The sequence below is a fragment of the Dendropsophus ebraccatus genome, chromosome 1 (assembly GCF_027789765.1).
Source record: "Dendropsophus ebraccatus isolate aDenEbr1 chromosome 1, aDenEbr1.pat, whole genome shotgun sequence".
In the NCBI taxonomy this organism is placed as follows: domain Eukaryota; kingdom Metazoa; phylum Chordata; class Amphibia; order Anura; family Hylidae; genus Dendropsophus; species Dendropsophus ebraccatus.
The window spans coordinates 135,119,957-135,192,045 of NC_091454.1; the positions used below are offsets into that span (position 1 = coordinate 135,119,957).

The 72,089-nt window shown below is 44.0% G+C and overlaps 1 protein-coding gene across 1 annotated transcript; it reads left to right on the plus strand.

The window, feature by feature from the left end:
- Positions 1-11,723: 11,723 nt before the first annotated feature.
- UBE2H (ubiquitin conjugating enzyme E2 H) lies at positions 11,724-44,701 on the plus strand. Its single transcript, XM_069979260.1, has 7 exons — positions 11,724-12,146; positions 26,299-26,375; positions 30,524-30,598; positions 34,672-34,711; positions 36,554-36,606; positions 39,794-39,922; positions 43,654-44,701. Exons 1-7 carry the CDS (start codon positions 12,094-12,096, stop codon positions 43,776-43,778), a joined length of 552 nt encoding a protein of 183 aa, XP_069835361.1. The 5' UTR covers positions 11,724-12,093; the 3' UTR covers positions 43,779-44,701.
- Positions 44,702-72,089: the final 27,388 nt, after the last annotated feature.

The window sequence follows — 72,089 nt, forward strand, 5'->3', positions numbered from 1 at the left end:
GGAGATGCCCTCTCAGAGGAGAGGGTACACCTGGTGGAGATGCCCTCTCAGAGGAGAGGATACACTCCAGACATTTCAGTACTAAACATTCTAGAATGTATGCCCTCTCAGAGGAGAGGATACACCTAGTGGAGATGCCCTCTCAGAGGAGAGGATACACCTGGTGGAGATGCCCTCTCAGAGGAGAGGATACACCTGGTGGAGATGCCCTCTCAGAGGAGAGGATACACTCCAGACATTTCAGTACTAAACATTCTAGAATGTATGCCCTCTCAGAGGAGAGGATACTCGATGGACTTTACATTACTAGGCTATGTTCACACATAAAACACAGCACTCGGTTTTGGTCGAAGAAAGAATGACCGAAATACTATGTGTGAACATAGCCCTAAACATGCTAGGATGCATACCCTGCAGTGAGAAACTCAGAGGAGAGGATACATTCTAGACACTTCAGTACTGAACATGCTAGAATGTATCCTCTCCTCTGAGTGTATCCTCTTTTCTGAGTTTCTCACTGCAGGGGATACATTTAGCATGTTCAGTACTGAAATGCCTAGAATGTATCCTCTCCTCTGAGTATATCCTCTCCTTTGAGTTTCTCACTGTAGGGGATACATTCTAGCATTTTCACTACTGAACATGCTAGAATGTATCCTCTCCTTTGAGGCTCTCACTGTAGGGGAAACATTCTAGCATGTTCAGTACTAAAATGGCTAGAATGTATCCTCTCCTCTGAGTATATCCTCTCCTTTGAGGCTCTCACTGTAGGGGATACATTCTAGCATCTTCAGTACTGAAATGGCTAGAATGTATCCTCTTCTCTGAGTATATCCTCTCCTCTGAGTTTCTCACTGTAGGGGATACATTCTAGCATTTTCACTACTGAACATGCTAGAATGTATCCTCTCCTTTGAGGCTCTCACTGTAGGGGAAACATTCTAGCATGTTCAGTACTAAAATGGCTAGAATGTATCCTCTCCTCTGAGTATATCCTCTCCTTTGAGGCTCTCACTGTAGGGGATACATTCTAGCATCTTCAGTACTGAAATGGCTAGAATGTATCCTCTTCTCTGAGTATATCCTCTCCTTTGAGGTTCTCACTGTAGGGGAAACATTCTAGCATCTTCAGTACTGAAATGGCTAGAATGTATCCTCTTCTCTGAGTGTCTCACTATAGGGGATTCATTATAGTGCCTAGAATGTATCCTCTCCTCTGAGAGGGTATATATTTTAGACATTTCAATACTAAACATGATAGAATGTATCCCCTGCAGAAACTCAAAGGAGAGGATATATTCAGAGGAGAGGATACATTCTAGCCATTTCAGTACTGAAGATGCTAGAATGTATCCCCTACAGTGAGACACTCAGAGGAGAGGATACACTCAGAGGAGAGGATACATTCTAGCCATTTCAGTACTGAAGATGCTAGAATGTATCCCCTACAGTGAGAGCCTCAAAGGAGAGGATACATTCTAGCATTTTCACTACTGAAGATGCTAGAATGTATCCTCTACAGTGAGAAACTCAAAGGAGAGGATACATTCTAGCATTTTCACTACTGAAGATGCTAGAATGTATCCCCTACAGTGAGAAACTCAAAGGAGAGGATACATTCTAGGCTCTACCCTTCCCACACACCTGTATCTTCCTCCTCCTCCATAGTGCAATGTACATACAGGACCTGCGGTGACATCATAGTCACATGTCAAGGTCCTTCACCATCCCTTTACTGTACTGTTTCCTGGCTGCTGTTTAGCCCTAATTTGCGCAAAATTGCGGTAAAAACACAGCGATTTTGCGCAAATTATAGCTAAACAGTAGCCAGGAGATAATACAGTATGGGAAATACTCCTCACACTGACAGAGGGCAGGATGCTTCCAGGCTGCCTCATCCACTGTGATCCTCTCTCTGCTCCCTGTGATGGCGCCCCCCCCCTGGTCTCGGCGCCCGGTGCAGCTGCCCCCCCCCTGCCCCCCCAGCTATGGCCCTGACAGTGCCCCCTAAAGGGGACTTCAAAGCAGTTGGGCCCCCCCACTCATATATGAATAGTGTCACCTGGGGGGGGGGGGTACTTCATGACAGTTGGACGACCTCTTACAAAAGAGAGATGGCCCAGCTACTGTGGAAACACACACACACACACACACACACACAGACTGTCCACCGATGAAATTAAGCAATTTTAGAGCAGAAAGACACAAGTTATATACAGGTATATATCAAATGTGCAGAAGGTGCAGATAGCAGCATATATAAGTAAAAATTTCATCCCATAATTGAAATGGTGCCATCTGCCCACTCAGAGTACACTTTCACCACAGCAGCAGCACATGAACAGTTCAGAAACGGTGTAGTTTCAGAAATACAGCCTCCCTTGATCTCAAAGCCAATAATCATCTGCCATTTTTGCAATTCTGATAAATCTTTTCTTTTACCTATGAAGCAAATGGATACTCACTAAGGTCATGTTCCCACTGCGTGAGTTTTGTAACAACGGCCATGATTACTACGGAACTTAAAGGGGTAGTGCGGCGCTTAAAAATTATTCACAGAATAACACACATTACAAACGTCATCAGCTGCTCAGCCGCGATTGGCCAATCGCGGCTGAGCACAGTGTGACGCGGTGGAGGGAACGGCGGCAGGGATTGGGCTGGCCGTCCTAAGATGACGTTTGGCACAAAATGGCGGACGGCCCTCGACACGGATCAGGTAATGTATAATGCACCACACACTTCCGGGTACACGGGCGGGGGTGGTGGGACACGAGAAGGGGGCGATTCACAGAAATAACACACATTACAAAGTTGTATAACTTTGTAATGTGTGTTATTCTGTGAATAATTTTTTAGCGCCGCACTACCCCTTTAAGTAGTGCTGCCTTCTAAGGAATCCCGGCCGGGGTGTATAGACATAGTATACACTCTGGCCGCGATCCCTAGCGGCGCTGCAAGAAACTGACATGTACCCACTGAACACAATGGAGCGTGTTCATTGTGTGAACTGACAGGATTTTCTGTGGCAGCTATTCAGGCGCCCGCATCCGAATTCACTGGCAGTAAAGATTATCCCGCTGCTACTGCAGTATTGGTCGGGATGATCTTTTCTGACGCCGGCCGGTGTCTTACCAAGTGGGAACATAGCCTAAGGCTGGGTTCACACTGCGTTTTTGCAATCTGTTTTCCTGTAATCCGTTTTTGCAAAAACGAATGCAATTGTGTGCATCCGTTTTTCCATTGACTTCGATTATAAAAAAAGTTCTTTTTTTTAATGTACACAAAAACGTACTTGACCTTATTTTTGTGTATGGTAAAAAAAGGATGCGTTTTGATCCTTTTTTTTAATAATGGAAGTCAATGGAAAAACAGATCAAAACGGATGCACACAATTGCATCTGTTTTTTGCAAAACCGGATAAAAAGAAATGCAGTGTGAACCCAGCCTAAGTCGGGTCTCGGGTCTGGTAAATCTCCTACTATATCCGGCATAGAAAAACCATGCTGTAAACACCAAGTGGCCTAGAAAAATGCTCCTTAGGGTGGGTTCACATGTACCGACTCGCAGCGGAAATCTCGCTGCGAATTTTGCAGCGAGATCCGCTACGAGTCAAGGTCCTGGCAGGTCCCTGTCAATCCATACTCGCAGCGGTCTTTCAGACCGTGTGAACGTACCCTTAAAGTGTACCTGTCATCTGTTTGATTTGTCCAGATCTTAGTGTTCAGACCCTTACTGATGAGAAGAACGAGAGACATGTTCTTCATGTCACACGCAAACTGAGGACAAGAGTGATGTTGTTTTTGGAAAAAAGTGGCCATGTTTATTGAATCCTTGATAATCCCTTTAATGACAAAGTAAGATCAGTGCTCGTTATAGGTTAACATATTATTTAAACCAAGACCATAAATGCACCAAAAATGAAAAACAATGGTTGAATGCTTTTTTTTCCAATTTACCCACCCTAATAAAATTAACAACAGTTAGTTAATGCATTATAGATACCCCAATATTGTGCCATTAAGAAATGCAAGACGAAAAAATAAAATAGGTATAGTTAAAAAAATAAAATTAAAGCCAAACTAGGCAATACAGAGAAAGGAAATTTAAAGAATAAATCAGATATGTGTTTCTTATAGCTCATTCTTACATATGTTATTGTATTAAGTATTGTTGGGTGCAATAATACAATGTAGTGTGAGCCTTGTAGATATAAAAAGCAAATACATTGTGAACAGCAGGTGTAGGTTACAGCTGATTTGGTTAGACTAGACTGAAGGGTAAACTAATCAGTAATATCAGATATCCGTGTACTTTAGAATCTGATAAACATCCCTGAATAGTTTATTTTTTCCAGGACAGGCTTAATACCCTGAAGGTTACAGATTAGACTGATTGTGTCAATGGAATCCCTTGTTGGTAAACTCAATGTAGCAGACAGATAGAATGACAAGTTGGGGGTACTACCAGTGAGGAACTAGATGGGATAACCACCCCAAGGACAGATAGCTGGAGCGCAGAGAAAAGACAGAGGAAGGAAAATTACACTAACCATATAACTGGTGGCTCCAAGGAGTCTGAGTGGGGTGTGAATAGAACAATAGGTGTCACGGCGGCGGCGGCGGCCCGTGTTCCGGGCCGCCACCGCGACCTCCTCCTGCCCCATGCAGCCGCCGGGGTCCTTGTGCAGGGACCTCGCGCTGCTGCTAGTTCGGCCCCTGGGGGCGCCTCACCTCTCCTCCGCTCCTGTCTCCGTCTGTGCCGGCCGGCGCGCGCGTCCCCGCCTCCTAGGGCGCGCGCGCGCCGGCTGTCTCAGATTTAAAGGGCCAGTCCGCCCTTAATTGGTTAGTTGCACCAATCACTCCCTATAAATCCCAGCATGCCCTGTCCCTTGTGTTGGAGCCTCTACATGCTTCCCATAGCGTTTGGCCCAGCCCCCTGTTGTTCCTGTTTCCTATCCGCTACTTGGTCCCAAGTCCTTGTTCCTGGTTCCTGCTCCCCTGTCACTTCATTGCGCCTGTGTTCAGCCTGTCACCTGCGGTTACGCCTACAGACCTCTTCCAGCACCATCTCCTGCCTACTGCTCCTGCCACGCCTCGCCTGCCGTCACTAGCAACCAAGCCAGGGGTAGCGACCTGGGGGTCGCCTGCCGCAGCAAGTCCATCCCGCCTTGCGGCAGGCTCTGGTGAAAACCAGCGGCCCCTTAGACTCCGCTCCCTGGTGAGGTTAGTGCCATCGCTGGTGACGGTCCAGTGGATCCACTACTCCAGGCGTTACAATAGGGGAAAGGAGGTGTGCGAAGGACAAGGATTTGATAAAGGACAAGTGCTCAGGTTTACAGGGGGTTTGTAGGACAAGAACCAGAGCACAGTGCAGGGTATTACATCAGGTTGCTTGCTCCTCGTTCCTCGCTCGCTGTCAGCGCTATTACACACACCAGCACACCACACACACCGAGCGGGTAAGAGCCGGGGGGGGGGGGGGGTTGGGGGGGGCGGGCGGCTGATCACTAGATTGTCTGGGCAGCCCATAGAAGTTAGACCGCTGCTCCTATTCCACGGAGCGATGGCAGCATATCATTGCCATTGTGATTGTTGATTTTTCAACGTGTTGCAAGACAGCAATCAGCGACATCATGCATGTTAGCTGATCGGTGTCTTCTATTACACAAAGCGATTATCGGCCGTAGCGATCAGTACTGGCCGAATATGGACGATAATAGCTTCATATAATAGGGGCTTTAGGCCCAGATCTATCAAAGTGTGTAAAATAGAAACTGGTGTAAACTGCCCATAGCAACCAATCACATGTCGACTTTTACAAGAGCTGAAAACTGAACTGGACACTAATAAATCTGGGCCTTAGGGTCCTTTTACATTAAAGGGGTAATTCAGCAAAAAAGAGAAAAAAAATATTCCAAATCAACTGGTGCCAGAATGTTTGAGAGATTTGTAATTTATATTTATAAAAAATTCTTCCAATACTCCTGTATGTCCTGCAGGAAGTCTGGAGAGCAAGAGAGGTTTTCTATGGGGATTTGCTACTGCTCTGGACAGTTCCTGTGAGGGACAGAGGTGGCAGCAGAGAGCACTGTGTCAGACTGGAAAGGCTACACCATTCCCTGCAGGACACTTCCAAACAATCTTCAGCAGTCCGCAGCCGCAAATGAGTGCCGATCAGTGAGATCAGCGCTGCTTGCAGTGCCTTTACATGGCACAATTAATTGGGCGGCCAGGCAACAAAAATGATCCCTGTATCAATTGTGCAGCTATTTAAATGCATAGTTATCGACCCCACATCCCCTTTCTACACAGAAAAATGTGCAGCCGGTAAGCGATGATTTATAGGGCTGCTCAAAAGATGTGATCGGCCGACGCTGACACTTTTACATGGGCCTGTTATCATCCAAATGACCATAACGTTCAATGCTGATATTATACACAGAAATTACAGATATGTCCCTGTGTAATAAAGACAACAATCAGCTGAGGAATGACCAACAGTTCACTGAGTGTTGTCTTTCAACAAGTTAAAAAAATCATCGGCTGCCTGGCACTTACAGATCCATGTTTTAGCTGATGTGTGGCTGACGTCCGATTCAGTATATAGAAAATATGTAAAGATTATGCTTACCTCCTTTTGCCATATCTCTGCTTCCCACACTAACCACAGCCGAACCAGTCTTTGCAGTCACAGCCCGCTCAGCCAATCACTAGCTGCGTTGCTGTCCTGTCTTGATCAGTTATAAGCTAAGAGGGCTGTCACTGCAAAGATGGGTTCATTGGTGGCTGCGGTCAGCGCAGGACTCAAAGACACAGCAGGATAACACTGATGGAGCGTGGAGAGGTAAGTATAAAACAAATTTATTTTACCTCTTCAAAGCAACGGCTGCATGAACATTACTAACAGTAGCGGATTATAATAGGGGCGTTTCGGGCGGCAGCTCGGGGCCCTAAGCTCCTGGGGGGCCCATGACCATCCAAAAAGACTTATACTTTCAATGGTGTACTGTCTCCTGGCTACACTTCCGCCATGATTTGCAAAAAATCACAGTTTTTTTTATGGCAATTTTGCACAAATCAGGACATCATGACATAATCTGTCTTGTACTATGAACGCCAGGCTAGTGTTGCCGTAAGTTACAGTGGGATGGGGGGCCCAGGCTTGGTGAACAGCCCGGGGCCTATGGTAAAGTTAATCCGCCCCTGATTACTAACAATGTCTGTGCAGCCCCGCCCACAGGATTATTGAGCCCTCTAATAGGCTCCCTAACAAAGAGAGTTGGGATGCGTAATACGTAGAGATGAGCGGAACTTTCGGTCCGAAAGCTGCTCACTCCAGTGCGATCCCGGGTGCATAGTTGCACTCCCGGGAATCTGCGGCCAGGATCTTCCAGGAAATTCAAGATACATTCCCTGGAAATCCAGGGAATGTATCTTGAATTTCCTGGAAGATCCTGCCCGCAGATTCCCGGGAGCACAATTATGCACCCGAGATCGCAGGCATACTAATTGAGCAAAGATGCCAAAAGTCCGACGGTTCGCTCATCCCTAGTAATACGGCCTTTAATTTTGAGGCTTGGTCAAAAAGGGATCACAACACTTCACGTTTAGTGGCTGTGGTTTATGGTCAGTTGTGAGAATACTACTAAACAGCAAGGTGGTTTGTTAATGGGAAAGACACAAGCTTCACAGCAGGTCCACATTTTGACTAGTCCAGGTAGTCACAAAGGCTGGCAATACCAACTGCTTTCGGTTGTCCAGCTGGGTAGAGATTAGCCCTGTTGGCCAATAAAGTGGGCTGCTGGGCTTGGCTGTGGAGTAGAAGTGACACCAGCGTCAGACAGTTGATAGAACAAACTTGCGCCACTGGGCTTTTTTTTATTTATACAGACTGGTTTCTCAGGGGGTTTGTCCGCTTAAAGGACAAGTTTGGCATTTTAAACACTTTTTTTTCAAAATGGAGGGGCATGGGGGAACATAAAAAACTATACTAACCTCTCCTTGTGCCTTTTTTTTCAAAATGCAGGGCATGGGGGGACATAAAAAACTATACTAACCTCTCCTTGTGCCTCTCCAGTGTCGGATCGCCACTCTGGGACGCCCGTGGGGCTTCCGGATCTCCACCAGAGCTGTCTTCACGGCCCAGCTGATGGTCTGGCCGTTCAGCAAGTCAGTGACTGGGACAGGACGCTGTTCCAGTCACTGATTGGCTGAGCGGGCTGTACATCAGCCGGGATGAGTATTTTCCCCCTAGTTGTGACGTTGAAGTTTAGTGCATAGCGGTCATTTAACGGCAAATAATGGCCGTTATTACAAAACAACAGCTGTTGGCAATTATTTGCCATTAAATGACAGCCATCCACTAAATTTCAACAGTGTGTGAACATAGCCTTTCTGTGTTTTTAATCCACTTGGTTTTGGTTGCAAAATAGTAAGCAAAAATTGGGAACATAGCCTAAAAGAGGTATTCGAGGTAAAATTCACTAGGAGACCGTGGGGCTCCAAACTCTGTGGATAGGGAAAAAGTGAAATTTTCCTGGTATACCCATTTAAGTAATAATCACTGTTGAACAGGAAATGTAATCTTGCAATGAAACTTAACCAGCTATAAGAAAAACATAGTGCTTGTAAAGATTTCACTAAAAATACTGTCCAAAATGAGGACCAAATACTAACGGAAATACTGTGGGGGGGACTTATCAAAACCGGCATACTTGTACACTGGTCTTAAAATAGGCCCTGCCCCCAGTTGCCCCGCCGGATTCACTAATATTTCCACCATGATTTACACCTCCATAAAAAATGAGGTTTGGGAAGAGGCCATGCCCCCCCCCCCCCCCCCCCCATCGGGCAACACATTCAAAGGCATTTTGCCCATTTCACAGAGAGGGGACACATTGCTGGACTGCGAAACCTGAGCTCTGACAAACTGCCCACCAACTACTGTAGGTTTCTCACACAAAGATGTTAGGAGGTGCTGGGAGCAGTGGTTACATGGGGGGATGCACACATGGCAAATAGGCTCTGGATGGCACAACTCCACCAGTAAAGAAGATATTTTGTCCTTGACCAAAGGTGGCACCTTCACTACACACCCATCACACACAGGTGGCACCTCAATACATGCCCATGTCTCTGGCTTGACCATTTCCAGGTCATTAGCAGAAAGAAATATGGTATTGCAGCACCCATTATGGGTTCTGCCATTAAAAGCCAGCCATTATTATTCTTCGCTTGCAGTGGTTTGTGAAAGAGAAACCTGGGCTGCTACAGACAGGCCATGCTTCCTCTCATGGTAGAGCATCTAACTGATATTACTCAGCAGGATAATTCTCGGCCACACACAGTAAGGGCTTCCTAAGAATGTCTTCATCAGATTGCAACACATCCTTGGCTTGCCTGGTTGCCAAATTTATCACCAAGCCAGCATTTATAAGATCAGCTGGGATGTCAGGTTCCTACAACCTAAGCCTATGTTCACACACTGTATTGACTATGGCCGTTGTTAGCAGTGTCTAACAACGGCCTGCTGTCTTGCATGTTGTATTAGCCGAATAAACATTATTTTTAGAGATGAGCGAACCTCGAGTCCATTCGAACCTGAACTTTCGGCATTTGATTAGCGGTGGCTGCTGAAGTTGGATAAAGCCCTAAGGCTATGTGGAAAACATGGATAGAGTCATTGGCTGTATCCATGTTTTCCAGACAACCTTAGAGCTTTATCCAAGTTCAGCACCGGCCACTAATCAAATGCCGACCGTTCGGGTTCGGATGGACTCAAACCCGAACCCGGTTCGCTCATCTCTAATTATTTTATTTCTATTTGGATTGTGGGCACCTTTGGGTGTGCCCACAATCCAATTAAGCATTGCACACAGTGTAAAGTATGGCTGGCAGCCGTACTTTTCATTATGTGTGCAGCTATTTTTACGGCCACTGTTAAACATCTGCCATATGGACACTATATGCCTCCATGCTCAACCATATCTCATTTTGTATTAACATTAAAGGTGGCCCAACATGGTTCCAGCGCATACTTTCCCTTGTACAGCTTTTCACAAGAAATGCATCCCATTGATCTAATATTGTAATCACATATATAATTATTAGATCTGCCATTTTTATTGTCAGTTTTTATTGGTGAGCACCCTGTAAACCCTGTTAGGAACACTTTTCTAAAGTACAAAAACAAAAAAAGAAATACTAATATAATAATGACATTCAAATAAAGCTCTGTGTGTGTCAATAAAAGTGTTATCTAAGTCACCTGAAGAAACTTTACAATTTTATGGTCAGGTGGATAGTTACACAGGTGCCAGACTGAACTATGGTAACTAGCCAGGGCCATATTTACCACTAGGCACCCGTGGTCCGGTGCCTAGGGCAGCACCTTGCAGGGGGGCAGCACTAGGGAGCAGGGGGAAGGAATCAACCTTTTTTGTTTCTATTTTTTTTAGTCTCCCACCTCGTTCAGGCTTGCCAGTATATCTGGGGTCTTTTTGAGGGAGGGGGATAGTTACACAGGTGCCAGACTGAACTATGGTAACTAGCCAGGGCCATATTTACCACTAGGCACCCGTGGTCCGGTGCCTAGGGCAGCACCTTGCAGGGGGGCAGCACCAGGGAGCAGGGGGAAGGACCTCGTTCAGGCTTGCCAGTATATCTGGGGTCTTTTTGAGGGGGGGGGGGGGGGGGGGGGGGGGAATTGGTCAGGTCTGGTATGGCAAAACCAGGCTCCCAGTTCTTCCTTAGTAGTCATGTGCTGTTACCAGGATTATTGGCCATACATCGAGCCATGTCTGTGTGAGGGAGCACAGACCACTGAGGGGTGCAGCCATGTCTGTGTGAGGGGGCACAGAGCACTGAGGGGTGCAGCCATGTCTGTGAGAGGGGGCACAGAGCACTGAGGGGTGCAGCCATGTCTGTGTGAGGGGGCACAGAGCACTGAGGGGTGCAGCCATGTCTGTGTGAGGGGGCACAGAGTACTGAGGGGTGCAGCCATGTCTGTGTGAGGGGGCACAGAGCACTGAGGGGTGCAGCCATGTCTGTGTGAGGGGGCACAGAGTACTGAGGGGTGCAGCCATGTCTGTGTGAGGGAGCACAGAGCACTGAGGGGTGCAGCCATGTCTGTGTGAGGGGGCACAGAGCACTGAGGGGTGCAGCGATGTCTGTGTGAGGGGGCACAGAGCACTGAGGGGTGCAGCCATGTCTGAGAGGGGGCACACAGCACTGAGGGGAGCTCACTGAACCTGTAAGCTCACAAGCAGCAGAGGAGGCTCCTCCAGTGTGTACAGTAAACCAGTCCCCACACAGAGAACCCCCTCTGGAAGTGTTGTGGATAGGCCAGAGCTCTTGCCATGACACTAGCCATATGTGGAGCCTATGACGTCTATCAGTGACAGCTCACCCCCTTTGTTGCTCTCAGCAGTTCAGGCCACTTACATCTCACTCGTGTTTTGCTTACACTATGAAATTCAATGCCTGCACAATAGGGGCAGGAGTGTCACAAGGGCACACTCACCACCTGCTGACTATTAAATGCTGTAACACTTTTTTCACAAACAACATGACTACAACTCCCATAAGGCTTGGTGTCTCTCCACACAACGCCATCTTCCATAAAGGCCTCATTCCCACACAGAGGAGCAGACAAGCACAGGTAGACGGTACTCTGGAGCGAGGCTTGGGCAGCACACAGATCACTCCGCCCCCTCCAGCCTAACTCCTCCTCCCTCTTCTCTGTTTTTAAGTCTTCCTCCGCGACCGGCGCGTCACTATTTGACGAGGTCACGTGACTGCGGTGCTCGTAGTCGGTTGTATTATTTATGTGTTCAAGGGGAGTCCCCCCGGCGAGCGAAGACATCGGCGGTGGTGACAACACCGACAGCGGGGTCTAGGTGGAAGCGACACTGAGGCCCGGCCCCTCCGTCACATAGATAAACACCGACTGAGGCTAAAGCCCCGGTTATCTGAACCCCGGGGAGAGAGCGAGAGAAAATAAGTCCCGGTTTCTCTGTCAACGACAAGCGTCTTCTCCAGCCGTCAGCACTGCGTCCAGCGGAGTGGGAGACCCCGGGGGGGAGCTGAAGCCATGTCATCTCCCAGCCCGGGCAAGAGGCGGATGGACACGGATGTTGTCAAACTGTATCCTTATTGGGGTGCCGGGGTGCGGGGGCCACGGGGGGGAGCACTGCAGCTGCTCAGCCGAGCATTGTGTCTGCCATTTTACCTTGTCACGGCTGGTGGACTCCCCAGGAGTGGGGTGAGACAGTGCTCCCCGGTGTGGTTACGTGTCCCTACTACTCGGTAAGGAGCTTACCCTGGGGGAGGGGGCACAGGGCCTCATGTCTACAACTATGACACCTATATCCCCAGTGCCCCCATGGCTGGCAGGCCCATTACACTGGGAGGGGAGCAGACATGGAGACTTGTTTTGTTAAGCTGGTGTTTCAGGTTATTCCTTCTATGTCCTCTATTGTAATTGCAGTACTTTGTGCCTGTCTATGGCTACTTGTTGGGTGAACCTGTCACTGCCATCTGTGTCCTATACTATAATACTCCCTTGTATCTCATCAGGGTTAGGTGCACTTGCTAGATTATATATATATATATATATATATATATATATATATATATATATATATTATATTAGTATGTAGTGACAGGTCTGGGTTTTGTTGGCACATAAAGGCTGTAGTCCCATCAGAAGTGACTTGCTGACAGTTGAGGCCCCCATAGCCGCTGCTAGTGTGTGTAGATGAATAAAGCAGATGTGTCCCCGGAGTGTGCGGCGACGTGCAGGTACCTCACCCTAGAGCTTAAATTAGATCTCTAACCACAGGGTACAGGCTGCCCGCACCTCCAGTTTTGACAAGAGGCTTTATAAATCCATGGCTGCTGCCTCTTTGTTCATGTCTAGCATCAGACACAAGGATTTCTGAAAGTGTCATTGCGTTAAATGAACACAGAGGATCCTATTGGACTTTTCAGGTCTGCAATGCAGGACTCTCCAGTGTAGAAAGGGTCACCTGTCTCTAGAAGCTGACGTATATATTAGTCATGGAGATAAAATATCACGCTTTGTGGTTAAAGAGGATTGGGCCTGTATTGAGCAGTGTGACCCCCCCCCCCCCTTGAAGAAAAAAACAAGACTCACTCTCTTGGTTGCATAAAGTTAACTTTGGTATCTGGATTGCAGCCCTTGTGTGCCTACTAGGGGTCTGTCTGGCACCAATGGCTTTAAGAGGGCTGTGCTAAGGGGTAGGGGGTGTTTTTGCTCAGAAGCTGTTTTGTATGAATGTTATTCCTCTCCACCCTTTTATTTTGCTAGAAATCCTTTTACCCAAGTGTATTAAGTGGGAGAGGACACTATAGATTTGTTTTGCTCCTGAAAAATGAAGGTGGTGGGTTTGCTGTGAAAGGGAGTCTTGTTGGAGATGTTTGGTGAAGCAGAGGAGGAATGTGACCCTCCAGTCTCCTCAAGCTATGGGTTAGACCTCAGGCCTAAATTCAGTCACGGTTCTGGGCTCTAGCTTATGGGAAATGGGAGTTTTTTTTAGTCTATGTACAGATGCAGAAGAATGGTGTCAAACCTGACAGGAGAGGGTTAATGTGGTTACCTTTCACTGTTTCTTTTTAAGCCAAGGATCTGTTTAATACTGAGGTGGAAATGTTTAGGGCTTGGTAATGACAAGCAGCCTGCAGAAATTCTGACTCACCCAGAGGTTTTCTCTCCCCCTCCCTGCAGCCAGCCCTATTTTTATGCCTATTACTTATGAGATTGTTCTCGGCATCCGTGTGATACTGTGTCTCGAGGAAGTCGCTCTTTATTTGATTTTTGGCTTCTTTGTTTTTTGTTGTGGTTTACTTTGTAGGAATAGTAAATATTGTGAGGAAAGTTTCTCTACCTGCAGTGTACAATAGCTCAGCCCCTGTGTAGGGGAAAGGTCATGTGTTAAAGGGCCTGGAAAGTATAGGATGTAAACACGCAGCCCCTACCCCCTTCTGTAACTTCCTTATTAAACTGTTGCATATTACTAGAGCAGGGCAGGAGTGCTGAGCTGCTTGTTTTGTCAGCTTGCTGTCATATTATTGGCTGCTCTGTTACTACCCGGAAGAAGGGAGAGAGGATGGGCCAAGCCAACAGCTGATCGGCTGACAAAGGAAGCTGGTTTGTGTATAGAGGCAGACTAGCCACGCAGGATGTGTGTACATAGTTGTAAACTCATTTTGGTGTTGCTAGAGATAACCTTTAAGTTAACATAATTATTTTTATTTATTTTTTGCTCTTTACCATTTGTTTCTACAGTGTGAAGACAAAGAAATACAAATATGTGAAATACAAAGATCGCACATTTCATTATTTTGGCACCATTACTCATTCTAGCAAACGTGTTTCTTGGTATTTTATTATATGTAGTTACTAAACGTAAGCTATGTAGTATTCATATAAAAATCTTATTGCGATACTCTGTAGTCTAGTTGTGTTCCCCCCAACATGCATGAATGATTTGGCATTTATATTTAACTGTTTAGAGGAAGATCCCTCTTGGCAGGCAGCAGCTTATCTTCTGGCAGTACAATGAATAGGTATGTTGAAATCCAACCTGCTGTGCCCTAGATTAATGTAAACTTCATCTGTGGACATTTGTGGTCCCCCTAATTCAGGTTCCACTTATTTTAAATGTTATGTTTGCTGACAGATTTGGGGTGCGTTCACGCATTGCAGTAAAACAGCTGTTGCAAAGGCAAACAGTGTGACGTGTAAACAAGCCCTCAGTGTCTTTGCAGGTTTGATTTGTGTGTCATTTTTGCAGCCGTATTGTATCACATACCCCTGTAACCTTATGTGAGTCTGGGGTATTACATTGTATAGAAACAATCGGTGGTTAAACCCAAAGTGTAGGCTAGACCCAGAGTATTCATAAGCAAAACATGTGCTCCTTTACTGCTGCCTACTTTTTTCTCTCCATTGATACTTTGATACTTGGTTAACCACAATTGGATGAAGTAAAGCTGTTTTCTTGCAAAAACAGCACCACCCCTGTCCGGTTTTTTGTTGTATTACAATTCAGCTCCATTCACTTCAGTGTTAAAGGACAACTTAGGTGATTTTTTTTTTTCCCCCCGGTAATTAAAACCTGTTATTTTATTGTCACCACATTATATAAACACTGTTATATAACTTTGTAATGTGTTTTAATAAGCGTTCTGACCCCCCCCCCGATCCCTGTCGACCACGGCCGACGACATCTTATGTCAATGACGTCGTCACAGCAGGCCGGCCCCACTGTGAGACATCAGCAGATGGACAGCTTGCTCAGCTACGATTGGCTGAGCAAGCTGTCATGCATCTGACACTGCTGGCCGAAGAAGGTAAGTGCCAGGGAGAAGACTCTGCTGACGGGAGCTCCGGGGACCTGCGGTCAGTAGGAAATTCGAAAGGCGCCCGACCCACTGGAATTGTCCTTAAATGAGTCTGGATAACCCCTTTTATCCCAAGGGCTAATGCACACGTATGTACCCTAGTGGAAACTTTCAAACAGTATTGATGCTGCTGACATCATAATTAATCATGATGCTGGGAGCTCAACTCCACAGGACACCATCCACTCATTGACATGTTTTTGCCGACATATTAGCCTTAAAGGACAACTCCGGGCAAAACATATTTTTTAATATGTTATTGCATAAGGAAAGTTAGACAAATTCCTAATGTACATTAATTATAGGAAATGCACATATAGTGCTATTTCACTCAATTTAGTAGGTCAAGCAGGCTTCAATTCCTCTCAAAAACTTTGGCATCATTAGTCAGGTGTAATTCATATGAAGTGTCCAGCAGTATATGGAAAAATGCCATTGTAAGAATAACTATATCACTAGTGCCAGCAGCTCCATCCACAGCACGTAGGACGGGGCTGCTGGCACTTGTGGTGCAGCTGCCAATACCCCCCCCCCCCCCGCCACAGCAGACCCCAGACTAGACCCCTCCCAAACTACCCCCATCAGAAGTGCCAGAAGCCACTTTCACGGCACATAGGACGGGGCTGCTGGCACTTGTGATATAGTTATTCTTACGATGTAATTTCTCCTTATACTGCGCCCCCTACTGGACACTTCATATGAATTACATCTGATTTGTGACGTCACGGTTTTTGAGAGAATTTGAAGCCTGCTTGATCTACTAAATTGAGGAAAATAGCAATATATGTGCATTTCCCATAATAATGTGTATTAGGAATTTGTCTAACGTTCCTTTTGTAATAAGATATTTAAAAAAAAAAAGTTTTGCCCAGATTCTCCTTTAAACCTTGCTTTGTGGGGAGATAAAAGGCAGAAAGACAACAATGTATAATTGGCTACTGTTAAAGTGTTGCAAAGTTTACTCTCACTTCCAACATGCTGGGAAAGCTTGAATTTTAGGCCATGGCTTCAGAGTGTGCTCAGCTGTCTGACACCTGTTAATTTAAGTGACATTTTTAAGGCATACAAGAAACTTGTACGAAATTAGATACAGTATGCACAAGTTTTTGCTGTGGAATTGATACAGATAATTGGTGCATTTTGTGGCAAAATACACCCCTACACAGTGCTTATTCAAAGCTATAACCTGTTGTGTAATACAGAACCTCCAGGGTATGAGAGAGTGGCTCCTTTTAACTTCTTTACACAGGTCAAGATATGAGGATCAGAGGACTCTCTCAACTAATCTCTATATTGGTAAATGAACACAGACACACAAGCAGCGGGTTCGGGCGACAGAAGTATAAAATGTATGGGGCTCTCCCGAGACTACAGATGATGTTGGCGGAGATATTTCAGAGAGATACGGGAATGTTGGGTCATGCCAAGGGTAGGACAGGGGAGATAACTGTCAGCCGAACAAAAGTTATTAAAGGTGTATGCCCACTCTAACCCCTTTAGGCTATGTACCCAAACGTGCATTTTTTTATGTGTTTGTGCCACAATTTTTCTGCAGATTATGCAATAATTCAGTTGCAGCTAAATAATTTTTTTTCTGCAATTTTTGACGGAATTGTGGAAGAAATGCATAAATAAATAAGGCTGATCGCATTCCTACAGCAGTGGACTATTTGCATGTTCTGACGCTATTCAGATCCCGCTGGTGCCCATGTGACCTCTCTTCTGACTGTCCTGAGTCTACAGAGGCCAGATGTCACCATCTTATATGTATCTCTGAAACGGCGTGCTTCTTTAACCATGAAATACATTTAATATCTAATACATTTGACATTTTTTAGGACCTTAGCTACAGAATCTTTTCTGCTTTTTCTGTGGATTTTCTGCTTTTCAGATTTTGGTATATCCTGCCTTTAGTTTAGCTTGTTCTTGACCTGGAATCTGACTGCTCTTGATCTAAATGGGACTTCTGCAACCATATTCACCCATTGTATTTCAGTTTTGTAACTTTTCAATTTTGATCTGAACTCTGAAAGAATTGATATGTTAGCTCTTCAGGCAGAGTCAGTGGAGAAACTTCCCATTGAAGTATCTCCTCCTCTCCAAATCTGCTATGCTCAGCGGCAAATTGCACTTATATTCCTCTTCTTTTTGCTTCATTTCAGCGTGGACTAAAAAGAGGATTTCAAAATCTGCAAGGAAAATTTCCTTGGTATTTTCTTCTGTGTCACAAGGCCTTATGCTTGGACAAGGACAGAGCTGAGGGGGAAGTAGTCATCTTATAATACTTTTTAAAGAATGTTGGCCACTTTATAGTAAAATAGCTCAATGTACAGTATTAGTGTACTTACAGCTCCCTGTGTACCCCTTAAAGTTAAAATCAAACTCCTCTCCTCCAAGCTGTGGTGATTCTCTCTATAAGATGGCTGAGCATGGAGGAACATGTGACCGACCATGTCCCTCCCCCTGTGTCCTCCATAAGCATATACAGGCTCAGTAGTTGACAATGAGGGCTGGCTATGGTCATATGCTCCTCCCTTCTCTGCCATCCTATAGATAGAATCACCACAGAGCAGGGCAGAACTACCTGGAGAAGGAGGAGTCTGATTTTAGATCTGAGGTACACAGGGAGCTGCTGTGTCAGTAGGTGCAGGGGGTACAATTAATAATACTGTTACATAGTTACATAGTTAATACGGTTGAAAAAAGACACATGTCCATAAAGTTCAACCAAAGAGGGGATGGATACAGGGAAGGGGTGATAGGTTCTATACATATGCATTTATATTATTTTGGTCTAAGAACTTGTCTTATCCTGTTTTGAAGCCCTCTACTGTTTTTGCTGTGACCAGATTCACTGTTCTCATTGTAAAGAAGGCTTGTCGCCTCCGGAGGTTGAACCTTTTTTTCTCCAGGCGGAGGCAGTGCCCTCTTGTCCTTTGAGGGGGTTTTACCTGGAACATCTCTTCCCCATATTTCTTGTAGGGGCTATTTTATCTCCCCTTAAACGTCTCCTCTCCAGACTAAACAAATTTAATTCCTTTAATCTCTCCTCATAACTAAGATGCTCCATTCCCCTTATTAGTTTAGTTGCCCGTCTTTGTACCCTCTCCAGCTCTAGGACATCCTTTTTATGAATCGGATTCCAAAACTGAACAGCATACTCCGGATGAGGCCGCACCAAAGCTTTATAAAGCGGTAACAATATATCCCTGTCCCGAGAGTCCATGCCTGTTTTAATGCATGACCATATCCTGCTGGCTTTAGAAGCAGCTGACTGACATTGTGTGCTATTCTGTAGTCTTATTATCTACAAGTACACCCAGATCCTTCTCCATCAGCGACTCTCCCAGAGTAACTCCCCCTGTACACTGAACTTTTTTACTATAAAGTGGCCAACCCTTCTAACCGATCACAAAGATGAGTAGTGTTTTTGTTTTAGCTAACAAGTGTAGTCTCAAATGGAAAAATAGAATAATACCATCCACGAATGAACTAAGAGAACTGTTTTCATAGAATTGCTGTTTTGCAGTCCTCTTATTGAAAATGCATAGGCATCTTGGCACATAAATAGTTTTTTTTAATAAGTGCAAAGCTTTATTAATTTCTACTAATATCTAATACAGAGATTATATACTGTCTATCTCTCTGAGGCCCTGTTTGTTTAGCAATAATAGGCTTCCTTCTATCGAGATTGCTTTTACTATGTGCTTAGAATGACTATTGTGAGCACTGCGGATGGTGTTTTCTACTATTGATTTTCTGGGTGTATAAAACAGTTTAACTTGTGAGATGTGAGACCACATTATATTATGAAATTGTGTCCCTTAGATCAAGTAACCAGGACAATGATAATTACGTAACTATACCAGAAAATATCGGCAAAGCCCAGAAATTGTTTCTTCCTTTTATAGCTTATAACAATGCCAGAGAAAATGTGCCACCTATTGACACTCTCATAAACCACCTTCCTATACATATGGAGAGCTACAGGACTGTTAAAGGGAATGTATGACAAGCCTCATGGACAGACACACAATGAACACCTCCAGTTCCTCTTCTTTGTATGGAACACACTTGTAATCAGCGCATGCTTTGTGGCCTCTGTGACCTGTGCAAAGGGTATACTACAGGGAAGGGGAGGCGAGATAGAGTTACTATTATTCTTGCCATCTGCTGGTGTCTGCTTTAAGGCTACTTTGTACCCATAATCTGCCCCCCACCCCTAAACTGCTTATTTCGCCAGATTTCTGCTTTTAATCCAAGATTTCGGCAGGTGATGCAGTTATTGTCCCAAAAAAAAACTACTTTCAAACTTGCAGCCCTGTGTCATATTGGCGTCGCCTAGAGTGTCTGTGCCCTAGGCCTGCACAGCCTCTCCGTCCCTCCTCCCTATCTTCTTCATCATTAGGAAGGCTGCTTGACAGGATTTCTGCTATTCATCACTTGTCTGAACACTGCTCATGTGCCTAAACAATCCACCACATCTGCAGTGAGGAATAAGCACATTCCTAATGGTGAAGATGGTGGGGAGAAAGGACGGAGATGCCTAGGGCACAGACACTCTAGGTCAGTGCTTCTCAAACTGTGAGGTGGGCCTCACCAGTGAGGCGCCCCCTTGTTGTTGGTGAGGCCCAGCTGGGGAGGCAGTTTTCACTAAGTAACTATGATCTGCACAGTCCTTTTGCTGTCTGCAGAAATCTAAATTTTAACATTATTAATTTATTTTGTATTTAATGTATTATCTAGAGCTTGGGAGACAGGTGTAAGGTAGCCCTAGCATTATTTTCAGCTTTTAAATGGACTTTCACCACAGATAGTGAGGCCCAGGCACCCTCTTGGTCAGTCTGGTGAGGCCCAGGCATTGCCTTGGTCTGTTGGGTGAGGCTCCAGTAGCAAAAGTTTGAGAAGCACTGCTCTAGGTCACACCAATTTGACACAGAGCTGCAAGTTTAATATAAATAAATTCATCCCATAATTAAAGTTAAAATCACACCCTTTTTCCTATTTAAAAAAAAATAAATTTGATATGACTACTTGCAGAGTCGCCCAAAATATATTACACACAAAATTCTGATATTGCATGGTAAACAGCCTAAGGGTGCCTTCACACCTACCGACTTGCAGCGTTAATAACGCTGCAAGTCGGCTAGGTCCTGGCAGATCACTGTCAGTACATACACGCAGCGGTCTGAACGACTGCTGCGTCTATGTAAATCTGCCGGCCACTTAACCCCTTCTGATGCCGGCCGGCCGCCTCCCGCTCAGCTCTGTATACATTACCTCCTCGATCCACGGGGTCCCGGCGTCCTGCTCTCCCGCCCGGCCAATCAGTGGCTGCGGCAGGGCAACACACTGATTGGCCGGGCGCGAGAGCAGGACGCCGGGACCCCGTGGAGCGAGGAGGTAATGTATACACAGCTGAGCGGGAGGCGGGCGGCCGGCATCAGAAGGGGTTAAGTGGCCGGCAGATTTACATACACTCAGCAGTCGTTAAGACCGCTGCGTGTATGTACTGACAGTGATCTGCCAGGACCTAGCCTACTCACAGCGTTATTAACGCTGCGAGTCGGTAGGTGTGAAGGCACCCTAAGTGTATTTTTTTTTTAAGCTAATTAAAGAAAAAGTTATATAAATTGTGTATCGTTGTACTGATAGCAGAGTTTGATAACTTGTCAGCTTTACAGGCTCGGCAAACAAGCGCCGATCTAGCAGATTGTCGCTTATTTGCATTATTGATTGGGCCAGCATCAGCCTGTCTTACCTGCATCAGCCCCTTACTTGCTTAAAGTCTCTGTTTTTTTTTTTTGTTTTTTTTTCTTTTTTAATTTTTCAAGATCTAAAATCAACAGAGGATATGAAATAAAGCATTTTTGCAACTTACATTATTACATTTTTTTTTAGTTATCATTTAAAGTGTCACTGTTATAACTTTCAGAATGTAAATCAACAGTATACGTGAAATAAAGCAAGTTTGCAATATACTTTCACTTATTCTTAACTGCCGCGATCCCGATTCCTTTTAGCAGCCAGGGACCGCGGCAGTTAGCCATGTCCGCTAATTAATGCAGCTGTCAAAGCCGACAGCTACATTTATATTGAAAGCGTGGAGACCGCACTCAGGTGAAAAAATTTCATTTATTCGCATCCTACTTCCCGCAACTTTTCGGCTGACACTAAGCCGAAGTACGGTCTCCGCGCTTTCAATTAGAGTTTGTCTGGACGGTTGGGATCCCGTTTGGTGAGGCGTGCATTCTGCTACTTTACCCAGCCGGTGCTGTTCCAAATATATTTTTTGGATAAGCTACAATTAAATGTCTTCCCCCCCCATACCTTGTCTAGTAGTGGGACCACCCTCCTGCCATGGCAGAGGAGCGGTCCCTGCTTCTTGCTGGGTTAGGGTTCTGCGCTGTAATGGTGCTGATCTTGGCTCAGTGGTCTCTTGTTCTGGGCTGCAGCATGACAGAGCAATAGATCACTAATCTTATTGATCTATGCTGTACAATGAGAGATCAATGTAGTTATACTAGAAGTCTCCCAGGGGACTTCTAGTTAGTGTGTAAAGAAAAAAAAGTTAATAAAAAAAAAAATCCCCTGATAAAAGTATAAATCACCCCCTTTTCCCATTTTATTAATAATCATATTTGGCGCAATCACCTGAACTATTAAGTTATTGCATTCCTGATCATGCACTGTAAACGCCCTAAGCAAAAAATAAAGTGCAAAATTGCTGATTTTTAGTCGCCTCAAATCCAGAAAAATTGTAATAAGTTACATATCGTTGTATTCGTACTGACTTGAGAAACATACTGGTAACATACTTGTGGACATGGAAACTTAAAACCTTTTTCTGTCTTTGCCTCACCACAGGGGGAAGGTAGTGCTGGAACAGGGTAGGGTGAGGTATGGTGGGGCTGGATTTTGTATTCACTTATAAGCTGCAGGTTTTCTGCACACATCCCTTATGATTTTCAATAGGCCTGCGGGGGGGGGGGGGCACTAGTGGGCACTGGGTTCATCATTTCAGGTTTCGCTTCAGGCAGCAGAAAGCCTAGAATCAGCCCTGCTCTGCCCTGTGGCGAGGCAGGGAAAGTGGGCTCTATGGACGCTGGACCCCACTTTGGTGACACTGTGCAACAATGATAAAAGCACATTGGGAAACTGGGGTTGACAGTACCCCTTTAAGCCAAAATTAGCCTGGTCCTGAAGGGGTTAATGATTTCCTTTTCACTTAATGAATTCACCTGACCATTGCATTTTTACCCAACTAAAATTGTGGTCTAAATCTTGACAGATAAATGCAATTCCTGTGTGTATTAGATCCATGTTACTGTACAGCTGCTATTCTTAAATGCTGTCTGTTCTCTATTTACGGACCTCTTGTTAAAGCTTTCAGGCACTCAGTTTTGGTTGTCAGCACTGGTCTACAAAAGACCCTCATGCTCAATGTGGCAGTTCATTGTTACTTTTGCTGACCTTATACATTGCGTACATGTGGCAAACTAATTTCTATTGTCAAAACTGTGAAACTGTCCCTGACATCTTGAATTTTCCTGTGTACAGTATATACGTGTGTGTATATATTTATGCATGTAAGGGGAGTGTGTGTGTATGTGGCATTTATGTAAAGTGACAAACCCTAACTTTGTCTTGGCTCTGGGACCAGTTTCATTGGGTGATATGTTAATATTTTGTCTCGTATCTTTGTTGTATTTTAACTTTACAATAGTTGGCAAGGAACATTCTGTAAAAAGGCTTCTATCATGAGCTTGGATTTAGGTATCATGGTACATTGAAATAGTAACTTTTCGAGCCTTTTTTCAGGATTGAATTACCTCCAGCCTCTCATTTTTATACAGATACTGACAAAGTAGTTCTACAATCCTCTAAAATATCACATGAAGAAAAAAATTTGAAAATCGTGTATTGATCCCTAAAGCCAGATTCACACGTTCCATGTTCCGCACGGAACATGGACGTGGAAGGCCTGTAATGGAAAAAATTGCATTCAGTATTTTAAATCGTACCTAGATAAAATTACACCAAAAACTTGTCGGGGAAACTGTCGGCTATCTGTAATACATGTAACACACAAGTGCAATACCAGGCATAAAAAGCAGAGGTGCTTTAAACAACTAAACAGATTGCTTTGTTTTATAGGCCTGTCGATAGTAATGTATTGATTTGCTTTGGGCATCTTCACGCTGTTGTTTTCTATTCACAAAGCATTTACAGAGGGGCAAAGTAAAAACGGGTTTGCGAAGTCAATTATAACCTATGGAGAGGAAGGAGTCAAGGGGGATGACTGAGCAGGAAGAGGAGACCAACAGCCCTGCAGTTTGGTACATAAAACAGTGATTTCTGAGGTCAGAAAGCTCAGTGCAGGTCTGGGAAATTGGTGAGAAGATTTTAGGGTGATGCACTGTGCAGGACTGCTTTTTCTCCTCTGTGCCCTCTCATCCCCCTGGACCCCCCCCCCCCCCCCCCCCCATTGACCATAATGGACACAGAAATCCTGCTACTTTTTTTTTTTACAGATTTGGAAGTACAGAAGTAAACTTTTGCTCAAATGAACCTATTACAGAGTTTCTTAAAATCCCCTGTACTATTGACACTTATAGATTTCTGAAAACAGTGACATTTAATTGACAGTTACTTTAATTCTAAGCTATGTATAAGATGATTGCAGCTTGTAATTGATAGACGTGTCTCAGGTCTTAATTCTTTTTGGATGTTAACATGGGACTGGTGATTCTCTAAACTTTATAATCTGCATGTTGGTACAGGTATGCTGGTAATATGCACTTATTGATGTCTACATTTATATTCATATGTGAAACAGAATACGTGGTCTTTTCTGTGTTTTTTTTTTTTTTATCAGGTTTGACTATTGGAGGATTTGGCAGTAGTGTTGGGGGTTTAATGCTCTGTCATGTTGATGTTGTATTTTTAGCTGATGTATGTCTTCTAGCAGAAAATACAAGCTGTCGTGTAATGACAGCAGTGCAGATTCCTGGAATAGATTTTTCATTTTGGGAAGAGAGATTCCTATGTGTGTAAGAGTACATCATGTGCCGGGCAATGGGATTCCTGCATGGGGAGATACACTTTTGACACAGTTTAGGGTTAGAGCAACGGTTATAAACTAGCTGCTCACTTCTCATGCTGGCAACAGCTGATTGATAGTCACCCAAGGACAGGTTAATTGTGTGGTATAGGGATGTCTGCTATGCCAGCTTGTAATAGTAGAGGAAAAGGCTTTAGGTAGCACCATCCATAAGACGCCCCTCAAAGTAGGCGGGCCAAATCAGGAAGTACTTAACAATGATAAAAACAAAACAAAGGAAGTACTTAATTTTTTTGCCATAATTCGTATTCTAGTTAGGAATTCATAACTATTAGAGTTGCCTGTACTTGCCAGCACTTAACTAACCTGACAAGTTTAACTATATTTAGTGGGATGGGAATACCCCTTTTAAGCAATGTTTAAAGGGGATATCTGACACTTCCACATTTTGAATATGTTGCTGCCATATAAGAAAACATATCACATGTTATGTTAATCTCTCCGCGCTCCCCTGGTGTCCTGATGTGGTTGCCACTGTCCCCCATAGCCACAGTTACTTCCACGACTAGTTTATCTTGGGAGTGACAGCTCATTCAGCCAACCACTGACTGAGATGAGACAGCTCCACGGCCATTGATTGGCTGAGTGGGCTGTCACTGCCAAGACAAGCTCGTCTCGGAAGTACCGGTGGCTACAGACAGTGGGGGACACCAGGGGAGCACAGAAAGGTAAGCATAACATTTTTTGTTTTCTTATACAGCAGCAAAGTTTTAAAAATGTGCGAGTGTCAAATAACCCCTTTTAAGGCTGCTCACTGGATTGAAGTGTAAGGGCCCTATTACACCAAAAGATTATAAGCTGTGTTTGGCCGATTACCCGCTGCATTTGGTGTAATAGGTCATGTCAAAAGGCAATGATCAGCTGACATACATGATGTCGGCTGATCGTTGTCCTTAAACATGACCTATTGAAACATTCACGTTTGCAACAGTCTGCTCCCTGTCTCTGTGTAATAGGAGCAGCGGGCTGCCACTCCCTTGAATGGGCCTAAAGATTTTCTGGGCCGCCCCTCTCGCAGCTTCCCGCGCCCCATTTGTTTTCCAATGCTTAATGTGCGTGTAATAGTTCGCACTCTCTTCCCCCACTACATTGTGTCGTGTTATATGGCCCTAACAGGTGGGACATAGTTGCTTCTCTTGGGTATCTAGCATTAGAGGGGTTATCCAGCGTTACAAAAACATTGCCACTTTTCCCCCTCTCATCTCCAGTTTAGGTGTCATTTACAATTAGGCTCTATTTACTTCAATGGAGTTTAAAACCCCACCCAATCTGGAGACGAGAGGGGGAGAAGTGGCCATGTTTTTGTAGTGCTGGATAACCCCTTTAAGGCCCTTTTACATTGGCCAATTTGTAATTGAGTGTTTTTTAGGAACAAGACAATCGGTCTGTGTAGAAGGGCCACTGATCAGCCAACAAATGATAAAATGTAAGCTAACTGCATCTTATATATGGCCAATAAAATCCTCATTAGTGGTGCACATCCCCCCCATGTAAAAGGGCCTTTAGTATTAATACTTTAGGGGTGATATTCCTTCCCTCCTTCCTTTTTTGTCTATCTATTGGGACAGATAAGACATTTATTGCTGAGGTAGAGACACTTGCAGACAGTTTCCTATGATGACCTGTAGTATGACAATGTATAAACTTTACTGTGATTAAAGCAGCACGTTGTATCATCCATGTATGTATCTTGCTTTGTAGAATGCGATAATTTGCTCGTGTATTTCCCTTAACTTGCTCTTTTAGCATTGAAAGCAAACATGAAGTTACAATCCTAGGAGGTCTAAATGAATTTATAGTGAAATTTTATGGACCACAAGGAAGTAAGTAATACAAATGCCATTAACACTTGCCCCCCTTCCCCCTTAAATTGTAGTAATCACCCTGTGTGTGAATCACACCAAAGGTGCGAGTGATCATTAAAGGAGAAGTCCGGCCCAAACTATTTTTTAATATGTTATTACTTACGGAAAGTTAGACAAATTTCTAATGTACATTAATTATGGGAAATGCACATATAGGGCTATTTCCCTTAATTTAGTAGATCAGGGAGACTTCAGATTCTCTAAAAAAAAAAAATGACGTCACGAATCGGTGGTGTAATTACAATGGTTCGCCAGCAGGGGCGCACTATATATATAAAAGTCAATGAGTACTATTGACTTCTATATATAGTGCGCCCCTGCTGGACACTCCATTGTAATTACAATGGATGTGTATGTAAATGTAATACAGTATACAGTGTTTTTGATTGAATACATTTTATGGAATACTTTGGGGAGCAGGTGTCCTTGCTCCCCAAAGTATTCCATAAATGTAATCAATCAGTACATAACAGTAACCCGCCAAACTGCTGCCCGGCCGCCGAACCGCTACCGAATGCCCGCCGCTGCCGAAAACCAGCCGCTCTGGACTAGACTCAACTATGATGACTACTCTCATGGTGATGGGAGAGTAGTAGCTGGGTTATATCGCCACTGCTGCTGATGGGCGCAGGGGGAGCCGCTCATCACTGTGCAGCTATCATCCCCCTCCGCTCCCCCCCTCCTCCTCAGGCCAAACTTTACACTGACTATGTGATGGCTGACTCCCCGCCCAGCGCCGCTCTCCGATAACACATTCCGGCTCCCGGTGCTTCCTGGTGTCCCCAGCCGGCATGTGTGATCGGAGAGCGGCGCCGGGCGGGGAGTCAGCCATCACATAGTCAGTGTAAAGTTTAACCGGAGGAGGAGGGGGGAGCGAAGAGGGATGATAGCTGCAGTGATGAGTGGCTCCCCCTGCGCCCATCAGCAGCAGCATCAGCGACGATATAACCCAGCTACTACTCTCCCATCACCATGAGAGTAGTAGTTGAGTCTAGTCCAGAGCGGCGGGCGGGCAGCGGTTCGGCGGGCTACTGTTATGTACTGATTGATTACATTTATGGAATACTGTGGGGAGCAAGGACACTTGCTCCCCAAAGTAGTCCATAAATGTATTCAATCAAAAACTGTATACTGTATTACATTTACATACACATCCATTGTAATTACAATGGAGTGTCCAGCAGGGGCGCACTATATATAGAAGTCAATGGTACTCATTGACTTCTAAATATAGTGCGCCCCTGCTGGACACTCCATTGTAATTACACCCCCGGTTCGTGACGTCATGTCTTTTTAGAGAATCTGAAGTCTCCCTGATCTACTAAATTAAAGGGATAGTTTTTTTTTCATGTAATTATAAAAAATAAGTGGCTTGGTATTTATTTTTCCTGTACTATCAATGTTTTATAACACTGATGCTGGCCACAGGGGGCTGCCATGTTGAATAGCATCTGTGTATGGTGTCTTTGCACGACACTTACACAGATGCTGTACGGCACACACAGAGCATTGAAGTGAACGGGACGGAGTCCGTCCCGTTCACTTACAATGTGTTTCATTAGCTGTGTGCTACGCATATTCAAAGGCATGCGTAGTACACAGCTAGGGGAGGGTGGTGGCACCATTTTAGAGGAGCCTGCTCCTGGTAATACTTGTTGGCCGTCTGTATTCCCCATGCACTCCCCAATCTGTATACTGCTGCTGTCCCCCGTCTGTATACTGCTGCTCCCTCCCGCTTGTATACTGCTGCTGTCCCCATCTGTATGCCGCTTCTCTCCCCCTGTCTGTATGCCGCTTCTCTCCCCCTGTCTGTATGCCGCTTCTCTCCCCCTGTCTGTATGCCGCTTCTCTCCCCCTGTCTGTATATTGCCGCTTCTCTCCCCCTGTCTGTATATTGCCGCTTCTCTCCCCCTGTCTGTATATTGCCGCTTCTCTCCCCCTGTCTGTATATTGCCGCTTCTCTCCCCCTGTCTGTATATTGCCGCTTCTCTCCCCCTGTCTGTATATTGCCGCTTCTCTCCCCCTGTCTGTATATTGCCGCTTCTCTCCCCCTGTCTGTATATTGCCGCTTCTCTCCCCCTGTCTGTATATTGCCGCTTCTCTCCCCCTGTCTGTATATTGCCGCTTCTCTCCCCCTGTCTGTATATTGCCGCTTCTCTCCCCCTGTCTGTATATTGCTGCTGTCCCCTGCCCCCCCCCCCCTTGCTATGTGCCCCTGCTCTCCTCTGTCTATGTGCCGCTGCTCCCTCAGTGGGAGTCTTATACAGTAGAGGATACAGGGGATCAGGGTTATCACCTGAGCTCCTCTTGCAGCTGTAAATTGTCGAATCCCCAGTGCAGCAACTGCCCGATAAGAACACTCAGTCTGGCTCAGTTCCCTGCCCTGTACTCAGTTATTGTCGGGTTACAGTCACATGAGCCGAGTACAGGGCAGGGAACTGAGCCAGACTGCGTGTTCTGATCGGGCAGTTGCTGCACTGGGGATCCGACAGTTTACAGCTGCAGGAGGAGCTCAGGTAATAACACAGATCCCCTATATATATGGTAAAGCAATTTGTTGTAAATTACAAGTTGTAATGAGTAACTAACTCCTATCATTGGAGCTGATGGTTTGTTTGGTGGATTCCCCTATAGCTATATAATCACTGTGAAGTATATTGCATGTGTATGCTGGGAGTTTTTGTCAGGTCCCAGACAGATAAGGTACCAGTACATACATGTATTATCCTCCACAGTGATTATATAACTATAGAGGAATACACCAAACTATCAGCTCCCAGGACAGGAGTTACTGCTATCCAGAACTATTGGCAACTATGTGTTTCACTGTAATTGATACATCTGTACAGGCTGCAAATATTGTAACCAGTCACTGACTGCAGCAAAGAAGTTAGTCACTTATTACAGTCAGCAACTCTTGTCTCACTGAGGTGGCTGCATATAGGAGAGCAAAGTGTCTCTCCTACTCCTCTCTCATCTATCTATCTATCTAGTTCAGATAATACTCCACGGCAACTCCAATACGTGTCAAACGTGATTTAAATTTATTCCATCTTGTGATACATCAAATAAATAGTGCAGCACAGCAAATACAGGATGCAACGCTTTAACTGTCTTTCACCGTCTTTTTAAGCCTGAGAGACCGTCGAAACGTCGCATCCTGTATTTGCTGTGCTGCACTATTTATTTGATGTATCACAAGATGGAATAAATTTGAATCACGTTTGACACGTATTGGAGTTGCCGTGGAGTATTATATGAACTGTATTAGTTTGGTCCGTGGTCGGGACCTATCTACTGGGACTCGCACATCCTAAAAAGTAGTGCTGCTTTTCGATATAGTGAATCTATCTATCTATCTATCTATCTATCTATCTATCTATCTATCTATCTATCGTGTGACACTGAGGTGTAGTATGAAGGGCTAGGGACACTTCTTGTATGTGTACTTCTATGCAGACAACAACAAAATGGCGCTGCCCAGCAGTACACATATCACCTTTCCCCTCTTTGTTCCCTTGTGAAAAGAGGAGGGAGGTGATGATGTCACAGCAGTTGAGCAGAGACTGCCTCTTTTTTTCAGCACAGCCGTATTTCAGGTTACTTTTACCAGCAGTTTTTCTGCTGGCGCTCCCCCTAGGGGCCATCACTGGGAAATATGAAAAATTAGATAATGAATTTTTCATATTTCCTTACATGTAAAAAAAATAAAAACACACTTTATAAATTAACCAAAAAAATAACAAATTAAATTTTATCATTTTCAAAAAATTTTTTTTAACTTTGTGACACATTCCCTTTAAGGGAAATAGCCCTATATGTGCATTTCCCATAATTATTGTACATTAGAAATTTGTCTAACTTTCCCTAAGTAATAACATTAAAAAATAGTTTTGGCTGGAGTTGTCCTTTAATGGTTGGTAGGCAGGAAATATTATTTAACTTTGCTTACAATAAAAAGTACAATAAAAGTCTATTTTTTAGGCTGTTCATTGTTTGACATTATACTTATTATTTATTTTTTAACTTTCAAATGTGCCACATTGTTTCCTTTGCTGCGCCTTCCTTATGTATATGGAAAGTCATTGTTTTCTTCTTTACGGCAGCACCATATGAAGGTGGAGTGTGGAAAGTTAGAGTTGACCTTCCTGATAAATATCCTTTCAAGTCTCCTTCTATAGGTAGGTACAGTACTGCAGAAAATGTATTTTAACTCCTACAGGAGGAGTGAAAAGCCAGAGCAAAAGTTCACTTTTTAGGCCTTATTGACACGTCCTATAATCTACGGATCCGTATTTCCGTATTCGAGTTAGTGCACATTGTTGTCTATTGGGCTATTCACACGATCAGTAGATTACAAGGATGCAAACATATGCTGAACTAGGACATGTCCTAGTGCGGACCTAAAAAAATTTTTTACGGATCCTCTTATATAAATCAATGGGATCAATCTGTAATTTGTGGTGAATAGAGGGAGGAATCTACGGACTTTATAAAAATACTGAACGTGTGCATAAGTCCTTTTAGAAAGCTGCATTCGAACGCTGAATTATATACCGGTCCCAATACATGGAGCATATATAATTTTCCAGAATTGCGTATTAAAATCTGACTTTTATAAATATGCATTAAAAGAAGTAATATTAAAAATTCTACACCGTAAGGCACTTCACAACAGATACTAAAGTGTTGAACCTCTTATTGTCTAACTCCAAATGGGCCCAATGGCCCTGATACACACATAAGGAGCGCGACAATGCAAGTAGTTACGTCAAAAATCAGGTGCGTATCTGCACGTTTCACCCAGATGTTACTCTAGGATCCTCAGGAGACTACTTTACACACTGGTTTAATAGATAAGAGGTAAATCATTAAAAAAGTAAGATAATAGGAGTGGACAGGTTATAATGTGTCTTTGCCAGCCAGGCTAGTGACACGTATATACCTGTTTGGGAGGTGAGAGGTTAAAGGGGTTGTGCGGCGTTAGAAAATTATTCACTAGATAACAGACATTACAAAGTTATACAACTTTGTAATGTATGTTATGTTAGTGAATGGCCCCCTTCCCCGTGTCCCCCCACCCCCCACCCCCGGAACTGTAGTGCACTATACATACCTGATTCGTGTCGACCCCGGCCGCCATCTTGGGGACAATGACGTAGTCTTCGGGAGGCCGGCCGGACCGCACTAGCCCTCCTTCATGCCAGCCTCCCTCTGCCGCGTCATCGGCTGCTCAGCCACGATTGGCTGAGCATAACGAAGCTCAGCCATTCGCGGCTGAGCAGCTGATGACGCGTCCCTCATGCCGCCCCCCCGCTGCGTCATCAGCTGCTCAGCCACGATTGGCTGAGCTTAGTTATGCTCAGCCAATCGCGGCTGAGCAGCTGATGACACGGCAGAGGGGGGCCTGCTGCAGCGGTTCGGCCGGCCTCCCGAAGATTACATCATTGTCACAAGATGGCGGCCGGGGGTCGACACGAATCAGGTGAGTATAATGCACCACACTTCCGGGTTTAGCGTGGGTGTGGGGGAACTCGGGGAAGGGGGCCATTCACATACATAACATACATTACAAAGTTGTATAACTTTGTAATGTGTGTTATTTTGTGAAAAATTGCTTAGCGCCGCACTACCCCTTTAATGTGAAAGCTTTATATGTCCATAAAATAGGGGAACAAATAACCCCGTTATATGCCAGGCCCCCGATTAACACTTGGAGCACCAGGCCTACACAGTGTCGTAGTATATGCAAAACTTCACAGATCGGGTACAGGTACAGGTCTAAATCCATCAACATTTAATATAATGTTAGTCCCTGCCTCCCCTCTTTGCAGTTATAACCGCTTCTACTCTTTTGGCAAGATTTTGGAGTGTCTGGAAATTTTTTTCCGATTCATGGCGAAAAGCATTTTTGAGACAAGATGAGTATTCACTGACTGTCGCCCTGATCCATTCCCGTCTTGACTACTTTAACTCCCTACTTATCGGTCTTCCTCTCTCTAAGCTCTCCCCTCTCCAGTCTATCCTGAACACAGCAGCCAGGCTAATCTTCCCCTCCAGCCGCTATACCGACGTCTCCCTTCTGTGCCAGTCACTGCACTGGTTACCCATTAAATATAGAACACAGTTCAAACTTCTCACCCTCACCCATAAAGCTCTACACAACTCTGCCCCTCCATATATCTCCTCCCTCATCTCCACCTACCATCCTTCCCGTGCTCTGCGTTCTGCTAATGACCTTACACTAACCTCTTCTTTAATCAGAGCTTCTCATTCCCGCCTCCAAGACTTCTCTCGTGCTGCACCAGCTCTCTGGAACTCTTTACCCAAAGACCTCAGACTTATTTACAACATCCCCAGTTTTAAGCGTGCCCTGAAGACCCATCTCTTCAGGCGTGCTTATAACATTTCGTAATCTCGTCTCCCTTTGCTATCCCCTCTCCATCCGCTCTATAACTTCTTCGGTGCTAGTTACACTGTCCTTGTTATTTGAGCTTAGAAAATGGCTTGTGACTGGCTTGCCCATTCACCTATAGGCACTTAGAGATTCCATGTACAATGACTGGAACATTGACAAATAAAGCACTTGTTGCCTCTCGTGTTACTCCCAGGCATCCTAGTCTGTAAGCTCTTGAGAGCAGGTCACTAATTTGGTATTTTAATTTATTCATTGTATAACTTAAAGGACAACTCCGGCGGGACCCCCCCCCCCCAAAAAAAAACAGACACACACAGACACCATACTCACCATCCCTCCGGTGACGATCGCCACTCCATTCGCCCGCCGTCTGCCTCACCGTCACCTGCCTCCGCCGTCCAGCGATGTCTCTTGCTTCCGGGTCCATGAGAGAGAAAAGGCTGCCAGTGCGCTTGCGCACCGGCAGCCTTTTCATTGGCTGGAGCGCATCACATGGCTTCCAGCAAGCTCAGCCAATCAGGGCTGAGCAAGCTGGAAGCCATGTGATGCGCTCCAGCCAATGAAAAGGCTGCTGGTGCGCATGTGCACCAGTAGCCTTTTCTCTCCCATTCACTCTCAATGAAGACGCCGAGGAGGAAGAAGACCCGGACCGCCCCCCAGCTCTGACGTCACTCGACACCAGAGAAGACGACCGTAATAGGTAATGTATATATTCTTTAACTTCCGGGGTGGGGGGTCGGGGTTGGAAAGTGGGGGAAGGGGGCCAGACCGGGTATTTAACCACATTACAAAGTTATATAACTTTGTAATGTGTGTTAAATAAGCCCAAAAAACTTTTCGCCGGAGTTGTCCTTTAATATATAACCTGTAATGTATTTATATATTTAAATAAGCGCTGTGGAATCTGTTGGCGCTATACAAATAAATATTATTATTATTTATTAATAATAATAATAATATTATTTATTATTATTTCAAATCTGATCAAGTTTTATTTGCCCATAGCAACCAGTCACATCTTGGCTATCATTTTGCTGATGTGCTGATTAGAGAGCCATCTAATTACCGTACCATGCTTGAATCCTGTGAGCTGTTCACAACAACACATTCTTTTACAAATGTTTGTAAAGGCAGGCTACACTAGTTGGTTCTTGATTTTTATAAAACTGTGGTAATGGGACTGACTGAAACATTACAGTTCTTTTACTAATTAAAGTTGGATACAAAAAAGACTTTATTTTAATCTGTTTCGATTTTTCTGACTGTGTAATTTTTATTTAACTTTTTGTACATTGTTATGGCAGTTACCATCTTGCCTGAGCTGTTTTTAACAGAATTTGGTGACATGCTTTTCAGCAAGATTCATGGATATAGAGGACAAAAGACAGTCTGTCCCCTTAAAATGAATGTGAAACATCACTGAGCGTACTCTGTGACCTTTGAAGAGGTGATTCCACAAGTAGCTGCTATTGTCTTCTCTATCTGCTGGAGTCACATGTCTCGGCAATGCTGTACAGATCACTTTACAGCAGCTTCCTCTTATCACCACATTCCTAACAGGAAGTATCAGCTTAGGTTTAGCCCCAGAGGTGAGAATGGAAATTGCAAGGTGTCAGAATAATTTTATAATGTAGGCAGAAAATTAAAGATCAGCAGTGTCACAAAAAAATCTTAAATATATAACATAAAAAAATTATTTAAACAAGTTTTCTGATGATACATTCCCTTTTAAACTCAGTGATGAGGTCTGTGCATGTAGTGTCAGTGAAAATGCTATATACCTATTTTGAGAAATCCAAGCTTGTAAAAATGTTTGTCTTTAATCTTCCTTTCTAGGATTTATGAACAAAATATTTCACCCCAACATTGATGAAGCGTAAGTTACCATTGGCGTTTTTAAACACATTCTGTCAGAATTTATGCCGAAAAAAGTTAATTGGTGTATATGGAGAGCTTAACACACATTTTGGGTATGTTGAAGTGAATTTGACAGCATTGACTCACTCAAACTAACCTTTTAGAGGGGTTAAACCCAGGGGCGGTCTTGGCATTTCTGGGGCCCCAAGCAAAGTTATGTCTGGGGCCCCCCCCTCGTTACGCGTTCCAAAACAATAGACCGCTGTGTGTTGCCCCCAGTAGTATACACCCCTTGTGTGCTACCGCCAGTAATATACGCTCCTTGTGTGCTGCCCCCAGTAGTATATACCCCTTGTTTGCTTCCCCCAGTAGTATATAGACCCCTGTGTGTTCCCCCAGTTATATATAGCCCCCGTGTGCTCCCCCAGAAGTATATAGACCTCCTGCTGCCCCACTAGTATATAGGCCCCCTGTGTGCTCCCTCAGGGGTATTTACCCCCTCTGTATGCTCCCCCACTTGGATATAGACCTCCTATGTGCTCCCCCACTTGGATATAGACCCCTGTGTGCTCCTCCAGTAGTATATAGACCCCCTGTGTGCCCCACCAGTATTATATATACCGCTTGTGTGCTGCCCCAGTAGTATACAGACCCCTGTGTGCTCCCCCAGTTATATATAGACCACCTGTGTGCCTCACAAGTAGTATATAGACCCCCTGTGTGCCCCACCAGTAGTATATAGACCCCATTCTGCTGCCCCAAGTAGTATATAGACCCCCTGTGTGTTGCCCCCAGTAGTATATAGACCCCTCTGTGAAGCCCCAGTAGTCTATAGCCCCCCTGTGTTCTGCCCCTGTTATATAGCCCCCCTGTGTGCTCCCCCCATTTATATAGACCCCCTATGTGGGCTCCCCCAGTTAAACAGACCCCTGTGTGCTCCCCCTCCCATATAGTATATAACACAATAAAAAAAACACTTATACTCACCTGGGTCTGGGCGTCTCCGCTTCTCTTCATTCTTGTGGCTGCAGGAAGGGTTTTCCCAGCGATCACAAGAGGCCGCACTCCCCTTGTCCTGGCGCTGATGCTCCAGTGATGTCACTGGAGCGCCGACACCACAAGGACAAAGCTGCCCCTTGTGACCGCTGGGAAAACCCTTCCTGCGGCCACAAGAGTGGCTGATAGGAAGGGAGCCAATGTCTCCCGCCCTGTCAGTGCTGCTGCATGTAACTATGAGCGCTCATTACGAGTGCTCATAGTTACAGTTCAGATGGCAGCAGCGAGCGGGGAAGCGGCCCTGTCCAGCGGTCTTGAGCACAAGAGCAGGGCCCCCCTGGATGTTGGGGCCCCAAGCGGTCGCTTGGGGTGCTTGGTGCCAAAGACCGCCCCTGGTTAAACCCCCTCTGATTGCTGCACCTGATTATGTCTAATGATTAGAAGGGGCCTCAGCACTAGAAGCCTAACCAATCTTATCTTATGACATGTCAAAAGCTCATTTAAATGACAGGAACACTTTCATCTCTTTTCTATCCATAGATATGCGATACGTGTGACATTGATGTTGCTGGGGCTATTTCTGTAGTAAAACCTGTATATTCTCTTGCTTGGCAGTTGACGCGCAGTGCTACATAAAATCCACAGAAATCTAATGTGATTTATTTTAAGAACAAAAGCAGCTTGCTATAAAAACTTGAAGTTCTCATCAGGATAGTCTGACTTGGATAGTCCATTTTAGGTTTTTGTGGTACTATGGAGGAAACTGTGCTAATAAAGCAGAATATGTTACGTATTGGTAATGTCTCCTGAGTTTTGATCATTTGGTGAAATGCCTACTTCACTGTAATACTTTTTCTCTTCACAGATCGGGTACAGTGTGTCTAGATGTCATCAATCAAACCTGGACAGCTCTGTATGGTGAGTTTGTGTTACCGGTTACATAGGTTAGGAGGAGGTGCAGTGATACCAGCTGTTTTGGTCATACAAGCGCAAAATATGACACAGAAAAACATTAATTTCTGGGCCACAGCCACAATAAGTATCCTGTAGGTAGGCTCTTATAGGAGCCACAAACTTTTTGTATTGAGCTTCCCCTAGCCACTCCTCATCAGTCTCTGTACAGTCATAGCCAAAAGTTTTGAGAATGATACAAATATTAATTTTTACAAAGTCTACTGCTTCAGTTTTTAAAATGGAAATTTGCATATACTCCAGAATGTTATAAAGAGTGATCAGCTTAACAGCAATTACTTGCAAAGTCAATATTTGCCTAGAAAATGAACTTTATCCCCCATTAAAGTTTCAGTGATTGCTCCATTAACACAGGTGTGGGTGTTGATGAGGACAGGGCTGGAGATCAATCTGTCATGATTAAGTGAAAATGACACTACTGGACGCTTTAAAAGGAGGCTGGTGCTTGGCATCATTGTTTCTCTTCTGTTAACCATGGTTATTTCTAAAGAAACACATGCAGTCATTGCACTGCACAAAAATGGCCTAACAAGGAAGAGTATCGCAGCTAGAAAGATTGCACCTCAGTAGAGATGAACAAACCGGGTTCGGGTTCGAGTCGATCCGAACCCGAATGTTCGTTATTTGATTAGCCGGGGCTGCAGAACGTGGATAAAGCTCTAAGGTTGTCTGGAAAACATGGATACAGCCAATGACTATATCCATGTTTTCCACATAGCCTTAGGGCTTTATCCAAGTTCAGCAGCCACCGCTAATCAAATGCCAAAAGTTCGGGTTCGGATCGACTTTAGCATGCTCTAGGTTCGCTCATCTCTACACCTCAGTCAACAATCTATCGCAACATCAAGTAGAGAGGTTCCATTGTTGCCAAAAAGGCTCCAGGGTGCCCAAAAAAGACCAGGAAGCACCAGGACAGTCTCTTAAAAGTGTTTCAGCTGCGGGATCGGGCTACCAGCAGTGCAGAGCTTGCTCAGGAATGGCAGCAGGCAGGTGTGAGTGCATCTGCACGCACTGTGAGGCGGAGACTCTTGGAGCAAGGCCTGGTCTCAAGGAGGGTATTAAAGAAGCCACTTCTCTCCAGAAAAAAACATCAGGGACAGACTCATATTCTGCAAAAGGTACAGGGAGTGGACTGCTGAGGACTGGGGTAAAGTGATTTTCTCTGATGAATCCCCTTTCCGATTGTTTGGGACATCTGGAAAACAGCTTCTGAAAAGACGAGGTGAGCGCTACCACCAGTCTTGTCTCATGCCAACTGTAAAGCATCCTGAAATTATTCATGTGTGGGGTTGCTTCTCAGCCAAGAGAATCGGCTCTGTCACAGTCTTTCCTAAAAACACAGCCATGAATAAAGAATGGTACCAGAATGTCCTCCGAAAGCAACTTCTCCCAACCGTCCAAGAGCAGTTTGGCGATCAACAATGCCTTTTCCAGCATGATGGAGCACCTTGCCATAAAGCAAAGGTGATAACTAAATGGCTCAGGGAACAAAACATAGAGATTTTTGGTCCATGGCCTAGAAACTCCCCAGATCTTAATCCCATTGAGAACTTGTGGTCAATCAAGAGACGGGTATACCAACAAAAACCAACAAATTCTGACAAAATGCAAGCATTGATTGTTCAAGAATGGACTGCTATCAGTCAGGATTTGGCCCACAAGTTGATTGAGAGCATGCCAGGGAGAATTGCAGAGGTCCTGAAGAAGGGTCAACACTGCAAGTATTGACTTGCTGCATTAACTCATTCTAACTGTCAATATAAGCTTTTGTTATTCATAATATGATTGCAATTATATTTCTGTATGTGATAAAAAAACATCTGACAAACACACATAAAAACCAGAGGGCAGCAGATCATGTGAAAATATAATATGTCATTCTCAAAACTTTTGGCCATGACAAAGCTGTCAATTGTAGCTAAGAGAAGTTGTTTGGGCAGCTCTTAATAGAGAATGCTCAGGATGAGTCTGTTAGGTGGCTGAGCATGTGACCATTTCCTGCTCTGAGTGTCCACCACTGAGCCTGTAAATGCCAATGGAGGACACTGATGGTGGGGCATGATCACATGCTCTTCCATGCTTAGCCAGCTTATGGACAGAATGGCCACATAGCAGGGCAGCCCAGGCTGGATGAGAAGAGCCTGATATTTAGTTCTGTGAGGTACACAAGGAGCTGCTGTCAGTATATACACTAAGTCACTTACTGATGCTGTACACTGAATAATTTTACTATGAATTGGCCAACCCCTTTAAAGTTGTTAAAACTTCTTATACATGATCAATGACATCGGGCAATGGTTAAATCATCGTTCTGGGAATATTAATCCCCTTTTCTTGAACAAACCATCTCCTCCAAAAAATTTCCAACATGGCCGATGACTGTCATCAGTTGGCAATGACAGTCGGCCAGCGAACAGTCTCTTAAAATTGTCCACTGTCATCATTTTTAATTGAAGGTGTATGAGCAGAGACATGAGCCATGAGAGATTTACATATTCACACCACCCTGAGCTTAAGATTCACACCCTCTTCTACTGGGGGCAAATGTGCAGATTACAGCCAGTAAGTCCCTATACCCTGGGAAATGGGTTGGATTGGGTTGTCTGGTAACAAAATAAATTTATAATCGTAATAACTGAAAGCCCTCGCAGGCAGGGTCCTCCCCCATGTACCAGTCTGCCATTTGCCTTCAAGTAATGTGTTTTTAATCTTGTATTGCTCTTGTTTTTTTACCCCTATGGGATTAAGGGTGCTTTATAAATAATTATAATAAAATTTAATTTTATTTCTTTCAGAAAGATGTTCTGTAAAACCGTTTTAGTTTTGAAAAATAACTTCTCTCAATTCTGCATGCACATGGAATGTGAGGTCAGGAGAATGTGTTGGGCTGCCAAAACAATCTCTGGCCCCATGCAGTGTGGTCCATGTGCGTAAATACATGCAGCTTAATATCACTTAATGTTCTGCTGCTTAGAACAGTGGGTTATTGAAGATTGCTCAAACGATTGTTTAAAATAAAGCACTGCTTATATAGGGGAAATTATGACAGATAAATCAATAAAAATTCAACTCAGGAAAATATTACCAGGATGTCTAAAAATTCCTTTTTTTTTTTTTTTTCTTTTTATTGCAGATCTTACCAATATATTTGAGTCCTTTTTGCCCCAGCTGCTGGCCTACCCCAATCCAATAGATCCACTTAATGGAGATGCTGCAGCTATGTACCTGCATCGACCAGAGGAGTACAAACAAAAAATTAAAGGTACGTTTGTTTTATAAGTTCTGTAATATAATGGTGGTACATCTTTAAAATGATAGTGTAACACACCCCCTTTGAGTAGGTGCTGTTTTTGACACCATAAGCTAGTGTGTCTGCTGCACATTTCCAATATACATTTGTCAAAGGTGTCCTTGTCTTTTAGGTGCAGGACCAAGGCTGGGAGAGGGGGGACTCGGAATAATTTTGGTGTTTGGTTTAGGGTATGAATTTTGTGGTCCAAATTACTGGTAGTGCTTTTAGGGTATATATACCCATAATTTGGCGTGGTTAAGCAGCTAAAAATTACTTTACACATGCATTCAAATAAGAACTCTGCATGCCATCATACAGAATGCGGCCAGTGGAGTTGTCAGTCTCAGTTTCCTCGACATTACAAGTCGTTTCATGGGCCTGTGTGATGTCAGTATTATAAGTGTTCAAAGCATAGATTCTTTTAGATAACTTTAATATCTAACGGTGAGTATTTATAAGGTTAGCCATAGAAGTTTTACTCACACTACTACTTGGCATTAACAAATATACAAGATGGACGGTTGACACGGTTATTTAAAGAAGTAGGCTCTGGTGTGGGGTTTGATATTAGGACAATTCATTCAGGCTATAGGTGTGCTCTCTTCTATAGGCAATAATAGTCCTTTATAAATCCAGTCAAAATAGGAGAAAAATGAGGGGCATTCAGCTAAAATATAGTTTTTATTGTGCGCAGTGCATACACTTATACATTTACTTCTGTGGATGCCAGCACATCCTCATCCTCATCCTGAGTGTACAGTGTCAGGCCAAACATTTTGTGTGCAGGATGATTAAGGGCTGGTGAGGCCAGAAATGTGTCACTGTGTCCTGTATGCATTTTTCATGGACTTTTATGGACTTTTGTAACAAGATTTTATCAAGATTGCAAATAAACAGAATTTTTTACCAGCAAGTGCTGACTTCCATAAGTTTCTTCATTTTATGTGCAGGACACCCATCTTTAGTATGCAGCATGATGAAGAACCACATGGCACAAACCACTGTCGTGACACTTAACTACCATAATGATTACTGTAGGATTTACACAATTCTACAATAGGGATTTGGCGGGTTGGGGGTGTGCTGCCCGGGTGATTGCTAGATCGTTTGGGCAGCCCATAGAGGATAGTGGCGGCCTGCTGCCCCCGCTCCTATTCAACGGAGTGATGGCAGCAGATCGCTGCTATCTTGGACGTTTGTTTTTCAACGTGTTTGGGGAAAAAAAAAAAAACAACCATCGTTGCCCTCTTTTCCATGGGATGCTTATCGTCCAAATACGGCTGATAATCGTTCCGTGGAATAGGGCCTTTATTTAGTTTTAGATGCGTTTTAGATAAAATGGTTGTAAAAAAGCTTGTATTTTTATTCATTAGAAAACATTGCTGTTTTCTTCCAGAAACAGCACTACTCTTTTTTCTTTTTTTTTCCCCTCAGTTTGTGTATGGTATTGCAGCTCTATTCCATTGCAATGAATGGAGCCTAGCTGCATTCGTGGTGGCGATCAGAGTGGCGGCGGGGGAGGCGATCGGGCCGGCGGGGGTGTTGATCAGAGCGGCGGCGGGGATGGCGATCGAGCCGGCGCAGGGGGCTGCGAAAGAGCGGGGAGCCGGGCGGCCGGCCTATCGCGCGACGACTGTTTACACGGAACGATCGGCGAATTTTTTGCGAACGACAATTTATGAACATGTTAAAAGATCAAAATGAAAGATTTTTCGATCGTTCGCCGCGTTTACACGTACGATTATCGTACGATTCAATCGTTATCGTGAAAATTCGCCCGATAATCGTTTCGTGTAAACGTAGCATAACGGTCCATTTACACACAAAGATTATCTGACAGATGATCTGCCAAAGATTTGAAGCCAAAGGCAGGAATGGATTTGAAAGAGGAGAAATCTCAGGCTTTCCTTTATGACCTGATCTCTGTTTACAGTCTATTCCTGGTTTGGGCTTTAAATCTTTGGCAGATAATCTGTCAGATAATCTTTCTGTGTAAATTGACCCTTATGCTACGTTTACACGGAACGATTATCGGGCGAATTTTCGCGATAATGATCGGATTCGAACAATAATCGTACGTGTAAACGCGGCGAATGATCGAAAAATCGTTCATTTTGATCTTTTAACATGTTCATAAATCGTCGATTGCAAAAAATTCGCCGATCGTTCCGTGTAAACAGTCGTCGCGCGATAGCCCGGCCGCCCCGATCGCCACCCCCGCCGCTCCGATCGCCCACCCGCCGCCGCTCCGATCGCCCCCACCGCCGCGGCCAAGAACATACGTTACCTGCTCCGCGCAGCAGGTCTTCCGACATCCCCTGGCTCCCATCTTCAGCGCACTGATTGGCTGAAGAGGAGCAGTTTTAAATTCCCGGCTCATCTCTTCAGCCAATCAGTGCTCCTCTTCAGCACTGATTGGCTGGAGGGGAGCCGTTTGAAATTCCCGGCTCATCTCTTCAGCTAATCAATGCAAGGCAGCACTGATTGGCTGAAGAGGAGCCGTTTGAAATTCCAGGCTCATCTCTTCAGCCAATCAATGCGCTGAAGATGGCAGGCGGGGATGTCGGAAGACCTGCTGCGCGGAGCAGGTAACGTATGTTCTTGGTGGGGGCGATCGGTGCGGCGGCGGGGGTGGCGATTGGGGGGGCGGGCTGCGGGCCGGGCTGTGGGCGCACGATCGCAAAACGATTTTTCCGTACGATATATCGTACCGTCTAAACGCTGATCGTTATAAAAAAAAATCGTTACTTCAAAATCGTTAATCGTACGATCGGGCCAATAATCGCCTCGTGTAAATTTAGCATTAGTCCATGGAAGGGTAATTCAACTGCAAAACTGCAGTTCCCATCATACCAGGGCAACCAAATCCATATATTTGGTTGTCAAAGCATGGTGTGAATTTCAAAAGCTGGAGTGCCAAAGCTTCCTCATTCCTAGGTTCTATTTTGCTTTGAAAGTGCTATTGGGAGTCTCTGTCATACATTCTGCTGGATATGCCAGGCAAAATAGTGCAGTACACAACTACTGTTTTAATAGGGTCTATTAGGTTTCAAAGTCAATGAGGTTCACTGTGTATCGTTGGTGTACAGCATGCAGCGTAGCTGGAACTGCCACTGTTTTCATTGTTTTGGACTTATGACTGAGAAGAACAATGGAAATTTATAGTGCCAGTAAACCTAGACCTAGGGGAACATAATAAAAAAGCGCTTCTTACCTCTCCTCGTGCTTCAGGCTCCTGAATCTCCTTCTGAAGGGATGTCATCTGACCCGGCTGATGGATTGCCCGCTCAGCCAATCAGTGGCTACAGCGGTGTCTTGCCCCAGTCACTGACTGGCTGAGTGGGCAGTCCATCAGCAAGTTATCACATCCCTTCAGAAGGAGATCAAGGAGCCTGGCTGGAGTCTCAGTGCAGTAAGGCCAGTGCTGCAGAGGCCCAGGGAGAGGTAAGTAGAGTTTATGTTCCTCCCTGCCACTGGGGAATTTAGATTTTCGATGGATTTCTCCCTTAACGTTGATAAATGTTCTGTATTTTGGGGCTTTGCATATACATTTGACATTTGCATGTGTTGTGAGGAGTTCAGTCAGTCCATATAGTTTTCATGTGTTTTTTTCGGAATGACAAGGTTCTTTATGTATGGACATGTGCTAGATTTAATGTTGTATATTTTGTTTTGTTTTTGTTTGTTTTTTAAATGTCTAGAGTACATCCAGAAATATGCAACAGAAGAGGCGCTTAAAGAACAAGAAGAGCGCACAGGAGATAGCTCATCTGAAAGCTCAATGTCTGACTTCTCGGAAGATGAAGCCCAGGATATGGAGTTGTAGTAGATACAATCTGCTTTTCGGAAGTGAAAAACAAAGACTTATTTCCTAACCCTGAAAAGCAGACTATAATATTCATATTTAAACAAAGCAATTTTTTTTATTACTAAACAAGGTTTTTATGAATAATAGCATTGATATATCATCACCCTTTAGGTCTTGATTTTCCTGATCATTTTGCAACCCAATGTGCATAGCGTATGCCCCTTTCCCCCCACATTCCATTTTGGTAGCTGTGTGCATGAGATCAGCAGTCCAACGTTGTATGCTACTTGAACTGAGAAAAGACCACAAATATAGCAAAACGCAACAAAACAACTAACAATTCTGACTGCTGTGATACATAGTCTTCAAGTAGTATTGTCCTCTTTTATTAACGCCCTGCCAAGTGGATCGATCATGCCTCGGACTCTGCTGGAATAGTACATTCTTAAAAACCATATGGTGTACATAGAGGCAAATTGTGCACAAGGGGAAAAAAAACTTAAGATTACAAACTTCCATGGAATGTGTGCTTTTGGGGGCACCAACTGGTGTTGCCCTTGCCCCTCCTCCCACATTTTTTTTTAATACATTTAAGTTTAGTTTAAAAAAAAAAAAAAGCAAAGCAAAACAAAAAAAAAACTAAAACAACCCCTCCTGAATAGATTTCATACACGCCTTTGTCCATTTTTAATTACAGTTTTTCCTTTTTAATGTTGATTTATCACCCTTCTTCAAAGCCAAGAGCATTGAGAATATGACAGTGTTTTGTTTGCTAATAAGGTGATGTGCACCATCTTGGAGAAATGTATTCATTTGGAGATGGGGTTTGGGGTGTGCAGAACCAGTGGTGAAGTGACCCATTGCTATTGTTTCCCTTTAGAGAAAAGAGGGTGGTGAATTGTATGACTTAATTTACTTTGAAATATAGCGACAACTTCAAATATGTGTCATTATTCACGGTTTTGCAGCTCACGGCTTTAATGTTGCAACCACAGAAATAATAATCACTTTCATTCAACATTTACCTAACTTTTTTTAAAGTAATACCTCTCCAATTTAGAAGAATGTCTGTCTACTATTCAGTTAAGCCCACAATAAAGAAATGTGTGTTTAACGTTCAAAAAAGAAATTTTTCTAGTTCCAGTAGAATTTCACTGTGGAATTCCTCTATATTTGTTCTGGATATGGGCATATTTAGAGCTGTCTGTTCTCCCTTGCTGTCACTGGGAATAACAAACTAAGTCATGCCTCCTGTTAAAAATAAAATCTTCAGTGCTTAGGTTAGGTTCACACTGCGTTTTCAGCATCCGTTTAACGGATCCGTTTTTTTTTAACGGTCAAAAAAGTAGTGTCAACAGTACTTTATTGTGCGTCAAAAAAACGCATCTGTTTGGATCCGTTTTTTTAATAATGGAAGTCAATGGAAAAACGGATGCACACAAATGCATTCGTTTTTTGCAAAAAACTGATCCGTTAAACGGATGCTGAAAACGCAGTGTGAACCTAGCCTTAGTTCCTCATGTACAATACCTTCAAAGCTCAGATGTTCTTGCTGCAGACTTTTTTCTAATTGACTGGAAGTTTTCATTGCTAGCTACTTACACAGTGGAGATGGGACCCAGTCCCGGTCATTTTGTAATGCTAATTTTGAGGCCCAAAAATGCTATTGAAATCTCAAATTGTGGTGATTTCAGTGTGGATTTTTTTCCCCTTGTCTTTTGACTGCTTGTTTTTATTTTTTGTATTTTACTTAGCACTTATGTCTATTTCTGCTAATTGAGCTGCTGCCCAGTTTAATGCCCTTTTGAGATCCTAAATCGAACAACAAATGTTTTTCAACATGAACAGGCCAAAACAAGTCTGTTGAATCAAAGAGTTATAAACTGACGTTTGACCTGTTGCACAGACAGGTCAAACGTTTGTCAATCCAGGTCTCAGTGCTGAGAACCCCACGATGGTTAGATATAACCAGAAGAAGGGTGCAGCTGTGCTCTTCACAACCCTGCTTTACCAGTCAGTCAAACTGATTGCAAGTGACTGGCCCCATTAGAAGTTTATGGGGCTCTTTTTGCGATCGAGTAGTAAGCTTGGGAGAGAAGTGCAAAGCCACATGCTTTTTCTGGTCGTATCTAGTAATCAGACTGAGACTCTGATGGCTCTAAACTTTTGACATGTCTGTGTGAGATCCAAAGAACCTATGTGAACATATTCATGTTTCACAGACTTAAGATTGCAACAGTATGAAACGGGTGGAGGTGGTTCAGAAATACAGTATTAAAACTGTGGTAATACTGTTACTACTATTACTGCAAAACATGATTGTTATGGACTGCAATTTTGCAGGTGACACTGAAATTTCAGGCTATGTGTACACCTGTTTTTTTTTTTTGGTCTGTGTTTTCTTTCTGCCAATAACAAACTCCATTTTACAGCTGTACAATTTTCCTCAATGATCACTAGGCTTCTTTTCTATTTAGTTAAGGGGTGTTCCCATCTGATGTAGTTATGCCCTATCCACTGTATGCACAGGGTTGAGCATAACTATGTGATTGCAGGGGGCCACATAATTATGTGGCCCCCTGTAATCTCGAGAACAGGGACACTCTATTCATTTTATGTGGCACCCATAGAGCCTGAATAAAGCCAAGTCCTGAAAAAATGTTCTGCAGCTCTATTCAGGATTTCCGCATCCACGTTCTTGAAATCGTAGAGGGCTGAAGCATACAGACTTCTGGTAATCTGTTATGCCCTATCCTGTGCATACTGTGGATAGGACATAGGGAATACCCCTTTAATGGAACTGTCAAGCCGTAATCTGGAGGTTTTTGGGCTGTTTATTAGCTTAGAACATAGACCAAAATACTGTGTGTGAGCATGGCTACCTTGGCAAAATTGTCTGACCATTTAACACACTACACAGAAAGCCCTGTCCAGGTCATGTTGGTGTGGTTAGTCATTTGTGGCTGCCACAGCATAAAAAGCTGGCCTAATAGTTCCACATGCTAAAGGGGTAAAGGCTTTGAGTAAACTACTCACCAGTCATATATTCTAGGTCAGTTCATTGCATATAAATGCCTATGCATAGTTTTATTGTATTCCAGTGGTATGGTGTATTTTTTATATGCTACTATTGACTGTATGAATCTAGTGCTGAAACAAGTTCTGCAATTGCAGCAATGCTATTCATGTAATGTATAACACATTTTGGGTTCAGCAATTGGGCAGATTATTTGAATGAAGTCCTCTTGTTAGTAAGTATTCTAAGGTAGTATGGTATACTTTTCTTATATCCTTTTTCTTTAGTTATCAAGGTTAGATGACACATCTGCAGGACTAACTCCAGTTACACAATGTGTGTTCATGGTTCATCTAAACAATGTGGTAGCCTTGTACTGTAACTGTACTTTTGTAGTTGCTCCAAATGCTCTGCAATTTGCGATAAATAGGTTTACTACAAATTGCAGAGGAGATGTAGCAAAAATCTGGGCATGCCCTATTTCGCCATAGCCTTTTACAGTGCTAAGATAATAAGCTTTTTTAGTAGGGTACACTTGCACATCCGTATTTTCTGTGGACCCTTAGGTTTCTTTGTCCCCATACACACACTTGTAGGTGTTTAAAGGGAACCAATCAGGACGTGTGCTGATATGGTTCCCAGCAGCACAGTATATATCTACTGTGTGCAGCTTGTGAAAAATACCAGCCGTGGCTGCAGCAATGGCTTTACAAAGGGGAAAAAGATGGGGTTTTTTTTATGGTGCGCAAGGCTGGGAGATAGGCAGAGAGTCCGTTGACTAGTTGGTGCCTATCAGCTAGCTCTGCGGTTATGATTGACAGGTAGAGAGGCCACTAATGGGTCTCTCTGCCTGTCAATCAGCCCCGCACTGCGCAGGAACTTACAGTATGCAAAAGAAGAATGTACAAACCAAGAGGTGTGATGCTAGGAAAATGCTTCTTGCTTGAATGTGTGATGTCAACTGTAAATTCTGGTGGAAGAGGAATACACATCTTGAAGCAATTGGTCCAGTGAAGAGAAATCTTGGCCCTATGGCTTTCTATGGCAATCTGTGTTTGGTTTACTAGAATAGGGCTTGGGCACTTGTGACAGGGTAAGTTCAAACATGTAATGGTGCATTTACACAGAGATTTATCTCCTATACAAGGCTCAAGTAGTGCGGTCCATGCGCACCCAACACTAACCAACACAAAACCGAAAAAGAATTTATAACGGATGCAAGACCAGTATATATAAATTTACTTTATTGTTTACATATCAGAAAGTGAAATTGTTTAAAAACAGATACATCACAAGGGGGCTAGAGCTAATACAAATCCCCATAAAAACGGTGGATTAACAAGGTTCTTAGTTATAAAATATACCGTCACAGAGCAAAATACAAAATGATGAACCTATACATGTACTGGGCACTGGGCTGGTACTACATACAATAGATAAATATAACTCACAGTGAGTATATAAAGATAAATAAATACCATCCTCCTATAATAAAACATTACCCATACGTGTCCTTAGTTCATGTATCCACCTCACCGTACACCCCATGTACGGTGAGGTGGATACATGAACTAAGGACACGTATGGGTAATGTTTTATTATAGGAGGATGGTATTTATTTATCTTTATATACTCACTGTGAGTTATATTTATCTATTGTATGTAGTACCAGCCCAGTGCCCAGTACATGTATAGGTTCATCATTTTGTATTTTGCTCTGTGACGGTATATTTTATAACTAAGAACCTTGTTAATCCACCGTTTTTATGGGGATTTGTATTAGCTCTAGCCCCCTTGTGATGTATCTGTTTTTAAACAATTTCACTTTCTGATATGTAAACAATAAAGTAAATTTATATATACTGGTCTTGCATCCGTTATAAATTCTTTTTCGGTTTTGTGTACAGAGATTTATCTGACAGATTTTTGAAGCCAAAGCCAGGAATGGATTTGGAAAGAGAAGTCTCAGGGGGAGAATTTATTAAAGTGGCATTATCAGCAGGTTCCTGCTGATATGCACCACCCTCTAATTACCGTAGGACCGCTATTACTTCTCCCGTGGGGTCCGGTACTGGGCAGATGTTTGATAATTCATGATATGCTAATTATGCTGTTCTGAGCATTTTGGGCATTCATTTTGGGGCGCTCAGCCTGCCTTGTCTGCCCTCCTGGCCTGCCTTCTATGAATAGTTAGGCACTGTGGTCCTACGTTAATTAGCGGCTGGCGCATATTAACAGGTTCACTGCCCCGAACCTGCTGATAGTGCCGCTTTAAGGGCTTTGTGGCTATTTTTAGGTGAATAATTGAATATTTTTGCCCATTTTTGGTCTGAATTCTATTTATGAACCAGTAGTCGACGGGCGAATATTTTTAGATTTTTTTTAGTATTCACCAAAAAGTTCGCATAATCTGGGATTAGCACCCAATCTTTTATTTGCGACTTGTTGAAAAGTTACACAGACAGCTGCAGGCCTACATCTGGTCAGTACCAGGTAAATATGCTTGCACAATTTTTGCCTCTTTTTTGCCACTCTTTTCTGTGACTTTTTCTTGGATACATTCACTATGGCAGTGCTACATTTTAATAACTCATTCACTAGCTATTGGAACAAAAAATACACCAATCCTCATTAGACTAGTCGCATAAATTAGACTCCTTAGTAAATATCCCTCTTAGTCTTTCCTTTATCAACTGTTCTATGTTTATAGTCTGTTCCTGGCTTTGGCTTAGAAAAATCTGTCATGTAAATCTGTGTAAACGCACCATAAGATTAGCTGCAGGGAATTTTTGCAGGTCATGCTGCTAAAAAAAATTTCCTATAGATTATTCAAAAATATATTGCTGATTTTTAAAGTGGATGAGTTTTTATGTTTTAAACCTTTTTTTTTTTTTTTTTTAAAGAATTTTTGGTGACATTTTTCTAATTTTCCATTTTTTTCTCTTTAAAATAATCCTAAAATCTTGCAATTTTCATTCTCACCACTGGAGCTAAAACAAAGATGATACTTCTGCTCTGTAGTGTTAGGGTGGGTTCACACTACGGAATTCTCGCGGATAAACGCCGCGGAATTCCATTGTCTGTCCGCGCGCCTTTCCGCCGGCTCCATAGACACTATTTTATGGGCCGGCATATTCCGCTATCCGCCGAAAGAAGTGACATGTCACTTCTTTCGGCGGATAGCGGAATACGCCGTCCCATAGAATGGTGTCTATGGAGACGGCGGACAGCCGACAGAATTCCGCGGAGTTTATCCGCGAGAATTCCGTAATGTAAACCCACCCTTAAAGGAGAAGTAGCGGTGAAAATTTTTATTTAAGTATTGTATTGCCCCCTAAAAGTTATACAAATCACCAATATACACTTATTAGGGGAAATGCACATAAAGTGTTTTTTTCCCTGCACTTACTACTGCAGCAAGGCTTCACTTCCTGGATAAAATGGTGATTTCACGACCCGACTCCCAGAGCTGTGCTGTGGCTGCTGGAGAGGATGATGGCAGAGGGACACTGAGGGGCACAGATCACTGGAGGGACACTGAGCATCCCCTCTGCCATCATCCTCTCCAGCAGTCACAGCCCACACAGCTCTGGGAGTCGGGTCGTGACATCACCATTTTATCCAGGAAGTGAAGCCTTGATGCAGTAGTAAGTGCAGACAAAAAAGCCCTTTATGAGCATTTCTCCTAATATAAGTGTATATTGGTCATGTGCAGGGGTGTAACTACCACTATAGCAGCCATAGCGGCTGCTATGGGGCCCGCCGCATCAGGGGGCCCCATGGCCTGCTCCTGCAATACACTGGGCCCCCTGAGCCATCATCATTTGCAGCACTGGGTGGCCCTGCTGGTCTCCTGGGTTTTGCAAATGTCCCTTTAACTGCAAGCACTCCTGACCAGAGCTAGCAGTTATGTAGAGCTGACAGTTTAGTGGTCAGTCGGGGGGGCCCCAATCAAAAGTTTGCTATGGGGCTCAGCCATTTCTAGTTACGCCCCTGGTCATGTGTATAACTTTTGGGGGGCAATACAATACTTTAATAAAAAGTTTTGCTGGACTTCTCCTTTAAAGAGGAAGTTGCTGAAATGGCATCTGTACAGCAACATGTGCCACCAGTAGATAGTAGACAATAGCAGCTCCCTGTGGAATGACCCCTTCACGGGTGAGTATGCTCAGTAATGTTTCACATTTATCTCAAGGGTACAGGTTCTGTCTATTGTCCTCTATATCTATGAGTCTTGCTGTAAAGTATGTCACTTATTGTTGGGAAGAACAGACCAGGCAAGATGGCAGCTCCCTTAATAATGTACAAAAAGTAAAAAAAAACAACTTACAATCAGAAAATAGAAACAGATTAGAATAAAAACTTTTTTTTTTGTATTTGACTTTTGACTTGAATCGGTAAAGGAAAATTTAGGTGACTTATTCCCTTTAACTTCGCTATTAGAGGCTATTGAGAATATATGCAAACCTTAAGCAACCAAAAACATGCTTCAGGTGCATTTCTGTGCATGGAGAAATTTGTATCTAGATAAAATTTTCAAACATTCTGCCATATGCAAGGTACTGTAATTTGCTTCAGACTTTAGCTGATTATATCGGAGGGGGGGGGGGGGGGGGGTGTAATTAATTGTAGTATCTAGACAGTTCAGTGACCGGCATCTGAGTCATATCTGATGTTGCTTATTACTAACAGGTGCCATCTGCAGAAGGTATTCGGCACCTGCCACAATCTTCACTCCAGAGGTGTAGAACTGCTGCCTCAAGCTTCACAGTACCAAAATAGGCATCCAAAAGCCTGAAAAGTTTGGAGGAAATTCATCAAGTTGTCTTATAGTGCGTTTACACGTAACGATTATCGTGCGAATTTGCAATTTGAACCATAATCATACGTGTAAACGCAGCGAATGATCAAACGACGAACGAGAAATCGTTCATTTTGATCTTTCAACATGTTCCTAAATTGTCGTTCATCGTCCACAAAAATTTGCAGATCGTTCCGTGTAAACAGTCGTTCGCCGATTTAACCAATGTGTGATGAGATTTTACATAAGATATAATGTACCGTCTAAACGCTGATCGTTATGAAAAAAAAATCGCTACTCCGACATCGTTAATCGTACGATCGGGCCAATTATCGTTTTGTGTAAACGCACCTTTATAGTAAGATTCTCTTAGTTGCTGACAGCAACCAATCACAGCTGATCTTTCATCTTACCAGAGCAATGTGAGAAATGAATGCTGAACACTGGTTGGTTGCTATGAGAAAAAAGAATGTTAGTATAAGAGTGCAATAAATCTTCTCCTTTGGCCCCAAAGATCCAGATCGCTCAGTGTTTGAATACCTAGGGCTGCATCCATCTTCTCCAAACAGTGGGATTCAGGTGCCAAGAGATCAGGTGTGTAAACACACCATTCGGTCTCTATTACATGGAGTGATAATTTGCTTCATCAGGCGGATTCAGCAGACAACGATCAGCCAATGACAACGATCATCGACTGACCGCATCTTTAGGCCCTGACCTTAAATAATGGTTTACCAACATCGCATTGATACGTGTAACAGTGATGCGCAGCCGATGGCTGATGAATATGTAAAGAAAATAAGCATATATACCTTACCTCTCCACACTCCCCGGTGTTGTCCTTGCTTCTTCTCGTTGCTGCCAGTGCAATGTCAGAGACGGTGTCAGAAGTGACAGGTCGCTCAGCCAGTCACTGGCAGCGGGGAATGTGGAAAGGTATGTATATACTTTATTATTACACTTTTAAAGCAAGGGCTGTACGGGCATCGCAAAATTTCTGTGTATCTCTTACTGCAAGATGGTCTAGCCGTATAATAGGCTTGGTAAACAAGAGCCAATGCAGCAGATTAGCAGTTGTTCACAGTTGTAATCAGGCCATGTAATACGGCCCTTAGATTATGGGAAAGCTACTTTCCTGCAAAAATAGTCTGTCCCCAGGTTGTGTTTGATATTGCAACTAAAGCCGCTATTCCACGGGCCGACAGTGAAGAGCAAACGAACGCTATAAGCGCTCATTTGCTTCTCGTTCCTCACGGATGAGTTTGGGAGGGGGCGTGGGTAGCTGCTGGGGGGGGGGGGGGGGGCTGCCTTGTTGATTGCTAGATCGTCCGGGCAGCCCATAGCATATAACAGCGGTCTGCTGCCGCCGCTCCTATTCCACGGGATGGTGGCAGCAGATGGTTGCTGTATGAGTCGTTTGTTTTTCAACACGTTGAAAAACAAACGACTGCAACGATCAGCCAACATAAACTATGTCATCTGATCGTTGCCTTGTATTCCACGGACGATTATTGGCCGAATATGGCCGATAATCATTCCGTGGAATAGGGCCTTTAGCTGTATTCAAAAGAACTAAAGTTGCAGAACCACACCCAAACTAAGGAAAACAGTGGTGCTGTTTAAAAGCAGCAGCCCGTCCTATCACTGCTCTGTAAATTAACAATGCTGCAGTCTATGCAATAAAACTGCTGCTGTTGGTTATTAGGAGGCTCTGCCATAGAGTCCTGTGACTCCATCTTCTACCAATTTAGCTATTAATTATTTATAAGGTACAAAATGAAATAAACAGTGTGTAACTGCTTGGGTATGAAGGGCTACTAGCAATATTCTCTTAAACAAAACCTGTATAGGTATGGATTGGTCTCCTGGTCACCCTTGGGACAAATCTGATCAACACACACATATATTTTTTTTTAATCAAATAAAAATCTAGATAGTCTTTCTATTTTCTGATTGTACTCTTTCTTTTTATGCAGTTTTCTCTGTGATTGAGCTGTAGCAACCTGAACTACTGACTTCTGTGGGGTGAGGTCAGTACTTTCTGCAGATATCAGTCTTAGCTTATTGCCACATTCCATGCAGCTGTTTCATACAGTGCTGTGAAGATTCTAACGTTCCCCGCTCCTGGCATACGCGGGCAGGGATAGAGTCCACTACAGGGCTTCCCCCTCTGTAGACTCAGTGATTTACAGAATGTGTGAATAATTAAGGGCCTTTTACACAGGCTGATTATCATGCAAAAAATTGTTAAAGGAGAGGCATGGCATGGGGTATGTGGTGAAATTTTTTTTTTTGGGGGGGGACATCACGGGGACCGTAAGATTCATTCACTAACTGTGTGAATTATAAGCTGTTATGCTGTTAAGTCTGTTTTTTTGTTTTTTGTTTTTTTTTTGTGCTAAATTCATTAACGTGGCGCATGCCCTATGTAAATATGGAAGGTTTTTCACAGGACAAAATAAAAGTCTGACCATCCCGCCATGCTAGAAGTGGCTGGTATTTTTATTTATTATTTTTTATTTATAGAGCGCCCTTAATTCCAAAGCGTTATACAAGAGCTAGGGAGTAACAAACCGAAAACAATACAAGATCAAAAACACATTACTTGAAGGCAAATGACTAGGTGGGGGTGGCGCAAAAGGAGGTCAATAGAGGATCGAAGGTTACGTGAGGGACGGTAGCGGAATATCAGGTCAGAGATGTACGGAGGGGACAGGTTGTGGATGGCCTTGTACGTTATGGTCAACAGTTTAAAGTGAATACGTTGGGTAATGGGGAACCAGTGAAGGGATTGACAGAGGTGAGAGGCAGAGGCGAATAGAGAGAAAAGGTTGATTAGTGAGATGCCAGAGTTAAGGATAGGCTGGAGGAGAGCAAGGGAGTTAGATGGAAGGCCAGAGAGGAGGATGTTACAGTAGTCCAAGCAAGAGATAATGAGAGCATGTACCAGCAGTTTTGTGGAGTCGGGTGAGAAAAGAGCGGATTCTGGAAACATTTTTGAGGTGAAGGCGACAGGAGGTGGTCAGGGCCTGAATATGTGGTTTAAAAGACAGGGCAGAGTCAAAGGTGACCCTGAGGCAGCGGACTTGGAGGACAGGGGACAGAGAGCAGCCATTGATAGTGATTGACAGGTTAGACGGAGCGAGATGGGGGAAAGATGATAAGTTCTGTTTAGTCCATGTTGAGTTTTAGAAAGCGGGAGGAGAAGGAGCATATGGCCGATAGACACTCTGGACTCCTGGATAGCAAGGAAGTGACATCTGGACCAGAGAGGTAGATCTGAGTGTCATGGGCGTAGAGGTGGTACCTGAAGCCGTGGGACTCTGTGATTTGTCCGAAGCCAGAGGTATAGATAGAGAAGAGGCCCAAGTATAGAGCCTTGGGGAACACCAACAGTGAGGGGACACAGGAGAGAAGGTGGTGTGGGAGTGGGAGACACTAAAAGTGACAGGAACTTTGTCTCGGTTCAGAGATGTCAGCAGAGAGCACTGTTTCAGACTGAAAATAAAACATTTCCTGCAGGACATACAGCAGCTAATAAGTATGGGAAGACTTGAGATTTTTTTATAGAAGTAAATTACAAATCTATATAACTTTCTGGCACCAGTTGATTTAAAAGAAAAAGATTTTCGCTGGATAACCCCTTTAAGGACTCTTCATAGTGATTTATCTTTCTGTCTAAACGCCCATCATTTAAAATCCAAAATCTACTTGACGTCCGCTAAATGATCTGTAAGTGTAAAAGGAGCCCTAAAAGGGTTATCCACCTAAAAGCAAAAAAAAGGGGACACATGTAAGCCTATGGAAGCAACACAGGTGCATGGAGATGATACAGATGATGTCTCCTGGGGGTCGCATTACCAAGTCAATAGACAGCTAATCCGGCCCCCAGGGAGAAGATCACATGTCCTGTGACTACAAAGGGAGGGGAAAAGAGATAGCTGAGCCTGGTCTGAGTAGACCTACAGTAGAGGTTTTTAGACATCAAAAGCCGATAAGAATGAGGGAAAAAAAACAGGGAAAGGGTACAAGATAGGTTATACATGTATATTAGACATTGGTTGGTATTGGGAAGGGGGATCATCTAGAATATTGTTTTTGTTACCCGGATAACCCCTTTCAGTTATGAGGTGAACTGTGGCTGTTCTCTATTGTGAATGGCCTATTCCATCATGCCTGTACTAGTAAACAGATGACTGCTGCATAGTGATCTCTTCAGAACAGTAAAGGCTGTATCACACCAAGCGATTATTGGCCGTTATTAGCCTCCTGTTAGGCTAAATTCACAAATACGATGGATCCGCAGCGGATGTAAAAGCCTCCCCCTCCCCCCCCCTCCCCCCCCTCCCCCCCTCCCCCCCCTCCCCCCCCTCCCCCCCCCTCCCCCCCCCCTCCCCCTCCCCCCTCCCCCCCCCCCTCCCCCTCCCCCCTCCCCCCCTCCCCCCCTCCCCCCCCCTCCCCCCCCCTCCCCCTCCCCCCTCCCCCCCCCTCCCCCCTCCCCCCTCCCCCTCCCCCCCCCTCCCCCCCCTCCCCCTCCTCCCCCTCCCCCCTCCCCCTCCTCCCCCTCCTCCCCCCCTCCCCCCCTCCCCCCTCCCCCCTAAAGCCTCCCTCCCCCCTCAAGCCTCCCTCCCCCTCCCCCTCCCCTCTTAACCCGCCACCGCCCAGAGCATACTTTACCTGGTCTGCGCTCCAGCTGCATCTCAGGCTCCCTTAAGTCCCGCCCAGCCAATCAGTGACTGCAGCAGGGCTGAGTGTGACCTACGGGGACCTGAAGACAGAGCGTGGACTAGGTAAAGTATGCTCTGGGGGGGTTAAGGGGGCCGGCATACATACTTGCAGCGGGATGTATGTAATCTCATTAAAAAAGGCAGTTTAACCCCTAACAACCCATGACGTATCTCGACCTCGCCCCGAACCCCTGCGTTTCCGTCTGCTTTGTGCCCCACCCACTAATAAGGACATTTAAATGCAGCTGTCAAAGTGCAAAATTGCGCTATTTTGGTCGCACCAAATCCAGAAAAATTGTAATAAAAACTGATCAAAATGTCCCATATACGCAAACAAGGTATCGATAGAAAGTACAGATCATGGCGCAAAAATGACAACTCACACAGCCTCATAGTCCAAAGGATATAAGCGTTATAAGGATGGTAATAGAGCAATTTTAAGGAACATTTAGTTGTTTTTTTTTTTAAAGATTTTAATTTTTTAAAAGCTGTCAGATATTATAAAACTTATGCAAGTTGCATATCATTTTATACGTAACAACTTGAGAAACATATATAACATGTTAGTTTTACAATAGGGTGAACGTGTAAACACAACTCCCCCACCCCTTCCCCAATTAAAAAAAAAATGCTTTTTCTTGTTTGTTTTTGCAGCCTATTGTATGCAAAAATTTTGTCTGTCATTGCAACATACAGTTAGTGATGCAAAAATAAGGGATCATGTGGGTCTGTAGTTGAAAAAGTTCAAGTGCTAGAGCCTTTTAAACACAAGGAACAAAAAATGTAAATGCAAAAATGAAAATGGGCTCAGACCTTAAGGGGTTAAGATCCGCTGTGAACTTGCAGCGTGAAATCTGCTGCGGATCTGTTGTGTGTGAATCTAGCCTTAAAAGGCAACAATCAGCCGACATGCACAATGATGGCTGATCCTTGTCTTTCAACATGTTGAAAAAAATTTGAACAGTAGCATTGGTCTACTGGTTGTAACTCCGTGTAATAGGGCAGCCCCTCCCGCAGCTCTCCTGCTTGCTGTCTGTGCTTATAATAGTGTTGGCAGTGAACGTGGAACGAAGAGCAAGGGAGCGCTGACCTGACAGGTTGGTGCCTGCTCCTCCAGATCGACCTGTGTCAGCCTAGTATAAGATTAAGGGTATGTTCACACTGTGCAAATAGGGCGGAATTCTGCTTTGGAGAAACCCGTTGTGCTCAGTGTCCCACTGTGAGTAAATAAGAGGGCGCCCGCTCCTCCGCTGCCGCCGTTCTCCGCTCGAAGAAGTGACATGTTTAATTCTTTAAGCGGAGAGGGGAAGCTGCAGAGGAGCGCGCGCTCTCCCATTAAGATGATATGACACACTTAGCAGGAGTTATTACACCTATTTTACTCAGTGTGAACATACCCTAAGGGTGCATTTACACAGATTTATCTGACAGATTTTTGAAGCCAAAGCCAGGAATAGATTTAACCCCTAGACGACCCAGGGCGTATAGTTACGCCATGGAAATCTGTCCCAAGACGACCTAGGGCGTAACTGTACGCCCTGGGTGTTTCTCCCGCTATGAAGCGTGCTCCGGAGCGGAGCGCGCTTCATAGGAGGTAGGGGTCGGCTGCAGTGAGCAGCCGGGACCTCACCGGTAATGACACGCTGCAGCGATCGCACTGCCACGTGTCATTAACTCCTTAAACGCCGCGATCGCGGCGCAACCGCAGCGTTTAAGTGTAAGTGACAGGTGGAGTCCCCTGTCACTTACCGATCGGGACCCCCGCAGTCACACTCGGTAAAACGGACTGCCGGAGGTCTCTTACCTGCCTCCGTGCGGTCCGATCGGCGATCTGCTATACTGAGCCTGCACAGGCAGGCTCAATGAGCAGAGCGCCGATAACACTGATCAATGCTATGCCTATGGCATAGCAATGGTCAGTGTAGAAATCCAAGTACTGGATGTAAAAGTCCCCCAAAGGGACTTCAAATGTGTAAAAAAAAAAAAAAAAAAAAGTTAAAAACACTAACACACTACCCCAAAACCCCTCCCCCAATAAAAGTTGAAATCACCCCCCTTTCCCATTATATAAATAAAACATATAAAAACAAATAAACATAAAATATACCGTAGCGTGCGTAATTGTCTGATCTATTAAAATATTACAAGCGTCATTGCGAACGGTAAACGGCGTACACGGAAAGAGAGAAAAAAGTGCGCGGAATACAGATTTTATGTTACATTATATAGAAATTTTTTTAATAAAAAGTGATCAAAAAGTCCGATCTTCACAAATATGGTATTAATAAAAACTAGAGATCATGGCGGAAAAAATGACACCACATACAGCCTCATAGGTGAAAAAATAAAACCGTTATAAGCGTCACAATAGGGCTATTTTATTTATAATTAATTGTCAAAAAAAAGGATTTCATTTAAAAAAAATATATAACATTAAAGAATCTGTGTAACCTGCATATGGTTGTGTTCGGGCTGACCTATAGAATAATGGTATCATGTCGCTTTTACCATATAGTGCATTACGTAGACACAGGAACCCCCCAAACGTTACCATATTGCATTCTTTTTTGCGATTTCACCAATTTATATCTTCATAAATAATATATTTGGGATTCCGTCATACATGTTATAGTAAAATGAATGACGCCATTACACAGTACAACTATTCCTGTAACAAATAAGCCCTTACATGGCCTTGTAGATAAAAAAACTGAAAGTGCTAGAGCTCTTAGAAGGGGAGGAGGGAAAAACGGAAACACTAAGATTAAAATTTGCGCGGTCCACTGGGTCATTTTGGGCCTGGTCCTCAAAGGGTTAAAAAGTTGAGAAATTTCAGGCTTTCCTTTATGACCTGTTCTCTGTTTATAATCTGTTCCTGGCTTTGCCTCAAAAAAATCTGTGAGATAAATATCTCTGTGTAAAGTCACCCTGATATATTTAATAGTTAGAGTAAAAACTGCAAGGGGGGGATAATTAAAAAATCTGCAGTTGCTAACAATGGGTTTGCAATGCATGGACCTGTTCAATAGAAAACAGTGATCACGGCCTGGTAATGTGAACAGGGCTATTCAAATGAATGGGTCTGCACTACCCCAAAGTGGTGAGCTCTACAGACAAAAATAAACTTCTCCTTCAAAAATAATAACTTATGCAACTCTGTTGATGAAAAATAAAAATGTTCTTTTAGAACCCAATGTGGAAAAACATAAGCAAAAAATGAAAATTGCTGCAACAGAAAGGGTTTAAAATATCTTGAAATTTGGAAGTCATTTGCTGGACGTTATGCAGCTGTAGTGGTATAGAGTAGTATTAGGAAAGTGATACACGTATCACATAATGGGAGACACATGCAGCTTCTACCCAACTCCTTGCCAAACAAATATCCGGTATTCTGTAACAGATATGTATTCTTGGCGACTCCTCAGAAAACAACATTTGTAAAGCTTTCTGATGATGCACACAGCACAGGAAGAGAGATGTACATTTTCATGTACTGTTGGCTAGCTGCTTGCATGTAAGTTCTTGTTAAAGAGGAAATAACAGCAGGTAAGGAGAATCCAACCTGCTGTTATGTTTCCATAGGGCCAGGGACACTGAGAAAGAAGGCTGTTTAATTACAGTCATCCGCAAGATAATGAACTTGGTTAGCATATTAATAAACATCACAATTCCAGGAAAATAGCTCTGTGGATGAAGGTAATAAAACTACCTTCTTTAGCATCTCTGACCCTATGGGAAGATAACGGCAGGTTAGATTCTAATAACCTGCTGCTCATTTCCATTTGAAGGAGTGAAGAGTATGAGAAGAGATGAGCGAACCTTCATCCCGCTCGGGTTCATCCAGACGCTCAGCATTTGATTATCGGTGGATAAAAAAGTTGGAAACAGTCTGAAAGGACAACTCTGGCGCTGATAAAAAAAAAAAAACTGAACTGAAGCTCCAGTTGGTGTCTTCATTTTTTCTTCACTTCCTGGTTTAAGCTTTCTCATAATGCACTTTGTCTCCTGTGATGTCTAACTGACTCTGTAGAACTGTTAGATGGCTTACACCTAGTTCAGCCAATCAGAGCTGAGCGACCTGTGTCATCTGACAAAGAGAGGCTGGCCTAACAGGGCTTAGACCAGCTTCCCTCTTGATGATGTCATTTTCACAAAATGGCTGCCACAGAAAAGCCTGGGGTCAACTGTCATTAGGTAAGAATGAGTTTACTTCACTTCCTGGTGGGGGTGTTGAGGGGGGAAAAGATGGGAAAGGGGGCAGATAGGTGACGGAAGCATATTATAAAGTTATATAATTTTGTGAAGTGTTTCAATTACTGGGAAAACACTTTTCAGCGGAGTTGTCCTTTATGGTGCGTTCACACCTACAGGATCTGCAGCTGATTTTCTGCAGCAGATTTCATTTAAATAACTGAACACAGCATCAAATCTGCTGCAGATCCTGTAGGTGTGAACGCACCCTTAAGGAGTAGTGGAAAACATGGTTACAACCTATGGCTGTATCCATGTTTTCCAGGCAGCCTTAGGGATGCATCCAACTTCTCTAGCCACCAATAATCAAATGCTGAGCGCTTGGGTTCAAACGAACCTGAGCATGTTGAAGACTTGCTTGTCTCTAGTGGAGAGCAAAAAAATGCACACTGTAGATGCCCATACACCTTCAACAGCTGTCTCTCCGCTTTACCCCATAAATATGAACAGTTGCCTTGGCCGCTGTGATTGGAATTGGGAAAGGGGAGATAAGCTGCTGTCTGTCAGCTCTAGCAATTTATCTCCCTACAATTAAAAGAGTCTGGCAGAATTCCTCTGCCCCATCCTATTGAGAGTCAGGAGGCCCCCATACACATTAGTTGCTCAGTCTTGCTGAAAACTGGGTATGAGTGCCTTACAGCGCTGATCAGCGTTCGGTGACTGCACTCGTCCAGACCTGCGAGAAGTTCGGAAAGGCTTCAGGGGCAAAGGTCAACTGCGGGAAGTCGGAGGCTATGCTCTTCGGGGAGTGGCACCTGGCTTCCTCCGCCCCCTTCCCGTTTACCATCAAACCGGACTTCATCAAGATCCTTGGAGTCTGGTTCGGAAAGGAAGGCGCGGCCCTCAAGTCCTGGGAAGAGCGATTGGCTAAGGTCAATACGAAGATCGGGCTGTGGAGCCTCAGACACCTCACCATTGAGGGCAAAGCATTGGTCCTGAGGAACGAAGTTCTGCCTGTGCTCCAGTACACCGCACAGGCCTGGCCCCCCCATGTCACCGTCTGCAGGGCCATCACCAGGACCGTGTTTCGTTTCATCTGGGGCTCCAAAATGGACAGAGTGAAGCGCTCCGTGATGTACAAGGAACCCCGCAAGGGCGGAAAAGGTGTTCCGGATATCCCTACCTTGCTGCGGGCAGCCTTCGTATGTGACTGTGTGCGGAGGACTCTGCAACAGAAGAATGGCTCTGCGGGCAGGTCCATGTCTCGCCTGTTCCTCCTCCCCCTCTGGGGACAAGTGGGACAGCTCCATCCCTTACAACTGGCACACTCCCTGGTTCTACGGGGGCGTCGTCAAGTTTGTGAGGGAACACCAACTGGAGGGACTCAAGCCCGACTTGTGGAAGCCAAAAACTGTCCACAAGCTCATCAGAGCACAGGACTCTATGGAGCTCGTTCCAGGGCTCACTGCGGCCACCGCAGAGACTGTATGGACTAATGTGGCTTCGGCGAAGTTGACCAACGGGCACAAGGACTTGTCTTGGATTGCCCTTGAGGTCATTCATGCATGCCCGCAACCTGTGCAAAACGCGGTACTGCCCCCGGTGCCCCTTCGTGGAGGAAACATCTTTGCACCTCTTTTGGCAGTGTCCGTTTGCTCAGGGCCTGTTGGACGCCCTGGAACTTGAACTCAGTGACTGTGTGCCCAGGAACAGGCTAACGCACTGCGCGGTGCTGTACGGCCTGTTCCCTGGGAATTTCGGCGATGAGGCAACCCGGGAGGCCTGGCGCCTTATGAACTGTTTTAAGGACGCTATATGGCTTGCCAGGAACCGCCTCATTCTGAAGAAGGAGAGGATGTCCTTTCTGGACTGCTGCAGGCTGGTCCACAGCCTGCTCAGAGACTATTCCATCATGGACAGATCGGACCAGGAAGAAGAGGATTGCTACCCCTCTCCTTCCCCCCTCTCCCCTTGTGTTGTGTTGTCTTTCAATAAAGCTTCGGGCCTGTGATTCCCCCTCCCTACCCACCTCTTTCCCACCCCCCTTACCCCATCACTTGTCTGTATTGCTTTATTGTTTGTTGTTTTAGGATTGTTAAGGTATGCGGGAATGTTAGTGTAGCGGGTGGTATGATGTATAGCGTAGGGAGCCTGTGCTGTATGTTGTACCATGGTGCTGAGTATGTAGTGTCTTATTTATTGAACTGTGCTGCGTCACAGTTTATGTATGCCTGACGACGACTGATTGTAATAAAGATATTTTCAATCAAAAAAAAAATGAGTGCCTTACAGCTGAAATTTGTGTATTCCCATGTGTCTGGTTATAGAATTGTATAGGCACTGCTGTACTGGTATATTGAATGTGGCATTATAATATTTGCTGCAGCATTTGTTTAATGAGAACTGCATCTGAACAAAAGCTGCCCATTGTGTATTGCAGGAGAGAAACCTGCTGTATACAGGCAAATGATGCCTGCCGCAGGATTCCAAGTTACATATATGTTGCACCATTAAGCCACAAGGCCAACTACACAGTATAAGCATGTCAATGACCTTATGCTGAATTGTGACAGAACAATGTGAAAAGAAATTATGCCAACATCCAATGCAAGACTGTGTCCTGTATTTATCCCAACACAGAGACCACGAACATTTTGACCCAGGCATTTTTTTTCGAGCATGGTAAGGCAACGGCGACAACAATAGTGACTATTTAAATGCAATTAGTCCCTCCCAGTTAAAGCTTAGCCCCCACCCCTATTAATAGGAGCAATAACAATAACATATTATGACAATAATCGACTATAATAGGAACAGTTCCTTTCCCTGACCCTCAGCTATGCCCACACAGCTCATATTGCTGGTGTCCAGGATACACTGCGTTCAGTAATATAAATACAGCTCTCTAGAACAACAACAACGTGAGGACATTGTGTGCTCGCTGTTCCAGCAATGCCATTTCTTCCACTGTAAGGACACTGTTACTGCTTCAAGTGTAAAACAAGCCTTGGCCTCATTTCCACTTATGGTTATGTGATATATTAACCCTTACAAATCACACACAATCTACAGTAAACAGTAAAACACTGGCAAGTTTTTTTTTTTTGAAGAATTTAAGAAAACTTTTATATATGTTAGGCTGGGTTCACATAATTGTTTTTCTCAGTAGTTCACCCAAAAAAATTTTTCCTTCAAAATCAGCTGGTGACAGAAAGTGACAGAGATTTGTAATTTACTTCTATTAAAAAAAATCTCAGGACTTCCAGTACTTATCAGCTGCTGTATGTCCTACAGGAAGTGGTATTTTTTCCAGTCTGGAGAACAGTAGAGGTTTTCTATGAAGATTTGCTCCTGCTCTGGACAGTTCCTGAAACGGACAGAGGTGGCAGCAGAGAGCACTATATCAGACTGGAGAGAATACACCATTTCCTGCGGGGCATACAGCAGCTGATAAGTGCTGGAAGACTTGAGTTTTTTTTAAATAGAAGTAAATTACAAATCTCTGGCACTTTCTAGCAGGGGGGGATTAACTTTACCATAGGCCCCGGCTTTTCTCCAAGGGCCCCCCTACCCTACTGTAAATATGGCGGCACTAGCATGGTGTACAGGATAGATAATATCATGATGCCTTGATTTGTGCAAAATCGGTAAAAAAGCAGCAATTTTTTGGTAAATCATGGCAGAAATGTTGGCAGGAGACAGAACACCACTAAAAGTATAAGTCTTTTTGGGTGGCCATGGACCCCCCAGTAGCTCAGGGCCCTGGGCCACCGCCCGAAACGGACCTATTATAATCCGCTACTGCTTTCTAGCACCAGTTGATCTGATTTTTTTTTGTTAACTACCCCTTTAACCCTGTCTCATATCTCCTCTTTTCCCATCCCCCATTATCCTCCCCTCCAATGCCTGGTTTGGCCAGGGACAGCCACCATAGGATAGATTGTCAGTATACTACCATATATCTTGGTGTTGGCGCACGGCTTATACTCTAATTGGTATCCTATAGTGTTGCAGCGTTCTTTATTTTTTCGGCGTGTGATTTGTTTAGTACACAAACACTCTAGCTTGGTGGTTACATTGTTTTAACTGAATAAAGGTTAAATTTAAGTTTTCCTATTCAGTGACATCTTTATATTTGGGAAACTTGTAATAACAGCGGCAGTGATATAAATGTCTGTGTAACCTCTCTACTCTGTGCTGTAAGGAGTACACACTGTATGGTTGTGTGCAGTGGATCCTCAGTAAAGTAAATTCCTTTTTTTATATCTGGATCAAGTTATTTGCACCTACCACCATGAGTACAACAGCACCCAGTCACTGCACTAAAGTGTACTCTAGGGTCAAGGTTAAAATAAGTTGTGTGAGTCCACAGAGAAGGATACAAGGTCAGCTAGACTACAAGGTCCTGAGACACAAGAGACTTTGTTGGAGGAACTACTATCCCCCAGAAGTCCCTCATTGCTACACCCCTCCTCCTGGTCACCACACACACAGGCATAGAGCCTTTCTCCGTTTTGTCTGGTCACTGGACTCTGTGCTGTCAGAGCTTTCCCTTTTCTGACTGGTGGAGAACCTGTCAGCTAACAGTCTTTCTGCCAATCAGAGCTTCTGCTTAGCACAAAGGAGTCCCTCCTTTCCCGACTGCCTAATGGTGCATTTACACAGACAGATTTATCTGACAGATTTTGGAGGCCAAAGCCAGGAATGGATTTGAGAAGAGAAGAAATCCCAGTCTTTTCTTTATGATCTGTTCTCTGTTTATAGTCTGTTCCTGGTTTTGGCTTCAAAAATCTGTCAGATAAATCTCTCTGTGTAAACGCACCCTTAGAGATATCTATTTGTTTCCTCTTGTTCCAGTTGTTCATACATAACTAGGGGCAGGCCCCTTTCCCTATAGGCCCCATAGCAGTTGACTATCCTGCCTCCATGACAGTAATGCCTCTGCTACAACTGTCTATCTTTGCACTAGCTATCTTTTAGACAGGCTGTCAAAGTTGCATAGATGTATGATTTTGGCACATGGACATTGTTGTTAGTGCATGTCCGCTATGCGCCAAATTTAATACAGTCTATTGCTAAGTGATTGTTATGGTGTCTAATTTTAACACTTATTTTGTCTTGTCTAACAATGTATCAAAAAAAGTCTAGTAGGATTTGTAAATGTGGCTTAAAGGGGTTTTTCTGCGGCCCAGTGTGGTTTTAGCTCTATATAGCTTTTTGTTGTCTTGGTTCACTGATCCCAGAAATTATAGCGACTCTGTACCCACAATCTGTCCCCCCCCAAACCACTTGTACCTTCGGATAGCTGCTTTTAATCCAAGATTTGTCCTGGGGTCCGTTCGGCAGGGGATGCAGTTATTGTCATAAAAACAACTTTTAATCCTGCAGCGCTGTGTCTAACGGCCGGGGCTTACATTTGTATATGCATTAGGCTGGCACCACCTCTCCGTCCTTCCTCCCCATCCTCCTCATCATAAGGAATGATCCAGGAACATTTACTGCTGTTTGAGCTTTGCACAGGTGTATTAACGATCCAGCCCATGTTCATTATACACACAGGTGGGGAATAGGAAGCAATCTGCCTGGAGCATTCCTAATGATGGGGAGGGTGGGGAGGAAGGACAGAGAGGGTGTGCCAGCCTAATGCATATACAAATGTAAGCCCGGTCGTTAGAAACAGCGCTGCCGGATTAAAAGTTGTTTTTATGACAATAATTGCATCCCCTGCCGAACGGACCCCAGGACAGATCTTGGATTAAAAGCAGCTATCTGAAGGTACAAGTGGTTTGGGGGGGACAGATTGCGGGTACATAGTCGCTTTAATGCAGAGAAGATATAGAGAGAACTGTGCAGATTTAACTCACACAGCCACACAGATGTCTTAGTGATCAGGTAGACTTAGGGTCCTATTACACAGGAGGATTATCAGGTGAAAAATCATTATATTGTTTGAATTTTAAAAATAACCGTTTCCTGTGTGAGCAGGAAACGATAGAAAAATCATTTATGTGTCATTGATCGCATCTTTTAAAGGACAACTCCCACGATTTTTTTTTACCTTATTTAACACACATTACAAAGTTATATAACTTTGTAATGTGTGTCAATAAGCTATCTGGCCCCCTTCCCCCACTTTCTGCCCCCCGACGGCCCCCCGGAAGCTAAATAAAATATACATACCCAATTACTGTCGACCCCGTCCTCTTCTTCCAGGCGCCATCTTGTGACGATGCCGTCAGAGCCCTGGGGGCGGTCCCGGTCTTCTTCCTCCTCAGTGTCATCTGGTAAAGTGAATGGGGAAGGAAAAGGCTGCTGGTTCACTTGCACACCAGCAGCCTTTTTATTGGCTAGAGCGCGTCACATGGCTTCCAGTTTGCTCAGCCCTGATTGGCCCTTTTCTCTCCCATGAACCCGGGATGAATATTCGCTAAATATTCGCCAATTGTACACATTGTTCGTTCTTTTGCTGGGATTGGGAGGAGTAAACAATTGTTCTATGTGTTATGGTGAACGATTTCAGGTAGTTCCAAAAAGTTCTTGTTTGCGATAGTTTATAGTTAATCAGTAGTCTTTAAAAAATCGCTTCGTCTAATAGGATCCTTACTCTGTAATAAGGTTATGAAGATGTGTTGTCTAGTCCAGTGGTTGTGCTGTAGAAGGGGTGAGCATGTTCTGGGATCTAACCTGAGGCGGGTCTTTTCTGTGCTCTGTGGAGCTTATTTGTTCTCTGTCAAATATTGGGCTTTTTTTCCAGTATAAGGCTGGGTTCACACACAGTATATTTCAGGCAGTATTTGGTCCTCATGGCAACCAAAACCAGGAGTGGATTGAAAACACAGAAAGGCTATGTCCACATAATGTTGTAATTAAGTGGATGGCCTTCATTTAATGGCAAATATTTGCTGTTATTTTAAAACAACGACCGTTGTATTGAAATAATGGCAGTTATTTACTGTTATATGGCGGCCATCCACTCAATTTTAACATTGTGTGAACAGAGCCTTTCTATGTGTTTAATCCACTCCTGGTTTTGGTTGCTATGAGGACCTGTCATGAGGACCAAATACTGCCTGAAATATACTGTGTGTGAACCTAGCCTAAGAGTGAGAGGATAAGCAATTGCTCATTGAATCACTACTTTGCATCAAACTGTGCCATGCATGACGATGTGACTCATTTATCAGCATTTGGATGGTGGCATCACAAAAGTCAAAAACATACATAAAAAAATATTTATAAAGTTTTTATATTAATTGTCCAATTGTCCAAACATATTAAATCCTGTCCAAACCTGATCTTTAGTAAGGAAAAAAAGATGACTATTTCTGTGCCGGATACAAGTTACACCAATCAAACAACTTTTTGCCTCTTTGTAAAGGAAGATGCTGGGTGTGCTTGGGACCATAGTTTAAGGGGGGAAAAGTATGGAAAAGTAGTAAGGATATAGAAGATGAACTTCTGTGGTTAAAGGGTACCAAGTCACTTCCTAGCATGGTCCAAGTAGAAGCCCAATGGACCAGGTTGTGTGGCACTAGTGGGGTGTCCTTCCAAGGGTGTTGCTATTGGTTCCACCCTGCGTAAAAGCCTGTACTTATTGTTAGTCCGTGGTGATGAAAGTAGTGATAAAGTTTAACCACTAGATGTCACTATTACAGATGTATGTAAACAGATGCTGCACAGCTGTAAAGGGTTATTGTTTATTTGTGTGTCACATGGCTCTGTGAACCTATAGGAATCTTTTCTTTTTCTTTCCTATCATCTCTCCCTTTACTTCTTCTAATGCCCTCTTCACCCACTCACAGCGCACTTTAGATAAGCTGGGGAAGGAAGACACATGGGTGGAGGAAGTGTGAAGGTCTTTTGTGTTGGACATTGTAGAGGAAGGACGCAAGCTAGAAAGCTCTCTACAGTGGTTCCTCTTGGGCCCTGGCGCTTTGCCAGGTCCCCCTTCCTCAAGTTCAGTCGTAGTCAGATCCCCGTATGGGAAGGAAGCAAGACAAGACCCAGCTAGCGGTTTCTTCTCAGTCTATTCTATACAACACTATGCAGTGTTAGAACCCTCAAAGGAGAGGACAAGTCAGAGATCATCTCAACCCACGCCGTGGACTAGCAGAGTCACAGTGCAGGACAGTATCCACAAACAGCAGTAAGCTAGGAACTCATCCGAATAGAGCAAAGTTGCTAAGAGCCTAGGAACTCTATCTCGCATCACGGTTGTCAGTAGAGAACCCTCAGCATTCCACTCATCCCAATTAACAACGTCTGGGGCCTTGTGTCACCCTCATAGGACGGGTCATCCGACACTGGTGGGCATAAGGTGGTTCGAAGATCCAAATGTCAAAACACGGGCACAAGGTATTCTCTATTTCTTCTAAGTATTTTTCTACCTCATCCTCCAACATCCCGGCTGAGACAAAAAAGGAGGAAAGGGGGGAAGGGAGATTTCTTTTGTAGTATGATTGGTAGTACCAGACAGAGAGTGCTCAATCACAAAACGCACTCACCTGGTGGAGTTGTGCAATGTGAATAGGCACCACTCTATTAAGCATATATCTGAGTCACTGCAGCCAGCCGAGGAACAGTCACCGAGGAGACAGTGATGTGTTGTGAAGAGCAAAAATCCTCATCGGACCTGAGGGTAATAGGATCCTCAAAAAAAGGGGGGCGCAGGTGACAAATAAAAATGTCAGTGGTGTGCAACGCGTTTCGACCTCCTATTACAAACTTGCTTGAGAAAGGCTCCCATGTAATAGGAGGCCGAAACGCATTGCATTTTGTATTTTTATCCTATATGGACATTAAATTTCAGCTTTTAAGGAGTGTTAACTTTCTATCGTGATTAATGCTACACTTCTCACAGGCAAGAACTTGCATACCACTGACATTTTTATTTATCACCTGCGCCCCCCCCCCCCCTCTTTTGAATTATCCTATTACCCTCAGGTCCAATGAGGATTTTTGCTCTTCACAACATCCTGGTAGAGCACAGTACTACTTGGGTTGGGACTCTCACAACATCCTCCTTTCTGCTCCTCTAATTCTTTGTATCTTTCTACATGCAACCTAGTCAGCACGACTATACTTCTCACTATCACATATATACTTCTATCACAGAACTGTATTATCAAGTGTTCTACTAAGTGTCTTATCAAGTGCTTTCTCAAGAGAAACGTATCCTGTCAAGAGAAAGTTGTATTTTCTGCTGTAAACAAGTACTTAAACCAGAGATTATTTATGATAGAGACTTTGTGATTCTTCACCTCATACCAACACAGTTTACACTTCATCCTTGGAACATTTCCCCTTTCTGTGGGTGGCAGTACTGATAGTCCGGGAGGGTCACTACACCACTCCGGCCATCTGGGATAACAACCCAAGGGGCCCCATAGCAGCCGGGCAGGACACTGACCACAGGGGAACAAGGTACAACCATCCCTCTAAACTAAAAGCAGGTGTGCCACCATACCTGTGTGCCCAATTGGCAGGCTGGGCTGTATCTCGGCCAACCACCATAGAAGTGGCGTCACACCTCAACATCCAGCAAGTGATTGGCTGCACCTCTGACATAACACCCCAGGTGGTCACCACACTAGGGGATCAGGCAAGAGAGTACAGTCAGTAGTCCAGGTAAAGCAATGTATATGATCAGTGTCATATACTCTTTTGTCATCCATACTGACACAATAATGATATTTTTCCCCTCCAAATATTAAATAAATTTGTGGTTCTTCCTTACTTTTCTCTGTGAATGTATTGCTTATAGTGTATTCAGTATGTCGAGCTAGACAAAGTCATATGGACATGCCTGTAAAGAAATAAAACACCATGCTGCAGCTTCAGAAAAAAATAGCATTGATTCCATAGACACATCGCAGGGAATTTATGAAGATGAACTTTAGCAGACTTTAATGCCTGGTCCTGGTACTCACTGCCGATGTTGCACTGGTCCTGCCCACCCTGGATTCGGTCCCGCTCCGGCGTGGCACTCCTTGCTGGTCCTGGGTCTGCTGGTGTCTACTGGCATTCTCGCTCCTTCACAACTCTTTTGCTGGCTTCTGGCCACAGCTGCAGTATCACCTTTGTCCACTAGGGTGTGTGTGCACCCCCTTACCTGGAATTTAAAGGGCCAATGTGTCTCCACCTAGTTTTGCTTCTACCAATCCTGTTTCTATTTAAAGTTCCTCCTTGGCTAAACATTGTTGGATCCCCATGTTCCTGAGCAAAGTTGTGTTTGCATCTTATTCTTAACCCATGCCTGTTCCTTAGATTACACTTGCCTACCTGACCTTTTCTGAACCATTGCCTCTCCTTTTGCCATGTCGGACTGCATCTAAAGTCGCCTATCCTGATCCTGATTAACTATGTTTCATCCCTGGTACTGTGCAGATTCGTGACGACCCAGCTTGCTGACAACACTCATCTTACCTGTTCTCCTGCGCCTTACACCATTACTGCCTGGTTCTCATGGCTAGCTGCTACCCACAGCGGGACCACAGTTAAGGAGCGACCTGGTGTCCTCTAGATGCAGGAATCCAGATTCTACTTCCTGGAACAAGTAAAATAGTTAGCCTAAAGGGTTCAGGAGCGCATTGGGTCCACATCTGCTGCCCATTACACAGGCAAAATCAGCAAAAATTAACAGGATATACAGTAAAAATCTGCTGGCTTTATTAGATCTCCACAACATTGATGAAAAGTGGGATACATGGGACCAATGCATTTCAGGCCTGTATAGCCCTTAATTATGGTTACAAGAAATGTATCACCTACTTTTTTTTTTACTGATGTTTCTTTTTATCTAATTTAAATTTCTTTTGTATTTCTTGTTATTTTCTAATTGCCTGAGCTATTTTTAACAGCCTTTAGATACATGCTTTACAGCACACCCCCGGACATAGGCAACAAGAAACAGCTGTCCCATTGACAGGAGGCTTGAACTTTACTGAACAAAAAAGTTAATTTTAATTTTTAAGGCCCAATACTAAATACTCAAAGTACATTTGGAGTTATAGGAACCTGAACACTCCGCATTTAAATCCAGCTGCCTGTAGCCCTAGGACTGTCTGGAAAACATTGATACAGCCATTGGAGACAAATGGCCTCTGATTGTGCACAGTCAAGTTTCATTATAGGCTAAAATATGGAAAATATGTCCCACAAATTGCAGTAGGAAATGCTGGAAAACAATGTCAAAGCATTATGTGTGATTCCTAACTTCAGTTTTTCTGCAAAATGCAACATAGCAAACAACCACTAGATGCTGCCCTTGTACCACATGAAAAATAACTATCTTAGCATTCCCCTTGTCTGTAATATTTTCTGAGCAACAAAATGTGTGCTACTAAAATTGTGGTGTCCATAAGGAGAATTGGTGGCGTTTTCCAGGGCAGCTGAGGGTCGTAGTTTCTCTGGAAAAGTCTATTGAGATGTCAAGGATGGCTTTGTGGCTGGCCAACCCTGTATATACCACTCTGCTGTCATCCAACTTTTGTAAATGGGGGTTTGCACAATATATGGAGTCTTTGACCCTGGAGTACACCTGAGTAAGGTGTCTGGGGATGTACCTGTGATTTTGTGTGTGCAATTGAGACAGT

Excerpts from the sequence above, each read along its gene's own strand:
- UBE2H (XM_069979260.1), top strand. The coding sequence starts at position 12,094 with ATGTCATCTCCCAGCCCGGGCAAGAGGCGGATGGACACGGATGTTGTC. Across the intron at positions 30,599-34,671 it reads TTTCAAGTCTCCTTCTATAG|GATTTATGAACAAAATATTT; the intron begins GTAGGTACAGTA and ends CTTCCTTTCTAG. Across the intron at positions 36,607-39,793 it reads AACCTGGACAGCTCTGTATG|ATCTTACCAATATATTTGAG; the intron begins GTGAGTTTGTGT and ends TTTTTATTGCAG.